This window comes from Schistocerca americana, chromosome 8 (assembly GCF_021461395.2).
Source record: "Schistocerca americana isolate TAMUIC-IGC-003095 chromosome 8, iqSchAmer2.1, whole genome shotgun sequence".
In the NCBI taxonomy this organism is placed as follows: Eukaryota; Metazoa; Arthropoda; class Insecta; order Orthoptera; family Acrididae; genus Schistocerca; species Schistocerca americana.
Window position 1 is genome coordinate 86,204,519 of NC_060126.1, and position 72,089 is coordinate 86,276,607.

Consider the following 72,089-nt stretch of genomic DNA (forward strand, 5'->3'; position numbering starts at 1 on the left):
GATTGAATACTAAAAGCACAATGCCGACTTGTGTCCAGGGGGTTAACGAATCATACAGCCTGTGTTGGAACCTTTCCTGGGAGTCCAGTAGCAGATTCTGATGCACGACTGCGGGTTTACTTTAACGCTTGGACCTGCACATTGTCGACGAAACACAGGAATTGCTTCGTGAATCAGTACAAAAGGCGCAATTCCGACTTCTGCCCAGAGGGTGTAACGCTTCAAACAGTCTGTGCTTTGAACCTTTCCCGGGAGTCCAGTAGCAGATTCCGATGCAAAACCACAGATTTACTGTAACCCTTGGACCTTCACATTGACGATGATACACAGAAATTGCATCGCGATTTCATACAAAAGGCACAATGCCGACTTCTGTCCAGGTGGAGTATGAATTCAAACGGTCTGTGCTTTTAACCTTTCCCGGGCGTCTAGTAGTAGATTCCGATGCAAAACGACAAAGTTACTGTAGCCCTTTGATCTTCACATTGACGATGAAACAAGGAAAATGCATCGGGATTGAATACAAAAGATACAATGTTAACGTCCGTCTTGGGGGAGTAACATTCCGAACAGTCTGTGTTGGAAACTTTCCTGGGAGACCAGTATTAGATTCCGATGGACCACTGCAAGTTTACAGTAACACTTGGACCTTAATATGGACGATGACATACAGAAACTAGACTGGGATTGCATACGAAATGCACAAACCCGGCTTCTGTCCAGGGAGAGAACCGCTCTAGACGCTCTGTGCTTTGAACACCCGTGGGAGTCCAGTAGAAGATTAGGATGCACCGCTGCAGAATTATCGTATCCCCTGGACCTCAATATTGAGGTGAAACACAGAAATTGCATCCGGATTAAATACAAAAAGCACAATGCCGTCTTGTGTCCAGGAGGACAACGCCTCATACAGTCTGTGTTGGAACCTATCCTGGGAGTGCAGTAGTAGATTCCTATGCACAACTCCAGGTTACCTGTAATCCTTACATCTTCACAGTGATGATGAAACACGGAAATTGCATCGAGATTGAATACAAAAAGCACAATGCCGACTTCTGTTCAGGGGAATTTACACTTCAAACAGTCTGTGCTTCGAACTACTCCTGGGAGTCGGGTATTAGATTCCGATGCACCACGGAAGGTTTACTGTAACTCTTGAACCTTCACATTTACGATGAAATACAAAAATGTAATCGGGATTGCATACAAAATCCACAATGCTGCATTCTGTCCAGGGAGATAACCGCTACCAACGATCTTGCCTTAAACTTTCCTTGGAGTCCAGTAATAGATTCCGTTGCAATACTGCAGGTTTAATGCATCCGTTGCACCTTCACATTGACGATGAAAAACAGAAACTGCATCGGGATTGAATACAAAAAGGACAATGCCGACTTGTGTCCAGTGGGGTAACGCCTCATACAGTCTGTGTTGGAACCTTTCCTAGGAGTCCAGTGGTAGATCACGATGCACCATTGCCGGTTTACTCTTACCCTCGGACCATGGCATTGACGATCAAACACCGAAATTTCATCTAGAGCACAATAACGACTTCTGGGCAGGGGAGTAACGTTTCAGACAGTCTGTGCATTGAACCTCTCATGGGAGACCAGTATCAAATTCCGATGAGCCACGACAAATTTACTGGAACTCTTGCATCTTTATATTGACGATGAAACACTGAAATTGCATCGGGATTGAATACAAAAGCAGCAATGCCGACTTATGTCCTGGGGGAGTACCACTTCAAAAGGTCTGTACTTTGAAACTTTGCTGGGAATATAGTAGTAGATTCTGATGCAGCAATACTGGTCTACTGGAAGTCTAGGGCCTCCACATTGACGATCAAGCACAGAAATTGCAACGGGGTTTGTTCACAAAAGGCACTAAGACGACTTCTGGCCAGGAGCAGTAATGCTACAAACGGTCTGAGTTGGAAAATTTCTGGGATACCAGTATTAGATTCCGATGCACCACTGCAGTTTTTCTGTAACTCTTGGACTTTCAAATTGACGAGGAAACATAGATATTGCATTGTGATTGATTACAACAGGCAGAATGATGACTTATGTGCAGGGGGAGTAACGCTTAGAGGAGTCTGAGATTAGAACTGTCCCTTGGAGTCCAGAAGTAGATTCCTATGTACCACTGCAGGTTTATTGTAACCCTCGGACGTTCCCATTGACGATGAAACACAGAAATCGCCTCGGGATTGAATACAAATAATACAATGCCAACTTATGTACAGGAGGAGAACCGCTACAAACTGTCTTTGCTTTTAACCAATCCTTGGAGACCACTTATGGATTCCGATGCACAATGGCAGGTTTACTGTAAGCATTGGACATTCACATTGACGATGAAAAACAGAAATTCCATCGGGATGGAATACCAAAGGCACACTGCCGACTTCTGTCTAGGAGGAGCAACGCTTCAACGGTCTATGTTGGAAACTTTGCTGGGAGTCCAGTAGTAGATTCTGATGCATTACTGCAGGTTTAATGTAACCCTTGGACCTTCACAGTTACTATGAAACACAAAAATTGCATCGAGATTGAATAAAAAAGGCACAATGCCGACTTCTGTCCAGGGTGAGTGATGCTTGAAACAATCTGTGCTTTGAACCTTCCTGGGAGTCCTGTTGTAGATACCGATGCACCACTGCACATTTACTGTAACTCTTGGGCTTCACACTGACGACCAAACACAGAAATTGTGTCGGTATTGAATACAAAGGCACTGTGCCAACTTCTGTCCACGGGGAGTAATGCTTCAAACAGTCTGTGTTGGAAACTTTCCTGGGATACCAGTATTACATTCCGATACACCACTGCATGTTTACTGTATCTGCCAGTATCAAATCCTGATGAGCCACAAAAAATTTACTGGAACGCTTGCACCTTTACACTGACGATGAAACACAGAATTTGCAGCGGGATTGAATACAAAAGCCGCAATGCCGAGTTATGTCCAGGGGGGGTACCGCTTCAAACAGTCTGTGCCTTGAACATTTCCTAGGAGTCCAGAAGTAGATTCCGATGTACCACTGCAGGGGTACTGTATCCCTTGGACCTTCACACCGACGATGAAACAGAAATTGCATCGAGAGTGAATACAACAGGTGAGTAATGCCTCAAAAGTCTGGGTTGGAACCTTTCCTGGGAGTCCAGTAGTAGACTCCGATGAAAAACCGCAGCTTTTCTGTAACTCTCGAACCTTCAAATTGACGACGAAACACAGATATTTCAATGAGATTGAATACAAAAGGGAAAATGCCGACTTCTGTCCAGGGGGAGAAACGCTTAGAGCAGTCTGTGTTTAGAACGTTTCCTTGGAGTCCAGGAGTAGATTTCGATGTACCACTGCAGGTTCACTATAACGCTTGCCCCTCCACATTGGCGATGAATACACAATTTGCGTCGGGATTGAATAGAAAATGCACAATACCGACCTCCGTCCAGGGGGAGTAACGCTTCAAACGGTTTGTGCTTGGGAGCTTCCGTGGGAGTCTAGTAGTAGATTACGATGCACCACTGCAGGTTTACTCTAACCCTTGGACATTCTCATTGACGATCAAACACACCAAATGAACCGGGACTGAATGCAAATGGTACAATGCCGACTTCTGTCAAGCGGAAGTAACGCTTCAAGCAGTCTGTGTTTAGAACCTTTCCTGGGAGTCCAGCAGTAGATTCCGATGTTCAATTGCAGTATTTCTGTAACCCGTTCTCCCTTGAAATTGACGACGCAACACAGCTATTGCATCGTGATTGACTACAAAAGGGAGAATGCCGACTTCTGTCCAGGTGGAGTAACGCTTAGAGCAGTCTGTGATTAGAAGTTTTCCTTGGAGTCCAGAACCACTCCAGGTTTACTGTAACCCTTGGACCATCTTATTGGCGATGAAACACAGAAATTGCCTCGGGATTGAATACAAATGGCACAATGCCGACCTTTGCACAGGAGGATGAACGCTTCAACATTCTGTGCTTTGAATCTTTACTGTGAGTCTAGTATTACATTCCGGTTAACCATAGCAGGTATACTGTAACCCTTAGACCTTCACATTGACCATGAAACGCATAAATTGCATCGTGATTGAATACAAAATGCATAATGAAGACTTCTGTTCAGGGAGAGTAGCGCTACAAACAGTCTGTGCTTTTAAACAATCCATGGAGACCAGTATTAGATTCCGATGCACCACGGCAGGTTTACTGTAACCCTTGGACCTTCACAATGACGATGAAACAGAGAAATTCCATCGGGATTGAATACAAAAAGCACAATGCCGACTTTTGTACAGGTGAACGGTTCAAACAGTCTGTGCTTTTGAATCTTTCATGAGAGCTCAATTGTAGACTCTGATGCACCACTGCAGTTTTTCTGTAATTCCTGGACCTTCAAATTGACGACGAAACACAGATATTGCATCGGGATTGAATACAAAATGGAGAATGCCGACTTCTGTCCAGGGGGAGTAACGCTTAGTGCAGTCTGTGATTAGAACTTTTCCTTGGAGTCCAGAACTAGATTCCGTTTTACCACTACACTTGGACCTTCTCATTGTCTATGAAACGCAGATATTGGCTAGGGATTGAATACAAAACGCACAATGACGACTTGTGTACTGGGGGATGAACGCTTCAACAGTCTGAGATTTGAATCTTTCCTGGGAGTCTAGTATTGCATTTCGGTTAACCACGACGGTATTCTGTAACCCTTGGAACTTCACATTGACGATGAAACGCATAAATGGCATCGGGATTGAATACAAGAACCACAATGCCGACTTATGTTCAGCGGGAGTAAGCTAAGAATAGTCTGTGCTGGAAACTTTCCTGGGAGACCAGTACCACATTCCGATATACCACTGCAGGTTTGCTGTAACCTTTTTGCCTTCACGTAGACGATCAAACACAGAAATTGCATCTGGATTAAATACGAAAGGCACAATGTCGACTTTTGTAGAGGGGGAGGAACGCTTCAAACAGTCTGTGCTTTGAACCTTCCTGGCAATCCAGTAGTAGATTTCGATGCACCGCTGTTGGTTTACTGTAACTCTTGGGCTTCACACTGCCGATCAAACACAGAAATTGGATCGGTGTTGAATACAAAAGGCTCAGTGTCAACTTTAGCCAGGAGCAGTAACGCATCAAACAGTCTGTGTTGGAAACTTTCCTGAGAGCCCAGTATTACATTCAGATGCACCAAGGCAGGATTTCTGTGGTCCTTGGACCTTCACATTGAGCATGAAACCCCAGATATTCCATCGGGTTAGAAATGAAAAGGCACCATGACGACTTGTCTCCAGGGGGAGTAATACCTCAAAGTGTGTGTGTAGTACCCGTACCTGGGACTCTAGTAGTAGATTACGATTCACTACTGCACGTTTTCTGTATCCCTAGGACCTTCACATGGACGATGAAACAGAGATTGCGTAGAGATTGAATACAAAAGGCAACAATGCCGACTTTTGTTCAGGGGGAGTAACGCTTTAAACAGTTTGTGCTAGGAATCTATCGTGGGAGTCCAGTAGTAGACTCCGATTTACCACTGCACGTTTGCTGTATCCCTAGGTCCTTCACATTGATGATGATACACAGAAATTGCTTGGAGATTGAATACAAAAGGCACAATGCCGACTTTTGTTCAGGGGGAGTAACGCTTCAAAAAGTCTGTGTTTGAACCTTTCCTGGGAGACCAGTATTGGATTCCGATGCACCACGGAAGGTTTTCTGTATACCTTAGACTTTAAAATTTACGATGAAACATAGATATTGCATTGGGACTGCATATAAATGTCACAATGCCGACTTGTGTCCAGGGGGGTAACACAACAAAGAGTCTGTATTCGAACCTTTCTTGGGAGGCCACTAGTAGATTCCGATGCACCACTGCTACTTTACTGTAACCCTTGGAACATAACACTGACGATAAAACACACAAATTTCACCGGGAATGAATATAAAAGGCGCAATTCTGACTTCTGTCCAGTGGAGAAACGCTTCAAACAGTCTGTGCTTCGAACCTTTCCTGGGAGTCCATTTGTAGTGTCCGATGCACCACGCTATGTTTATTGTAACCATTGGACCTTTGCATTGATGATGAAACACATAGCCGACTACTGTCCAGAGCGTGTAGCGTTTCATAGAATCTGTGTTTTGAACCATTTTCTCGGAGACCATGAGTAGATTCCAATGCACCACGCAAGCTTTACTGTAACCATTGTACGTGCACATTGACTATTACACACAGATACGCCACTAACATTTTATGGTGGAACCTTTCCTGGGAGTCCAGTAATTGATTCAGATGCAGCACTGCAGGTTTACTGTAACCCATGGACATTCACATTGACGTTGGAACACAGAAATTGTATCGGGATTGAATAGAAAAGGAACCATGCCGACTTGTGTCCAGGAAGAGGAACACCTCAAAAAGTGTGTGCCTGTAACCTGTCCTATGAGTCCGGTTGTAGATTCCTATGCACCACGCCACCTTTACTGTAACACTTGTACCTTCTCATTGACGATGAAACACAGAAATTGCACCGAGTTTTAATGCAAAATGTACAATGCCGACTTCTGCCCGGGGGGATTAACACTTGAAATGGTCTGTGATTTGAACCCTTCCTGGAAGTCCAGTAGTAGATTCCGATGCACCATAGGAGGTTTGCTGTAACCCTTTGCCTTCACATTGACGATGAAACACAGACATTGTATCGGGATTGAATACAAAAGGTACAATGCCGACTTCTCTCCAGGAGGAGTAACACATCAAATAGTCTGTGATGAAAACTTCCTGTAAGACCAGTATTAGCTTCCGGTGCATCACTGCAGGTTTACTATAACCATTATGCCTTCACATTGACGGTGAAACACAGAAGTTGCATCGAGATTCAATACAAAAGGCAAAGTGCCGACTTCTGTCCAAGGGGATTAATGCTACAAACAGGCTGTGTTTTGTACCTTTCCAAGGAGTGCAGTAGTAGATTTTAATGGTCCACAGCAGGTTTACTGAAACCTTTGGACATTCACATTGACGATGAAACATAGAAATTGCATCGGGAATGAAATCAAAATATACAATATCGACTTCAGTCCAGGAGGAGAACAGCTTCAAACTGTCTGTGTTTGAACCTTTCCTGGGAGTCCAGTAGTAGATTCCGATGCACCAACGCATGTTTACTGTACCCCTTGGACCTTCACATTGACGATGAAACGCAGAAATTACACCGGGATTTAATACAAAAGGCACATTGCTGACTTGAGTCCAGGGGGGTAGCGCCTCTAACATTCTGAGTTTCAACCTTTCCTGGGAGTCCAGTAGCAGTTCCGATGCAACACTGCAGGGTTACTGTTTCCCTTGGAACTTCACACTGACGATGAAACACAAAAATTGCATCATTATTGAATACAAGATGTACAATGTCCGCCTCGGTAGCTGAGTGGTCAGCGTGACAGACTGTCAATCCTAAGGGCCCGGGTTCAATTCCCGGCTGGGTCAAGGTTTTCTCCCCTCTGGGACTGGGTGTTGTGTTGTCCTAATCATCATCATTTCATCCCCATCGACGCGCAGGTCGCCGAAGTGGCGTCGAATCGAAAGACCTTCACCAGGCGAACAGTCTACCCGACGGGAGGCCCTAGCCACACGAGATTTCCATATAAAATGCACAATGCTGAATTCTGTCCAGGGGAGTAACGCTTCAAACAGACTGTGTTGGAAACCTTCTAAGGAGTACATTAGTAGCTTCCGATGCTCCACAGCAGGTTTACTGGAACATTTGGACTTTCACATTCATGATGAAGCTATGAAATTTCATTGGGTTTGAATACAAAATGCACCATGCCGGCTTCTGTACAGGGGAAGTAACACTTCAAACAGATGGTGTTTTTCAAACTTTCCTCGAGACCAGTATTAGATTACAATGTGCCATTGGACCTTCACATTGACACAGAAATAGCATTGGGATTGAATACAAAAAGCACAATGCCGACTTCTGTCCAGGCGGGGTGACGCTTCAAAGAGTCTGTGCTTTCAACTTTTCCTGGGAGTCCAGTAACAGATTCTGATACACAAGTTAAAGATTACTACAACCCCTTGAACTTCAAATTCACGATGAAACACAGAAACAGCATCGAGATTGAATACAAACGCACAATGCTGACCTCTGTCCAAAGCTTCAAACAGTCTGTGTTTGAAACCTTTCCTGGGTGACCAGTATTAGATTCCGACGCATCACGGCAGGATTACTGTAACCGTTGGACGCTTTAAACCGTCTGTGTTGGAAACTTTCCGGGGAGATCAGTATTAGATTTCGGAGCACCACTTCAGTTTTACTGAAACCATTGGACCCTCACATTGACGATGAAACAAAGAACTTTCATCGGGATTGCATACAATAGGTACAATGCCAACTTGTGTCCAGGTTAAGTAACGCCTCAAATCTGTCAGAATTGGAATCTTTCCTGGGAGTACAGTAGTAGATTCAGATGCACCACTGGAGTTTTACTGTATCCATAGGATCATCATATTGACGATGAAACACAGAAATTGAATCGGGATTGAATAAAATAGGCACAATGAAGACTTCTGTCCATGGAGAGTAAGGCATCAAATGGTCTGTGCTTTAAACCTTCCTGAGAGTCCAGTATTAGATTCTGATGCACTACTGCATTTTTACTGTAACACTTGTACCTTCACACTGATGATGAAACACAGATATTGCATCCTTATTGAATACAAAAGGATTAATGCTGAATTCTGTCCAGGGGAGTAACGCTTCAAACAGACTGTGTTGGAAACTTTCTAAGGGGTACAATAGTAGCTTCCGATGCTCCACAGCAGGTTTACTGGAAGATTTGGACTTTCGCATTGACGATGAAACAATGAACTTTCATCGGGATTGAGTACAAAAATCACAATGCCGACTTGTGTCCTGGTTAAATAACACCTCAAACTATTTGCGTTGGAATCTTCCTTGAGAGTCCAGTAGCAGATTCCGATGCTCCACTGGAGGTTTACTGTATCCATAGGATTATCAAATTGACGATGAAACACAGAAATATCATCGGGATTAAATACAAAAGGCACAATGCCGACTTCTGTCCATGGGCAGTAAGGCATGAATTGGTGTGTGCTTTGAACCTTCCTGGGAGTCCAGTAGTAGCTTCCGTTGCACCACTGCAGGTTTACTGTAACACTTATATATATATATATATATATATATATATATATATATATATATATATACTCCTGGAAATGGAAAAAAGAACACATTGACACCGGTGTGTCAGACCCACCATACTTGCTCCGGACACTGGGAGGGGGCTGTACAAACAATGATCACACGCACGGCACAGCGGACACACCAGGAACCGCGGTATTGGCCGTCGAATGGCGCTAGCTGCGCAGCATTTGTGCACCGCCGCCGTCAGTGTCAGCCAGTTTGCCGTGGCATACGGAGCTCCATCGCAGTCTTTAACACTGGTAGCATGCCGCGACAGCGTGGACGTGAACCGTATGTGCAGTTGACGGACTTTGAGCGAGGGCGTATAGTGGGCATGCGGGAGGCCGGGTGGACGTACCGCCGAATTGCTCAACACGTGGGGCGTGAGGTCTCCACAGTACATCGATGTTGTCGCCAGTGGTCGGCGGAAGGTGCACGTGCCCGTCGACCTGGGACCGGACCGCAGCGGCGCACGGATGCACGCCAAGACCGTAGGATCCTACGCAGTGCCGTAGGGGACCGCACCGCCACTTCCCAGCAAATTAGGGACACTGTTGCTCCTGGGGTATCGGCGAGGACCATTCGCAACCGTCTCCATGAAGCTGGGCTACGGTCCCGCACACCGTTAGGCCGTCTTCCGCTCACGCCCCAACATCGTGCAGCCTGCCTCCAGTGGTGTCGCGACAGGCGTGAATGGAGGGACGAATGGAGATGTGTCGTCTTCAGCGATGAGAGTCGCTTCTGCCTTGGTGCCAATGATGGTCGTATGCGTGTTTGGCGCCGTGCAGGTGAGCGCCACAATCAGGACTGCATACGACCGAGGCACACAGGGCCAACACCCGGCATCATGGTGTGGGGAGCGATCTCCTACACTGGCCGTACACCACTGGTGATCGTCGAGGGGACACTGAACAGTGCACGGTACATCCAAACCGTCATCGAACCCATCGTTCTACCATTCCTAGACCGGCAAGGGAACTTGCTGTTCCAACAGGACAATGCACGTCCGCATGTATCCCGTGCCACCCAACGTGCTCTAGAAGGTGTAAGTCAACTACCCTGGCCAGCAAGATCTCCGGATCTGTCCCCCATTGAGCATGTTTGGGACTGGATGAAGCGTCGTCTCACGCGGTCTGCACGTCCAGCACGAACGCTGGTCCAACTGAGGCGCCAGGTGGAAATGGCATGGCAAGCCGTTCCACAGGACTACATCCAGCATCTCTACGATCGTCTCCATGGGAGAATAGCAGCCTGCATTGCTGCGAAAGGTGGATATACACTGTACTAGTGCCGACATTGTGCATGCTCTGTTGCCTGTGTCTATGTGCCTGTGGTTCTGTCAGTGTGATCATGTGATGTATCTGACCCCAGGAATGTGTCAATAAAGTTTCCCCTTCCTGGGACAATGAATTCACGGTGTTCTTATTTCAATTTCCAGGAGTGTATATATATATATGATTATTTATATTATTTTGCTTTTTTATAAATTTTGTTTAACTGAATTGAGATAGATGGATATATTTAAAAACCAGTGAATATATCAAAATCATGATATGGTGGCGTCGTACATATACCTGGAGAATTTCGTCGCCTAAGAAGAAGGTTCGTGGGCTACGTTATTTCTAACTTAAAATGAGAGATATACTAAAAGTACAGTTTACATATAATGTTGAATATTTAGGATCATGGATTAAACAAATAATGAAATGACAATAGCGTTAATCATAACTATAATTACTGAAGTGCACTATGCTACTTACATTGGGAATACAATACTAATCACTAGTGATATGTTGATTAGCCGCACGTCGGTATCTCGTCTGTGCGCAGTGGAAATTTCCTTATGTAATTACTAGTATGCTCGAGAATGCTCCCTGGAGTACGCAGTGAGTTTTTGTAAATTGAAAGAGTTTAAATCAGAGCGGCCAGTCTAGGGCGCGAGGCTCTCCCTTGACTCCATTCCAGAACAGATCACAGAAGAAGTAATTAACAAAATACTAGACATCCTTTCTGTGTCTCACCAGCGATCATATGCGACCGCGCGCAAGATAACTTGCATTGGCTTTCATGCTTTATTAAACAGGGTTCTCTGATTTAAAAAAAAAAATAGATTTATATGCTACGGCTAAAAATGTGCCTTTAAACCTCCTTCGTGAAACAGGCTTCGTCGGTGAACAGTATTGTCCGTGAAAAATGCTGGTCGTGTGTCTGACACTGTAGGATAAAGTTGCAGAAGTCCAGCTTTCTCTGGTAGTCTTCCGGCCATAATGCCTATACGTTCTGGACGCAAAAGGGATGGGAATGGTCTCTATGGAGTACTCGCGTAACAGTAGATTGTGACATTCCGATCGCAGTGGCGAGAGACCTGGCGCTTATTGTTCGGTCCTCCGCAACAGTTTGTAACAATTTTTCTTCGTCATCCGCACTTTACGTCGACGGTCGGCCACGACCACTAAATTCTGGAGGTGCTACACATGCACCATACTCCCTCAGGCGCCTGTCCACAGTGTAAAACCTTTTTGCGGATGGAAGGTGCCGGCTAGGAAACCTCTCTTGATACAGTTGCCTCGAAACGTCAGCTCTTGCATCTGCTAGGGCGTAGGTGAGGTGGATGTGGGCGTATTCCTTGTTTGTTAAAGTTGCCATGGTGCGTAGTAACACTGCGACGCGGCCGTTAGCAGCTGGTGAGTATCGGGCAGAGTGAGCAGCGAAGATGTGTTGTAAACACGTCATGCACTCCGCGGTTTTACATCCGCCGTTTACCAGTCTTTCCGCTTACAGGACGCACATTCCCTAATATGCGACTATACACTCCGTTACCGTCGGCAACGTGTGATTCACAAGTTCTGATACAATTTCACATACATTGCGATTGGATTTGTTCTGTCTCGTATCCTTGAAACACTGGAAGATACACGTCAGCTCATTGGTGTGTCATGTGTTGTATTTATAGGTGAATGACATGTCGTGATCGTGAGGCTCGTCGGTATCTCGTTCAATGATTAACAGATGCTTTTGTTTTACGTACACAGTACATCGAGGAGAACGAAATTAACAACGGTGAGTCACGTGTTACCCATAGCAGCATGCGGTCCTCGACATTTACGACTCACCCTGTATATACGATTCGTGAACGTTACACAGCTGAATAGCTTTAAGATTGGGACGGACAGCCAATACTATTGTGAGCGTCGTCCACAGCTCGAGTCTATCTAGAAGAAGATGAATCTGATCGCCAGAAGCAGCTCATACACCGCATACCAATGTGCACTAAATAGAAGATGGGAGGACGATGGTCAGCATACAAGTCACAGTACAAGACGACGTTCAGCAGAGAGAAGCTCTTTGGGGATAATCAGATAAGCAGGGCACCTACGGAAGAAATCCCTAGAGGGCTTTCCTTCAAAAAGGCACCGACGATTTGGGTGAAGTTTCGTATAATTTTGTACCTCGACTTATTTTTTAAGCTAATTCTACTACGAACAGCTAAAATTTTCGGTAAATAAGATTTATATATAATAAAAGGATTCGTTTCCCTTTGACTAATGACCTCAGATGTTAAGTCGCATAGTCGCATAGTGCGTCTTTTCTCTTATGTCCACCTTTTCAGAAAAAAACTCAAGTTTCTTGTAATTTTTATATGAAAAATGTGAGTCAGACGTGATAGCAGACAAAATAACAGGTACTAGGCAATTTTTTGTACAGAAAACGAATGAGCGAGTGAATCAAACGTACGAGTTTTCTTAAAAAATCTGAGCTAGAACCTGTTGATTTTATCTACTTCGCTGGATCACGCAGTAAATCAGTTTCAGACTGAGAATAAGAAACCTCTACAGCCCAGTCATCGGCTTTGATGTTCCTACACGTGGGAAGTGGGGAAAAATCACGAGCATTATATCTCAAAGATCCCCTTTCTTCCATAAGAACCGGGGTTGGCTCAGCTGCAGAATCCTGTTGGTGAAAATCCGCATATCAATTTTTCGCACTGTTCATAGGTGGATTTTAATACCACCACACGACGCGGACAACTGGTATGGAGGTGGCCGCTCTAATTGCGTATACAGCAGATATAAGTAATTTGAACGCGATAACCACACCTGCAAGTGAAAGGGAAGGGACTGGTTCTTTATTATCACTGTTTCTAACGATCGAACACCATTACTATAGACATAGAAACGGTGCTCAGTGGACAAGCTTTCCCTTCAAATATGTCATATATCTCTACAAAGGAGCAGGACGGACCTCAGAAAACAGTCATCTACCCCAGGCCGAAGATTAAAAAAAAAAACGAATATTTGTATAGGCCAATTCTGCGTTCGCCAAAGGAACCATGCTAGTGGAACGATCACCCTTGGGTAAAAGGGATCTCAGCATTAGGACTTAAATATTTTCTGTCCACAAGAAATTTAACAAAAAAAACTTATAATTCCCAATCAAAGTAAGCAATATGCACTTGATCTGTAGTAACCTTGATCTTGTTCACCAACAAGAGATATCTCTAAAGAACTGGGCTGCACATGCCGCTTGGATTTATCAAAAATTGAAGCTGACGTTACCACCACATGGAATAGATGTGGAAAGCATGTTGGACGTGAGTGTGGGACACAACGCCAAATCATGGAGGGCTGCACAAACACCAGACAGCAAACAGCCAGTGTGACGCACACGAGAACTCGAATGACAATGGGCGGGAGAAAGTAAGACACGCGGCGCTAACGTTAAGAGGCGGAACAAGGACTACATTCTAACCTTACTCGCGATACAGGCATGAGAATAACCAGCAGGACCACCAAGGCCATAATACAGGTACAGATCTATTCCACTTGATGACTGAGGCCACGACTAACCAAAATTTGTGACAGACGTGGTCGTATCTTTTAACTGCATTGGCGTAGAAGCTTAAAATATTTACACTGACAAGTGATTGTAGTCCTTACTATTTTGACATAAATTTCAACTTTGTACCTCTACCTCCTCTTGGGAAGAATGGATCCTTAGGGACGATAGAATCGTTTGATTCCATTAACTAAGAATCTTCAATTTTTTACACTGCCAAGGCACCGTCGACTGTTTTCTTCTTTTCTTTTGTCACAAGTCTGCTGACTGGTTTGATGTCGATCGCCAGGAATTCTTTTCCTGTGCTAGTCTTTTCATCTTGATGTTGCGCCTGTGACCTATCTTCTCAACTATTTGTTGGATGCATTCAAATCTCTGTATGTCTCTTCAGTTTTTACCCTCTACATCTTCCTCTAGTTCTACTCTCTGTTGTCTCAACAAAAGTCCTATCACCCCGTCCCTTCTTCCTTCACTGTTTCCCATATGTTCCTTTCCTCGCCGATTCTGTTGAGAACCGCCTCATTCCTTATCTTACCAATTCACCTAATTTTCTACATTCTTTTGTGGCATCGCATCTCCAATAATTCGATTCTCTTCTGTTCCAGTTCAGGTTTCACTACCATACAGTACTGTGCTCTAAACGTACATTCTCTGAAATTTCGTTGCAAGGTGGCAAACCATACGGGCCGTACACTGGGAGAAACATTTTCAAGCTTCAAACGTCTGTGACGTTTTGACAGACCGAAGCGATAAATGAAAATTTCTACCATTGCCGTTACTCGAGTCCAGGTCTCATGCTCACCAATCAAATTCGTAACCAATACGCCGCACCTGGACAATTGCACTGAACAACTGCACGCCTCCATCCTCAGTCCAAATTCCCTTTCATGGTTCAGGCAGCATGGTACTCCCAATTCATTCGGACAGAACTGCGGAAGCTCTTCAACTGAATTTGCTTCTTCGATGTGTATATTGACCAGTAGGGGAGAAAAACTACATCCCTGTTGTACACCCATTTTTAATCCGAACGCTCCATTCTTGGTCTTCGATTTTATAGTTCCCTCTTGGTTATTGTACACATTGTATGTTATCCGTCTTTCCGTAAATCTTGGCGTATTTTTCTCAGAATTTCGAACACTTTTCACCATTTTGTATTGTCTAGCTTTTCTTTCCAGGTAGCAAATTCTATGAACATGCCTTGATTTTTGTTCAGTCTTCCCTCGGTTATCAACTGCGACGTCATAACTGCCTCTCTCGTGCCTTTACCTTCCCTAAAGCCAAACTGATTCTCATCTAACAGACGCTTAAATTTACCTTCCATTCTTCTGCGTATTATTCTTGTCAGCAACTTGGTTGCATGAGCTGTTAAGCTCATTGTATGTTAATTCTCGCACTTCTCAGCCCTTAAAATCCTTGGGATTGTGTGGATGATGTTTTACCGAAAGTCTGTTGGTATGTCGCCAGCCTCACACATCATACACACCAACGTGAATAGTTGATTCCTCTTCCCTCAATGATTTTAGAAATTCTGGTGGAATGTTATCTATATCTTCTGCCTCATTTGACCTTAAGTCTTAAAAATTAAAAAAAAATCTTTTAAATTTTGATTCTAGTATTGGATCCCTTGTGCCTTCCACATCGACAGCTGTTTCTTCTTCTTCATGCTATTATTCAAGTCCCCACCACGCCTCTCCCCCCCACCCCCCTCCACACACAGGGCTTCAATCCTCTCTTTCCACCTATCAGCTTTCTCCTCTGCATTTGACAGTGGGATTCTCATTGTACTCTTAATGTTATCGCTCTTACTTTTAGTTCCACCAAAGCTTGTTTTGACTTTTTCGATGCTGAGTAGTTCTTGTGACAGTAATTTTGTTTTCCATTTCTTCACATTCTTCGTGTAGCCATTTCCCACTATCTCCCTGAACTTCCTGTTTATTTTGTTCCTAAGTGACTTGTATTTTCATAATCCAGAATCTGTCTGCTCATTTTTGTACTCCCTACTTTCGTCGATCAACTGAAGTATTATTTCTGTTAACCAATGTTTCTTTGCAGCTACCTTAGTTAACCTCCTTCAACATATATTTTTCTTTCCAGATTATGTGACGTCCTTTTTATAGACGTCCATTACTCCTCCGCTGAACAGCCTACTGAGCTACTCATTATGGCAGTATCTACAGACTCTGACTACTTCAAACGTATCTCTTCCATTCGTTGGGACTTCCGTACACCATTTCTTTGTGCGTTGATGCTTCCTGACTAGTCTCTTAAACTTCAGCCCACCATTCATCATTACTAAACTATTATCTGAATCTCTATCTGCTCCTGGGTACGCCATGCTGTCTAGTACCTGATTTCGGAATCTCTGCCGGACCGTGATGTAATTTAACTTAAATCTTCGTGTATCTCCCGACCTTTTCCAAATGTACCTCCTCCTCTTGTGATTCTTGAACTGAGTATTTGCTATTGGTAGCTGAAACTTACTGCAGAACTCTATCAGTCTTATTTCTTTTTCATTCTTATTACTGAACCCATATTCTCCCCTGAACCTTTCTTCTACTCCTGCCACTACAACTGCATTTCACTTGCTCATAGAAATTAGATTTTCATCTCTCTTTTGCACTGAACTACCCATTCATTATCCTGACTTACTTTCTCATCCTTCATGTTCTGCTTGCGACGTTGGGATGTATATCTGTACTATGGTTGTCGATGTTGATTTGCTGTCGACTCTGAAGAGAGCAACCCTATCACTGAACTGTTCACGATAACTCGCTCTGCACTACTTTCCTGTCCCTAAAGAAATCTACTACCGCTGTACCAATTTATGGTGCTTTTGAAATTACCCTACAATCATATGACCAGAAATCCTTATCTTCTTCCCATTTCCGGAGCCTCATTAAATCTAGATTGAACTTTAACATTTTCCTGTTCAGATTTTCTCTACTGCTTTCAAACTTCTGACATTTCACATCCCGATTTGCAGAATGATGTTCTTTCTTTGGCTATTCAATCTTTTTTTGTGCTGGCGTCAGCTGTCGCCAGCACTCCGGTCGAGAAAGGTATAACAACAAGAATGATAGTATGCACTGGATCAAGCGCACCTATCAGGAGAGAGGCCAGAGACAGACTTGCAAGCAACACGCCGCCAACACCCTCTCGACAAGTGTTTGGATTGCCGCTGGTGACCGGAAGGCTCAGTCTCAGTTTCAGTCTCAGTCCCCATTGCAGTCGCTCAGTCACTAGCTCAGTCACTATTGTAGTTGGCGTCTGCCAGTTCACATCACTGGCCACGACAGTCTATAGCGACCGGAGTAATGTTTCTAGTGGGACTTGTACTTCACCAGCAATGAGGCTAACGTGGACCAGAACTGAAGAGCTTTTACCACAAAACATGGACGCTGTTTACGTTAAGTAGCCGCTATCTGTTTGAGTAAATAAAGAAACCTGTTAATACCTGTGTGCAGTTGTGTTGTAGAAAGAGGATACCAGCCATTAAACAACATCCTGTCCCTTGATTACTATGGTACAAGACGCAACAGTGGAGACGAGGACCAACACTTTTTCTCAGTCCAGAATCTTTCGCTACTGGAGAGATCATCGTAACACTTTCTTCAATTACAGTCACCTGTGGATACACATAATGCGTCATTAATGCAGTCGTTTCCATTGCTTTCGCATCCTCATTCCGCTGATCAATAATTTTTGCCGATTGTCAGACGTAGCCAGGATGGAGGGAAAGAGGAGGGACGAAATATTTTTCATTCTGGCAGATCAGAAGTACTATTTTAGATGCAACGTCTAAGAATTCTCTTCAGCTAACAGTGATTTCAAATCTTCGTAATGTCTCAGAATATGCTCCAGACACAGGAACAGAAAATGTTCGCATACCCAAGCAATTTTCTTCATGATTTGTAGAGACACACTACCTTTTAAGATTGTGGAAATGAAGGTTTTTTTAATCTGGACGCCATTGCACTATTGTGCAAAGTACAATCGAGACACATTCAGGATTATGCCGGAAAATCAGTCACAACTGGCTCAAAAATAAATGTCAGACGTGAACAATTTACTACCTACGACAGGTATTTAGATTGACACAATGCAATGTGGAAGTTTTCTGTGGATTGTCACTCATAATTTTGATGGCGATGAATTGGAAACAGCTTCTCGTGGTACATGTGAGTTGTCGGAATCAAACACAGGGGTGTTACAGATAAGTACCAGCAAACCTGGGAACAATCGATATTGTAGTTGTAAACTGTCGTAGCTCCGTTAAGAAAGAACCAGAGCTCCACGCGCTAATAGAAAGCACTGTAGCTCTATTCGTTATAGGTACTGAAAGCTGTCTAAAGTAGAAGACAATTTCACGTGAAAGTTTTGCAGAGGACAACGTTGTTCAGAAAGGGTAGATGACATTATAGATAGGTTGTGGCGTGTTTCTAGCTCTTAGGAGTAGTTCATGTGAAACTGAAACAGATGTTAGGTTAATGCGTGAGTTCGCAGTTTTTGTTTAGCATGTTGGTGTTCCACTTGCTATGGGTTTATTTATCATCATTTTTGTTGGTAGTTCACTGTTGCTGTTTCAATTTACTTGTTGTCATTTTGACGGTTGAAACTGGGCTGTTAAGTGGAGAAATCGGAACATTTCCGACGTGTTCTTCTGTTTGAATTCAGTAGCGGGATGACAGCAGAGGAGACAGCCAGAAACATTTGCGCCGTGTATGGGGTGATGCCATTGGACAGAGCACGACAAGAAAATGGTGTTCTCATTATAAGGAGGATTGTTTTGACATTGGCGACTCTCCACGTTCATGAAGACCTTCAGGGTTTGACGAACATCCTTTAAACCCATTAACCCACAATGATCCACGTCACTGTACTCGAGAACTGGCAAATATGATGAACTGTGTCAATCCACCTCGAGCGACATTTGCATCCTGTAAGAAAGGTTCAAAAGTCGGGTGTCTGGGTATCACATGCTCTAAGCCAAAGTTACAAAAATCAGAGGGTGCCCCTTTTGTGCAGCACTGCTTGCTAATCACGAACTGACTCTTCAACGACACCGGCCTTTCCCACCCTGTGTCGTTACTGGTAACGAAAAATGGTATTTTCATGCTAACATAATGAAAAGAAAGAAATGGCTGTGCCCAAACAAAGCAGCAACTCCCCGTACAAACACCTGGCGCATCCACAAAAGATAATGTTATGCATCTGGTGGGAAAGCGGCGGTGTGGTGTACTATGAATTACTTCCCCGAGACGTAGCCATCACTGCCGGCATTTACTGTGGACAACTGAGACGTCTTGCAGGCGCACTCCTAGAACAACGGCCAGGAAGGCTGCCTAAAGTGATGCAACTCAACCATAACGCCGGCCAGCATTTTTCTAGACTGAAAAAAACACTATAAAGAGTCGGGACGGGAAGCTATTCCACACCCACCTTATTCAACTGATCTTTCGACATCAGGTATAAAATTTTTCCGCTCTCCATCGAACAACCTCCAAGGAACTTCCTTTCCGGATCAAACTGCGCTCAGAACATGGCTCGACGAGTTCTATGCCTCAAAACCACGTGCGTCCTGCAGTCGCAGAATCGAAAAGTTGCCCAGCTTTGGCAGACTGTTGTAAATAATGCGGAGAATATGTTATTGATGACTCAAGTCTCTGAAATGTGTGTCTGTTCTGTTTCTTAAATTTACGGATAAACGCTACAACTTATGCACCAATCCAATAGTTCCTGTGAGTTAAATATGTAGATGTTGCACACGATAACAGGAATAAATTGAAAATTTTGAGAAAAACTGAGAGGAAAGATGGGACCTGGTGTCCGAATTTGTCAAATAAATATAGAAGGCACTAGCAGAGCAAAATGGCAATTCCTGCATAAGATCCTTAATGAGAATGATATTAAAGTCGTCGTAATCCAGGAAACGCACTTTGGCAACGAAGAACAGCTGAAACAGGGGAAAGATAACAGGGTATAACATGCTTAGGGCCACTCTCCACCTATCATAAGATAGAGGCACATACGTGTATGTACGAACCAACTTAGAAAGTACATCTTTAGTAAATACCTCCTCAGTTGACAATATATATATAACGCTGTTACAGAAGTTTGCGAAGTAACCGCTGATAAAATTTATAAGCCACCACTTATTCAGCGGTCCCAGCATATCCTTCAATCAGTTCCTCATACAGGTGTTTTTTATGCTAAAGACCTTAGAACTTTCAAGTCAACAGCTGGAGAAATGAAGGTTCCCAGATCTATGTTTTGCAACAGCTGATAAAGATGTTCGTCTGAGAGCCTGTCGCAAGCTTCTGACGGATTTCCCTCACTCTCAACACCGACGTGTAGTTATCGAAATAGGTATCATTATCCCTCCCTTATCTTCATATCCTCACCACAGATCGAACTTCAGATGTTGTGTTGGATGAAGAGCCAACACCGTGTTACTAGTGGAGGCCGACATCCACGTGTTTTAGCTCACGCAGGCTGGCGTGAGAAGGGAAGAACTATACTGACGTGAGGTCTGGAACATGACAAGGAATTATAATTCAGAAAGCGGACGTAGCTAGTTTGGTACTTAACTTTAATCCATTAATGATGAACGTCGCTCTTGACGGTTCGTGATTCACAATATTATCTGTTCAGAAGACATATTAACTTAATATGGCTCCTTGCTAGGTCGTAGCAAATGACGCAGCTGAAGGCTATGCTAACTGTCGTCTCTGCAAATGAGAGCGTAATTTGTCAGTGAACCATCGCTAGCAAAGTCGGCTGCACAACTGGGGCGAGTGCTAGGGAGTCTCTCTAGACCTGCCGTGTGGCGGCGCTCGGTCTGCAATCACTAATAGTGGCGACACGCGGGTCCCACGTATACTAACGGACCGCGGCCGATTTAAAGGCTACCACCTAGCAAGTGTGGTGTCTGGCGGTGACACCACATCAGAAAAGCAAACTTGAAGAAATTTTCAGACATTCTTGATAAAACACTTGGTTGGATACCACCGTCACAAAATAACTATAAAAGATTTGTTGGAATGGTAATAAATACTGCTAAGAAAAGTATCCCCCCCTTCCCCCCAGGCTTCAGAAAAGAATATGTTCCAGGGGGGAGAAAGACTACAGAACAACTGTACCAATAGTTCTTGGAGAGTGACAATCGTGAAATCGTGGATGAGCTGGCCACATCAATTTTGTAACATCAGGAAAGTTGGCATGGTTGTTGCTGCGTAGGTTGGCAGTGACGAACGAACCCACCCACATTGGTTTATCTGACTTTTTCACAGTTGCACAGAGTGCCATTTGTACGGAGAGGAAATGTGTTGACATTTGCACGAAGCCCAGGACACTGCAGGTAGTGGACAGGCTGTTCCAGAAGTAGGAACAAAGGTCTGTTTGCCGCTACCTGCGACATTCTCTGGAAAAGGGCAAAGCCCATTTTCTTCTCAAAGTTCCCTGTCCCCGCAGCTGTTCGTAGTGTGGATGGCTTTATCCCAGAGTTCAGTACTGCAGTTGGCAAATAGTGTTCTGTGTTTTAGTGCTGAGAAAATGGAGTTCACCAAGACCACCGAACAGAAGCCTTTACTGATTTACAACGAGCACTACTATGTAGTGGACTATACAACCAAACAAAACGTGACTTACTGGCGTTGCGTAAACTTTAAAAAAATAAATGCAAAGGAAGTCTATCCACAAAAAGTAATTCAATTTTGGGAACAGGTAGCCATGTTTGTATTCCAGAGGAAGCAGCAAATTAGGTGTAGAAACATTTGGTCAGCGCAAAGAAGAGGGCAAAAGAAACGGATGCTTCAGCTTCGTCAGTTTACGTAGAATGAGTAGCACAGCTCTTCAATCGTGGCTACGACTTAGCAGCATCCTTACCACCACACAGAAGTGTGAAGCAGTACGCAAGATTCCACCCATTCTGCAGGAATATTCTTCCAAGAAAATAATTTACTGATGAATGATGGTAGTAATTTTTTACTTGAAGATCATAACGAGGGACCGAAAGACAGAAAGCGGAAAGGGAAAAGCATGCCTACTAAATTATGTATCATTCTTTGTGTATGGAACCTTAAAGAGTTCGAGCAAGCAGTTTGGACAGTTGTTTGTTCTCCACGCCGACCTTAATAGTTCCTGGGAGAGAATTAACACCATTCCAGTCGTTTGCACTTTGTTGCCAAATAAAAACCGAGAGACATATGAACGTCTGCTTTAAAATATTACAACTGCAGCCCTGCATCTCTGATGACGGACTTCGAAATTGGCATCGTGCAACCAGCTAAAGTTTTGTTTCCTAGAACAGAGATCACTAGTTGCAATTATCATTTTAATCAATGTTTGTGAAAACAAGTTCAGTGTTGCGGCCTCGTTCCAGCCTATAAGGAAAACGTGGAAATACAGACGACGTCAGAAAAGCAAAAGCGTCAGGACTTTTATGACTGTTTAGTGGAGCAGTGGCTCGATAGCGAACTTTTGCCAAGAAAGATGTGGAGCTGCAGTGGAAGGCGCCATCGCATTTGTAACGTTACAGAAGGATGGAACCGAAGAATAAACACATTAATATCAAAGTTCACCCTAATGTTTACTCTTTAGTGAAGAATCATCGAGAAGATGTAGAGGACCAGAGCCACCATTTTGACCGACTAATTTTAAACGTTGATGGGAACACAAGACAAAAGTCAGCAATGAAGATGACGAAAGGATTGCAAAGGCTTTGAAGAAACTCCAAGCTGATGGGAACTCAAAATCATTTCTGACTTGTGTGGCCTGCCCACAGAAGTTAGAGTGACAAAGAAAACGTCAGAATCATTGAAACATTTGCAAATATTGAAAAGTAGTTTGATGTTTTCGTTGGAAACCTTGTAAATATTGTAAACAAATTTAATCGGGGACGAAACGAGACTACCTTCTCTTGATGTTCTCTGGAAACGACACAAAATCTGCTAAATATATCTCGAAATTTGCAAAATATTCCCTAATGAAGATTGACAAGATTACTCAAATACCAAGATTATTCTAGGGAATAATCGCAGCATGCGCCTTGAGAGGTCCTTACAATCGAAAACTTTGTGGGCCGACACCGAATACTAAATATTTGCAGCGGAAGCGCAGAAAATGTCATGCAGTGAAACCCGTACTTTCTCCCTCCGTTAGAAGATGGGAAAACCAGCAACAAACTAGTATAGACAAAATAAATTATCATAAAAAAGTGCAACCTTTCAACATATGTTAAAATTAGTTTCAAGTAACTCATGTCATAGGCTACAGCAGGCCTGTTGGGGATGCAGGTAGGCGATCAACAGCGGCCACCTTCGCTCGCCGCCTGTGTTGTGAGTGTTCGCGGTAAAATGCGGCGGTCAGACGTCGTTACGTAATACAGCACGATCGATTGGTGCTGCCTTCAGAAGAATTACCATATTTAGGTTCGGCGTAGCCTTAGATACGAACACACAGTATATATGGCGCAGTGCTCAAGGGGAAATGCCACCCAAAAATTTAAATTTTCTTGTAGTTTGCCGACGACAACCAAATTTTAACATCGTGTCTATTTTATAAAGATGTATCATTACCCAAATTTAGAACTCCATAACTTCAGTCGTTTCGATTTTTGAATTTTTAGTACGATTTTAATCGTATTGTTGAAAACCAACTTATGGTGCTAACAGCACAATTTCCACATGACAGATTTTAAAGGTATATTCTCAAAATATAGTTCAACGGTCCTGTCCATTAACTTTGTGAGAAATATTAATAATTTTGTTTTCATAGCTTATCTGAAATTTTTGCCTTAAATTTTCTCAAATTATCAGTACATAAACGTGATGATAAAATAAACATATTTTCGATAGTATTAATGCATAGAAGTATGCAAACACATCAAGCTACTTCCTGCAAAAATTTCATTGGAATTGATTAATACTTATAATAAAAAATGTTGATACTGAGCTTAGAATAACAAACTTATCGTAAAACGGATGTTATTCTATCAAAGAATGAAGGTGACTACAAGACACACACGCATTAAAATTCACCGGCATAATAACGTTTACCGTTCTTGCTTATAGGAGGATTCTTCTTGTAGTCTCAATATCAAGGTAGCCTTTTTCTTGAATTTCCTGAATAAAAATCTGCTCATACTCTTCTTGTGGAGGTACGTGGTAGGGATATCTGATCGCAAGCCAATGCCTCTTTCCTTGGAACGTGTTGATCACACTGAACAGGACTTCGTTGTGTTCCCTAAATTTATATTTATACTGTCACCAGGCAAACGAATTGATTTCTAACGACTGACTGCCAGCTGTTTATCTTCAGTTTTCCTGGAAATCTTGCAGCTTGGTTTCCCCAGTTTGACTTTATGCCAAGTTCGCTATAAAGCTGGTTCTGTTTTATGACGATAGAAATCAAAAAGTGTATTTGGCGTCTTTCAGTGTCCTACGTCCCCTTATGCAGTCCTTATTTCAAACATTTCTTCGACGTGCTTGTAATTCGAATACAGCCAAACTGATTTGGAATCTAAGAGTTAACACATCAAAAATGTGAAATAGTCATTAAATTTCTTTTGAAAAAAAATTAAGTTTTAGGACGGTGTTTGTAAAGAGTTGAGAAGTAGCATAATGGTCGAGTTAGGAACTTCAAAGCAGTCAGACATATCAACATCAATGTATCAGTGCTGGATACCTAGACTATATGTTTATTGTATGTGCTTGTATCTTGATGCCCTTAGTGTTCTATTAATATGCTTCAAAACTTTGAACACAAAGAAAAAATTCCGGGTTAGAAGAACATTACAATAACTTCCATGCAAAGGATTATGGACACTTGGAAGGCAAACAGTCAGAAGCTGAAGTTGAAAAAAAGAAGGAAAAAAGAAACCTTTTAAGTGATCTGACTGAAGAAATTATTCATCATATGGGAGCAGAGAAATAAAGACCTCAACAATTTTCTCAACATTTTCACAAGGAAAAAACATTTTTGTTTTTTGAGGGGGAACAATGAATCTGCATTTAGATACAGTTACGATAAACTGCTTTTCAGCTTGCAAAGGGTCGCGCAACTTCACTGATTTTCTGGTTATGCTGGCAGTGCGGAAACTCGGCTACAACTGAAACTTACACACCAACAGTGTGGCGTTTGGGTGATTAATATTTCACAGCAAAATTAGTTTCGTCGATTTCTGTTTCTTCGACGTGAAGTTTCGCTACTTCAGAAGTCTGCAGGTACGATTATGTCAATGTTTAGGCTTACATGTACATGGTGCTATTTTACTCAATGAAGAGAACGAAATTCATCTACAGTAGCTCACTGGCAGATTTAAAAGCTTGACTTCGAATCAGCATTACTCAAAAACTGATACCATACGTCGTGCAAGGTAAAAAAAGTAATATTCATCGACATACTGTCTTTTCACGAGGGTCATTCAATAATTAAAGAAACAAATCGGTCTGGGGAAAACACTGTTAGTAGGACAAGTTTGGTGCTTTTATGGCTTTAAGTTGGCATGACTGGGATGAGCCCTGATCAGCTGATGTACCAACGTTGTTTTGTTTACAACCTCAAAAATACATTTCTAGATCGCGATTCCGCTTTAAACGTCCACAATAGTTGAACAACGTTCTGTTATTCGTTTTTTATTTGCTGAGGAGGAGAAACTAGTGAATATATACTGTAGAATGTTTATAGTTTATGGTGAAGGTTGTACGGATCGCACAAATTTTTACAAGTGGGTAGCGCAGTTCAAAAATCGTCGCGACTCAGTGACTGACGAACACCGTTCTGGTCTACCAGTTGCAGTTTAAACTCCCTCACTTGTAAGTCGAATTGATGACATTATTCATGACGACCGCCGTGTGACTGTGGAAATGATAGTTGATAAAGTTCAAGTTGGTACTGGTACAGTTCATAGCATTATCTGTAACAAGCTGAAGGACCGCAAAACATGTGCAATATGGGTCCCAAAGGAATTGACTTGGCTACACAAGGAAACAAGGTTGAAAGTGTGCACAGAGCTAAAAGGACGTTATGAAAGAGAAGGTGAGGACTTCCTCAACAAAATATTAACTTGTGATTAAAATTAGGTTTGCTATTATGAGCCAGAATCAAAAAGACAATGCATGGAGTGGAAGCATACCAACTCACCTGTAAAGAAAATTTTAGAACCCAAGCATCAGCAGGAAAAGTCATGTTGACGGTATTTTGGGTGCAGTAGGTCCAGTTTCTTGTGATTATCTCGAAGAGCAGCGTACAATGAACAGCCAATACTACTCGGATTTGCTTTTAAACAAGGTGAAGCCATCTACGAGAGAGAGACGTCGTGGATCTCAGAGGAGAGGTGCGATTCTCCAGAAAGACAACGCACTTCCTCATATTGCTCAACTAACTCGTCAAACCATCGACAAAATGGGCTGGGCAGTACCGCCTCATCCCCCTTACAATCCTGGTTTAGCACCTAGTGATTTACATTTGTTTGGTGGATTGAAGGAGGTTGCAGGACAACAAGGACGTGAAAAAGTTTGTGGGACATTGGTTCAAACATCAAGATAAAGAATTCTTTGCAGCCGGAATAAAAAAACGATGTAGCCCGTTGGAACAAGTGCATAAATGTTCAAGGGGATAATGCTGAAAAGTGAAAAAAATATTGTTTTGTAAAAACAAAGGCATTTTTCTCCAGACCAATTTTTCCCTTTAATTATTGAATGACTCTCACATGTTAAACGTTTCAATAAAATGACAATGAAATGTAAGACTGGAAGTTTAAATTTCGTCCTAAAACGGCAGTCATGAAAAGACTGCAATGTTGAATTTCATTGACATTTCCCATTATGCTGAATTTCATTGCAAGTACTAATTAATACAATAGTCTGAAAAATAAATGTGCCATAGAAGGCGTTAATGGGACACCCTGAGTGGTACATGGTTGCTCACTGCTGTGGTGTTAATGCAAACCCGCTAGCACGAGCAGGTGCGCTGAAGTGTAGCCTGTTAGCCCCAGCAGAAACCCGGGCTCCGTGCAAGCGGCACTTCGTGCAAGTGTTCCAACCCCTGTGTATCCATCTCGCCAAGTGTAATAGCTGACCATATAGTCAAAACAGCCAAAGAACATCAGGACTGCAGTCTTATCAGCAGATAAAGCGAAGCTGCAATAGTAATTACATGCTCAGGTCCCTCTATAGCCGACGAAGTGAATACAGTCACAGATGACATAAAACCTGGAAAGTCTCAAGCTGAAGGCGGTGTCCATCCAGAATTTTTAAAAGGGTGGTGGCAAAATTTCCTAATCACATTTTACAATCTGGTATTATGCCACATCTACTTAAGACAGCAAACATCACCGAAAACACTGCAGAAAATTCAAGCTTCCACCGGACATTGGAGGTATACGATCTTCATGGAAGACGACGATTCGTGAGCATCACTCACATTTTTTCCCGCTCGTGTCGGATCTGTCGACATGTCGTGTACAGAAGGATTCAAAGTGTTTTCAGATCTGTGTCTGTCTCGATCACCAACAAAACTGTGCAACCCACAGGAAGTTTTTATCATATTTTCAACAAATTCTGGAGGTACATTTGAAGGTCGGTCAAAAATTGTGGAATGTTTGGCAACACTGCCAAAAATACATTCAACATATATTCTGTCCCTACAGAGACTGTATCTGTAAAGCTTCTAAAATGAAATTGCTTCCGTATTAGCCCAGTAAGAAGCATGACACAGCGAAACCTTAATCACGAACGGTAGTGGAGGAAAGTAATCAAAGCCTTGATACAATTGCCTGCTTTGAGAAAATTTAGTTTCATTGTCAGTGAACTTGTTTCGAAGTACTCAGTTCTTGAACACAGGTCCGCTATTTGCTCTAGTGTCAATGAACATCAGTCTGTGGTGAAATCACACATGGCTAGTAATCTCGTAATAAAACGACCCCTTTCAGCTGCCCTGATGACAGGTGTACGTTTACCGTTTGTAGCAGCCACTCAGCTCGGTAAGTTGGCTGCACTTATAGAAAATCTTTAATTACTCTTCCTTTGAGGAGTGGTGGCACCCAGGATTTACTTTGAAGTAACCTCTTTCTGATATTCGGGAAGAGAAGTAAAAAAGAGGCATTATGCTCGACAGACTCCATGACGGAACGTAAGGAGCCGCCTGTGTTGGCCTGGGCTGTGTGGCTGGTCCTGGCGGAGGTTTGAGTCCTCCCTCGGGCATGGGTTTGTGTGTTTGTTCTAATGCCGGCCGAAGTGGCCGTGCGGTTAAAGGCGCTGCAGTCTGGAACCGCAAGACCGCTACGGTCGCAGGTTCGAATCCTGCGTCGGGCATGGATGTTTGTGATGTCCTTAGGTTAGTTAGGTTTAACTAGTTCTAAGTTCTAGGGGACTAATGACCTCAGCAGTTGAGTCCCATAGTGCTCAGAGCCATTTGAACCATTTGTTTGTTCTTAGGATAATTTAAGTTAAGTAGTGTGTAAGCTTAGGGACTGATGACCTTAGCAGTTAAGTCCCATAAGATTTGACACACATTTTTTCTGTGTTGGCCGCAGCGGCGCGCGGTGTGGAGGCCCGGCGCGCTGCAGGCGGGCGCCCCTCAGTGCCTCGTCGGGAGCCGCCCTGAGTCTCTCCCCTGGGCCGCTAACGAGTGGTGTGGTTGACATTCCGCTCAGAGCTGAGTCTGACCTTCCTGAGCAAATGGATTCCATATTCGCAATGCAGCCATCGGATCGCTACCGACACGAGCTGCAGAATCGTGGAAAGATATGCCGCAATATTGACAGGCCCTGCCGCTGTCTAATTGCGAGTATGTTCGCAGACATTCACGTCCATACATGAGGCAACAGCGGATCTTCTCACCAACACTCACTAATGCTACTTTTGAATAAAAGCCGGTTGCCATCTGTTACAAGCCATCTTCGTGGTGCCGCTCTTTTGAAAGCCAGCAGTATACACATCTCCGACGTGTATTTTGATGCTCGTAGTATCGGAAGCTATTGATTTGATTAGTTTTAGCTCAAGTGCTTGCCAAGTATAACCGTGCAATATACTCGTATCTTCCCCATCATACTGCATAATCGCTCTGAGCACTATGGGACTTAACATCTATGGTCATCAGTCCCCTAGAACTTAGAACTACTTAAACCTAACTAACCTAAGGACAGCACACAACACCCAGCCATCACGAGGCAGAGAAAATCCCTGACCCCGCCGGGAATCGAACCCGGGAACCCGGGCATACTGCATACACATTTTCATACACTTCTTTGCCCTTCTTGACATATTCTCAAGCGTGTCTCATGTCGTAGTGCGAAACGCATCCTGGACAGTGCTGTCCAGTTCTTCGTTTGCAGCATAACGACGCGCAAATACATGCGCGTTAATGACTCCCTATGACAAGTTGTCAGGTGTGGTGAGGTCAGGACATCTTGGTGACCATTCCAAGGCAGCTGCTGTTGAACCACGGCCTACTCGCTGTCCTACAGAGTGTTCATTTAGGAAATCGTGAACTTAAATAGCGTAATGAGCAGGCACTCCGTGTTGCTTCAACCCTATGAGTTATGCGAGGCCCGATACTTCATGCTGAGGTATTAACCATGTTTGTAAAATGCGGAAACAGTTTGCACCATTCGCACTTCCTTCACAGAAGTCTGTCCGAGAAGATGTTGTGATGTCATCGCTGCCCATACCGTAACGCGTGACAGGTTCCTTTCTAACTCCACTGTGTAATGAGGATTCTCTTTGGTCCAAACGGCAACATTTCTAGCACGTGAGATAACACAAACTTCGCACGGTTCAATGCATTCGGAAACTGAGTTAACCAAGCAAGGCGTGTTAAACGCGCTCATTTCACTCTCGTTTTCTAATGTCGGTCGAGGAGGTCTGACCTTAAAGGTCCTCCCTCGTCTGACCTCCCTTTGTTGTCCTTTGTATACCAAGTTCCGCAACATGTCTACGTGCCGACTTTATATGAGATTGTTCCGTGGAAGCAGGGACTCCGGTACACGTTTCTTCTCGTATCCTCTTCCTTCCACACCGCTGTCTGTCTTTAATACAACCGAAAGCAAAAGTCCGCAGCTCGTGGTCGTGAGGTAGCGTTCTCGCTTCCCACGCCCGGGTTCCCGGGTTCGATTCCCGGAGGCGTCAGGGATTTTCTCTGCCTCGTGATGATTGGATGTTGTGTGATGTCCTTAGGTTACTTAGGTTTAAGTAGTTCTAGGAGACTGATGACCATAGGTGTTAAGTCCCATAGTGCTCAGAGCCATTTGAACCATTTCGAAAGCAAAAATACTTCTATCCCAGTCCAGAAGCTTTGCCTTTCGCCGTGGAGCCCTACTAAATCTTTCCTGTAATGCTCCGACAATCTGTTTCACTGGCTGTCCTGTGTGTTGTCGTTCGGCCACTCACACAGTCGTCACTAAGCGCTCCTTAATAGCGTACCTATGAGCGCTCGAATCTGCAACGGCTACAAATTAAATATAGACTGCGACCATGAAAACTTATAAACATGAATCCCAACAGCTGATAATGTAGGTTCCAACATGCAGAATAACATTTGTCACCAAACAGGGGCTACAGCGTTAGTGGGGGTACTCGTACAACCTGTAGGCATAGTGTACACTCTTCTCTCGAAATAACAAGTGCGATGGAGGGGACACATACTATGTGACTATTTACCATCACAATCATGTGTTTCTGCGTCTTTCACTATTCGATCAGGGTGGGAGGAAAGAGGTGTGGTCGCGGCGGAGGTTCGAGTCCTCCCTCGCGCATGGGTGTGTGTGTTTGTCCTTAGGATAATTTAGGTTAAGCAGTGTGTAAGCTTAGGGACTGATGACCTTAGCTGTTAAGTCCCATAAGATTTCACACACATTTGAACATTTTTTTTGAAAGAGATGTAGGGACAGGGAAGAAAACTGTGGTACTCAGGGGGCCCACTGGCTTCAGCCGAAGCTTACGGAGGTTTAGTGGAGAATCTTGGAGACTGATGTCATTCAGTTCACCCTGAAAAAGTGTTACACGGTATCGTCAGCGAGCAGCTACGTGTGTTCACATGTCAGTCAGCCACAAACAGTAAGCAGAAAAAGGTGACATGGCGACAGCTAACACAGAGTCTGGGAGACAGCGGCTAGGGCGGCTCACAGAGGCCGCAGCAGCTGCGGTGACGTCAGCCACGAGACTTGCTCACAAGAAACTGACAAACTCAGAAACAAAAACTAACTGTGACGTAGGGCTGTGACGTAGGGACGCCGCGTTTATAGCACAGCACTGGCCTCTCCAGCCCGAGGAGCGGGCAGCGCCAGAGTTCAGTGCGCCATGAAGAGGTCGGGGATGTATTGGAGCCTTCTGCTGCTGACGATGGCCGCAGTCTCCCGCGGCCGCGACGCTAGAGATTACTTCGCGGAGGCGAGATTCCAGTATTCCCCTTCTAGGCCCGAAGACGCGCTCATCTTTTTCATAGGCAATGCTCCGCCCCTGATTTGTGAACCTGAGAAAACCGACGATCGAGTCAGGCGAGACCGCCCACAGGACGATTTTCGTCTGGATCTGCCACAGGGGTACTCGTCCTATTCATGTTCGTTCGAAGGAAACGCAACGAGACACACTAACTTCAACCTAATCCAAAACAGTGCACCGTATCTTTTCGGATTCAGTGGGGGCCGGAAAGTAAGTTTTACCGGTTTGAGAATGTACTGTACCAACGATTCACAGCTGCCAGATGAATATTTCCACCTGAGAGTGCAGCGCCCTACTGAGGATCGTCCAGTGAAATGTCGTCTCCGGAACGACAGTGGAATGCTGTACCTAAGGTTTCCAGGATTTCCCACAGTCGTTTGCCATCTCGGTACTATCAGAGAACGTTACCATTTTAATCTGCCAGGTATTGCTGATGAGCCACTCAAATGCGCGTTTCGCGTGTATTCGGAACTACCTTTAGGGGACACACACACAGAAGAACGGCTCTACCAGTCTCTGATTAGCGGACTCCCGACTCACGTGGATGGCGTTCGTCCACGTGTCGTGTGCTTCCACCGTACGATCTCGAATGGGACGGCGTTTTTTCAGCTACAGTTGCAGGGTGGCGCCACCTATGACTGCAGTTTCCCCGACACTATTCCTCACAATGAGGTAAGTGTGAACTTAAGATTTTTTTTATTATTTCGTTGTCTCAAAGCTTCGCCCATGGCTCTCACGCGAAGCATCAGTTTGATTCGAGCTGCACAGAAAAAACAGCCCGACTTTCTGAAGAAACCATTTCTGTGTTTGCGTCTACGCCTGAGCTCCGACAGTGAATCGTATCTGGATATCCTCATTTTCATAGGCAGTCACTTTAACTATTTTGCTACTGTTCTAAGCCTTTTTGACTGACACGAAATATCATTCTCAGTTGTAGGGATACTTACTAATTTCTGAAGCGTGGGGAGAGGTTCTCCAATAGCGGGAATAGGCTCAGAGCAAGAAACGATGGGCTACGGATATAAAAAAAAAACTACTGATATTTCTTGCTGTCGAGAATTTTCATCTGGAAAATACTTTCTTACTCCACAATATTCAATCTATACTTTTACTCCTACCAGCACTTTACAACAAGTATCGTCTCAGTGGATCCTAGTCATGATTTATTAGATTTGTATTATTTACCCAAAATTCTGGCCGCGTTTCTGGTGACTGCGCTGTCAGTAGAGTAGCAGAGACCGTATAAGGTGAGCTGCAAAAGCGAATAGGATGAAAATTGGCACGAATTGAACGTAAGCATTTGGAAGTAGTATCATGTCTGCTTAACTCAGGTTTCGAAAAAATGCGTACTCGGAACCCCTGACTTGTGCTATGATGATTTCTACAATAAGACGTTTGTCAGTAACTAACCTTGCTGATACCTCTGGAACCAGCAACTGCGAACAAGGTAGTGACTCTTCTTCTGAAGCGGGTTGTTTGGAGTCATCATAAGACTTTAGTAAACAGCAAACGAAAGCTGGGAGGTAAACCTTAAAGACATGAAAGTTTTACTCCTCCAGTTGCATAATCTAGCGAACGATAACCTGATAATTCCAATCACATCAGTGTCCTCAGGATTTTTATTATCATCGACAAGTAGTTCGTTGTGAAACTCAAGTACCAGATTATCTGCGAAACGATGGGACATTTCGTAAAGATTTGATTTACTTTCTTTTCGGTTCTGTTGTTTTTGTGGTCTTCACTCTGAAGACATTTTCGATGCAGCTCTCCATGCTTTTATGCCCTTTCCAAGCCTCTTCGACAACAGTACCCTACATCCATCTGAACCAGCTTTCTGCCTCTACAACTTTTACTCCCTAATCTTCTCTCCATTACGAAACTGACTATTTCTTGATGTATCAGGATGCGTCCCATTAACCGATACCCTCTTTTAGTTAATTTCTACCATAAATCTTTTCTCAACAGTTGGATTAAGTACCTCATTAGTTACTCGATCTACTCATATAATTTTCAACTTTCTGCTATAGCAGCACATTTCTAAAGCTTTGATTCTCTTCCTGTCCGAACTGCTTATTGTCGACGTTCTCTTTCGCACAAGGCTACGCTTTAGGCAAACACTTTCAAAAATGACTTGCCATCACTTACATTTATACTACATTAACAAATTCCAATTTTTCCTAAATGCTTTTATTGCTATCACCAGTTTCCACCTTATATTATCTACATTACTTCAGCCACAGTCAGTTACTTTGCCAGCTGAATAAATAAATTTATGTACTGCCTTTAGTATGTTATTTCCTCATGTAATTCCCTCAGAATCGCTTTATTTAATTTGACTAGCAGCCAGTACCCTTGTTTTAACTTCATTGAATTTATCTTATAACCTCTTCTCAAAAAACTATGCATTTCGTTCTTCCAAGTCCTTTGCCGTCTCTGACAGAACTACAATGTCACCACAAACTTGAACGTTTTTAATTTTTTACATAAAATTTAGTTCCCTTTCTCAGTTTTTCCTTGGTTTGCTTTTCTGTTTGCTGGGTTTACAGATTGAATAACAATGAGACAGGCTACAAACCTGTCTCACTCGCTTGGGTACCATTCAAATATTTGCTGTCGATCTGTTATGTAATTTTATATCTCAAGTTTCAAATTAAAAAAAAATTATCTACAATGAAAGTTGAAACATTGGTCTTCAAGATCTAAAAATCATTAAAATTACTAAATTCCATTTCGAGCTACATTCACTATTAACAACATGATGTTGTAACATCTTATTTAAAGTGTTGAAGGTCGTATACACTAATAAAGATGTAGATGAAAAACTGTTTATATTTAGAATACTATTTGCACCACCGACAACTCGTTAAACGATAAAGGCAGACACCTTGCAAGAAAGTTCCATCACTTCTTGACGGTAGGGAGGATCTCTACTGGCTGCGAGGATTTGCTCTTTGCCTGCCGTTTTCTGGCTTACATAGTCAGTACTGCCAGACAAGTAGTAGCACAAGTGGTCTACCAGTTTACCTCAGCGTTAAACATTTCCTCTGCCTTGGTTACCTTTCCCTCTTCCTTTGATGTGTCATCTCATTCGCAAGCTAAGCGAAACGATCTTGTTACAGAATAACCACGAGCTCATCATCACTAGACACTGAAGGCAACGGCTTGTTTATGTGGCCATACTTGTCTTTCCCTTGCCATTTTTACGTCTGGTTTCACCTATTGCCGTTAATTCCATGGACTTCAGTGTCTAAAGTACTAGTCCTACCTGCTGAGTTTTTCGAACATTTTGCCTTGCAAGATGTTTCTTATAAGTGTGCGTGTCGAATTAGTGTCCAGTTAATTTCATTTTATTCTCTTTAACATGTTAATCAATGTCCTTTTTATAAAAGTAAATATTTATTTCCGTCCTGCTGGAAGTAACCGGTTTCGGTTATAAAAATCGTCAGACTATACGAAGCACCGGTGCTCAGAGCTGCTGAGTGATACACACACCTTAACGTCGTTGCACATCAGCTCGGTTCAGCGGCTCTCCTTGCTGCCTGGTACGTTGTTCTGACTATGGTTTGTAACCGAAACCGGTTACCACCAGTAGAACGAAAAGAAACTGCGATTGGGAATGTCGCATTTTGTTCTTATGTTACGAACAATCGCTAACGTTTCAACATGTTACGAAAAAATGAACTTCCTTTGCTGTTTAATTTCATTTCGTGTATTTTGATTGCGTTTTCTTGCAGGCAATGATGTTCTTACATGAAAACTATCTAAATATACGGCATGACGAATTTCTTTCTTGTTTCCATAATAAGTAGCATTTTGTTCACAATTCGCTCTTATTTCTGAAGCCTTGGATGGTCATTGCTTTTATTATTTTATTTCCCTGTGCATTATACTTTCGTTGTTTCTGTTATTATCTGCTTCTACAGCTATATTAGCGAGAAATCTTAATGTGAGTGGCTCCATCTGCCCCTTATAGCTTCTGCCACTGGAGTTTGTTGACCATCTGCATAACGTTCTCCCGCCGACTAGAAAAAGCGATCACATGACGGTACACGCTGCTCGTCGTTGGACTGTCTCTATCTATTCTATTAATCCTACTTGGTACATGGAAATGTCGTTGAACTGTGATTTATGTTCAAAAAAATATTCTTAAAAATTTAATTTATTTACTAGCGATTCATCAAGAACATTAACACATTTAATCACACTATGTGAGCGTGGAAGTCGTTGCCAGGGAGTAACTGATGAAATCATAAGCAAATTCCTTTTTAACAAATGGTAATTTATTCACTTTAATGGTGCCTAAAGCATTAAAAAAAAAACAGATTTAAAATTATAATCAGAAAGCACCCTCTAAATATCAAGTTACAATTTATTCAGAGACAGAAAGAAACAAATTTTTGACTGTATGAGCTTTCGGGCTGAGAACCTTGCCACTCCCTTTTGACACGGCCGTAGTTATGACCGCTCACAACAACCTCTGAAAGACTACACTGGTGCAAATCTGCAACACACCAGATTACTTTAAACTAAACGTTTTAACAATTCACACAAGCACACAAACTATGCACCCTGTAGGAGGGATGGAAATGGTACAAAACACTAAAATTAAAATATTAACTTTGCCACCGAAGGTACAACTTGATTTTAACTTCTAAGAAAGTTTTACGGTGAAAGGGTGGCAACTTTATATACTAAATTGATCATTTAAATAAAAGCCCATGAAATGCAATCATATATAAAATTCTACATGGTTGGCCAAACAAGTTAAATGCTCTACAGTACACAGATGCCGCCCCGCAAGATGATAGGCAAGATCAAAACGTATTTCAGGAATTAGGCCGTTACACTCCAAGCAATAAATTCGTAAACACACCGAATCCGACAAACATGACAGAGGCAGCCACTAACGTACGGCAGATTGATAGGGAGAGTACCGAACAACCCGAACCACAGGTTGCTGTAACCCACCCCTACTCCACAAGGGAAAAACGGACCACCCAATTCATAAATAACCACCTTCCCGCGGGTGGGCAAACGGAGAAGAATGGTGGGACGACCCCCCCCCCCCCCCCTCAAAAAAAAAAAAAAAAAAAAAAAGAAAAGCGGCTGGTGACCTCACCAAGAAAACAAGTAGAATTTAACAAGTAAATCAAACAACATATCAGCAATCACTTCTAATAAACTGCGATTTCTGCAGAAGACCTGGCGCAGCACTCCCAAATCGCTCTCCCGAATCGTCGGCTGCCAGCCGCTTCAACGAACGCAGGAAGGCGCGCCCATCTCCCGTCTAACGGCGTCGCAGCTCGCACCGGCCAGACCGGTGTCGTGGGTTGACTCCTGTTGCTCTCGTGTCGACGGCGAAGCCATTACCCCTCGCCATACGGGGCGGCCCATTGGACTCACGTGGCGACCTCACATGCGCCGACGCTCAAGACGGAACAGTCTTCTTGTGCCTCAGTGCGCGACCGACCAACCGATCGATCCGACTGCAATTTACCATTGCATGAGGAACTCGAGCAAACTGGCGGCCTAACGCGCAGATGCAGGAACTAAGCCCCGACCGGGCGACCGCTCGCTGACTTTCTTACTGGCGGAGTGGAAAGACTCTCATTTATCCGGCTTTAACGATTGATCCGAACGAAAGACATACTAGCATTCCGGACGAAAGACAGACAGTAACTGCCTCACAAATTCGGACGAGAGACAGACTAGCAAGCTGGGGATGAGGGACTGACCCAGACTGACCCACTGGCAAGCTCATAACGCCCCTTAAATGCACGTGAACAGGCAACCTATACCCTTTCCCACCAGAGGGAGACACAAAAGCTGCGATTGCCACAGCGGCGCCACCGCCAGAAACGGAGGGCGATTGCTTCACACTACGCGCTGCGGCGCGCTCTTCAAAACGACAATTTTTACTACGGCTCAGTTGTGTAGCTAGGGTAGGGTGACCAAACGTCCCGGAAAACCGGGATTGTCTCAGTTTTCATCCCTGTGTTTCGGGACGCTCAAAAGTCCCGGAATTCAGTTTTTAAATACATGTCGTGAAACTTTCTCAAATTTTTGGGGTTTCATTATATTAAAGGAAATATGAGAAATTAATATATTTTAGCTTATTTATCTAAAACCTCCATTGTCCCATACTATTAATCACAGTATCAGTATTGATACACTCAGGCAATAATTTACTTTGAGCGGTACTTTGGCCAACAAGTAGTAAGTTGTATTATTGTAACAGAGCTATGAAACCGTCCGATTGTCGCGCCACTTACTCACAAACTCATTGTCAGAACAGTGTAGTAGTTGATGTTTTGTCAGACAAAGTGCAATAGTTTTTCTCATATTAGTGGTATTATTGCTGCAGTGCTGTGAAATGCAATGCCGAAACGTGCCTGCAAGTTCAGTGACTGTTATTCCAAGGAATGGAATTTCATTAATAAAGGTCGTTTTGATTACGAAGCCGAGTGTTCCGTATGTAACTGTTGTATTAGTATAAGTCATGGTGGACGTTCCGACATAGTTCATCACATCAGGTCAAAGAAACACATAAACAGATACAGTGCACCGAGCTGCAGTAAAACTCTACAAAATTATTTTGTGAAGCATCGGTCAAGTGAAGAGACGAAAGTTCGAGCAGCCGAGTGTTTTTTAAAAGCTGTGACTGTCTTCAGCATTACTCTGAGTTGGTAATAACTGCAAGTTATTTATTTGCAATCCCAACCCATAATGCCAATGTGGAAAGAATATTTTCGTTCATGAATATCCAGTGGACTGATGAAATAAACAGAATTGAGGTGGACTCTCTTGAAGCAATCCTGCAGATCCTGTACAGCTACAATATGTATTGTACCGAGTTTTATCACTGTGTCTCAAAGAACAAAGACACGATCAAAAAGGCTGGAGGCAATGAAAAATGTCCTTTTCTCCAAGGACAGTCAATTCCATCTACAAGTGCTCAGTAATATTAAAGCTCTTGTTAATATTAATTGATTAAAAGTTGAATGGCTGTAAAATTTTGTAAAATCCTAATACATTTCTTTATTACTGTATACGCCTATTAGATGTCATTAATTATACAGATAATCTAGATTATATCAATCTTTTGTATCCTCTTATTAGTTTTAATAAAGGGGTTAACAAAATGTATCAAGAAAACATCAATATACTTAAAATTAAGAAACCTGGGTACATGTGGAATGAGGTGTCCATTGGCACCCGGGTGAATGTGTCACCGTTTTCACCGAAAATAATTTGGTCACCCTTGGCTAAGGCCACCCATACGGTAGACCGTTCTCCTGGTGCGTGTCTTTTGAGTTGACGCCACTTCAGCGACTTGTGTGTCTATAAGGATGAGATCATGATCATTAGGACAACACAACATCCAGTCCCTGGGAGGAAAAATTCTCCGACCCAGTCAGGAATCGAAGTGGGTCCCTTCGGAACGACGTTCCGTCGCGCTGACCACTTTTTTTTTTTTAATCTCATTTTTGTTCGGTTTCGTTCGTTGCATCTCCTCGGGGCGGACGTCGTAAGACATCCGTTTAAGTTCGTTGTTGATCGAATAACTCAGTACCACTCAGCTACCGGGGAGCACATCCGACTTCGTGAGGGACTAAGATTCATAAACAACACTCGAGAGTCTGTCAATCGAGTATTTTGTAAACCACTTCCTACGGGGATGAATTACAGTTCTTTACTATTTTTCCAGTGTATCTCAGCCAATATCGGCTATTCCTACAATTTGTTTTGCGTGGTCATTCCATTTTATGACGCCTAAGGTCGTCACCCTCTATGGATTTAGAATGTTATGTTGTTGGTTATTGGCTTTTATGTTTTACGAAAAGAGAAATTAAGTTGTATGTTCCCACAAGTTATTATTTAATATGATGTTACTTACCAGCCATAAAGTGGTGACCTCAGGTTCAGAAATCTCGCACAGGAAGAAACAAGCAAGCGAGGCGACGCAAATTCTCCGACGAATACGACAGAAGTTCTAAGATACATTTAGTACAGATACAAAGTTCAGTAAAGTCCCGTTAATCCGAACTAATTGGGACCGGACCATGTTCGGATTACCGATTTGTTCGGATTAGCAGGAATTACGGTCACGAGTTTCTTGAATAAAGTATACCAAGCAGATAAGTTGGTACACCAGGGTAGCAAATGTGAACAGGTGTGGGAACAATGGCTCACTCTCACTCCCTGCCCATGTTGTTGTGCATTGTTCAGACCTTTGTAGTGTTTGAGGTCACTGCACTGCCAGTTGGCTCGCAAAGCGCTTGGTTATGTTAGTTATGGATCGCTGGCAGTCGTTAGCAGTTCTAATGTATTCGTTCAGGTGTAGTGGTGCACGTATTTTCGTCATGAGTAATCGGAAACATACAACGTTAACTCTCAAAGAAAACCTGAATGCTTTGAAGCGGATAGACAATGGTGAGAATGTATCTAAACTGGCAACGGAACTAGGTGTTGGTAAAACAATCATTTGTGATTGGAAAAAGAACCGAATGAAGCTTGAACAGTCCTGTGCAACGTCTTCGGGATAAACACTCGAAATTCGGCAGACTCTGAAACAATACCAGTACGATAAAGTGGATGAAGCTCTTTTCTTTTGGTTTACGCAGGAAAGAGAAAGGGGAACTCCTTTGAGTGGAACACTGGTCCGGGAGGAGGCTGTTTACCTGAACAAGTTAATGAATGGTGATGAGTCCTTCAGTGCGAGTACGGGTTGGGTGGACAGATTCTAAAAACGTCATGGAATCCGTCAGCTAACAATTACTGGAGAGAAGCTTTCTTCTGACCGTGATGCAGCGAAGGAATACATGGGTGAGTTTGAAAAAATGATAAGAGAGGAAAAGTATTCTCCCCAAGAAATTTATAGCGCTGACGAGACTGGCCTTAATTTTAGGGCATTGCCAACAGAAAGCCTGGCATCAAAAGCAGAAGACCGTGCTTCTGGTTTTAAAATATGCAAATATCATGTAAATTTACTAGCGTTCAGCAACGCGGCTGGTAATCACAAGCTGCCTTTATGCTGACCGGTAAATCTGCTAGGCCCAGAGCTTTTAAAAACTGCAACATAAAGTCCCTGCCCGTATATTATCGAAACCAGAAGAAAACGTGGATGGCTGGTAAGTTGTTCAAAGAATGGTTTCACGGCCAGTTTGTTCCCTCTGTTCGACGGTTTCCGAACGAAAATCATTATTCTCCCCGGTCAGTCCTTTTGACCGATAACGCGCCATCTCACCCCAGCACTGAGGAATTATGTGATGGAGAAATTGTGACGAAGTTTTTGCCGTCGAATTTTACACCACTTCCACAGGCGATGGACCAGGACGTACTGAAAACATTAAAACTGATTTACAGAAAACAATTTGTAAGAATGCTGATCCAAGATGATAGCATTCCTATAGTGGACAAAATAAAAAAGACCAATGTGAAGGATGTTGTTTATTGGGCCGCTGAGGCATGGCAGAATATTTCGGAAAATACTCTGAGAAAATCTTCGAGAAAACTGTGGACATCTGTTGAATATCAGGACAATCTAGTTGAAAATGAAGAGGAAAATCTACTAAAAATGATACAGACAATCCCTGGATGTGAAGAAGCTGGTGAAGGAAACGTAGATGAGTGGATGGCACCGGATAGGTTATGTGTGGAGAACCTTACTGACACTGATTTAGTTGCTGCTGTGACTCAAGACCAGGAAGAAGTGGACTGCTGTGACAGAAGTGACAATGAGCCCGAAAGCGACAAAGGAGAACTGGTGCCACACAGTGACGTAGCAGAAGCCCTTGACCTCGCGCTACGTTATTTGGAGCAACAGCCCACTGCTACACCTGCTGATTTCATGTTTATGAGACGATGGCGCAACTATGCGTCATATAACAGTATGCCTTCATTACGCCAAAAACCAATGACAGAGTTTTTGTCATCTAAAAAAGTAGGGAAAAATGTCCCCTGTATTTTAGTAAATTTGACAGCTTTTCTTTCATTGTTATGCATTGTTTGAACCTAATGTTCAAAAAATGGTTCAAATGGCTCTGAGCACTATGGGACTCAACTGCTGTGGTCATAAGTCCCCCTAAACCTAACTAACCTAAGGACAGCACACAACACCCAGCCATCACGAGGCAGAGAAAATCCCTGACCACGCCGGGAATCGAACCCGGGAACCCGGGCGTGGGAAGCGAGAACGCTACCGCACGACCACGAGATGCGGGCGAACCTAATGTTTCTTGCCAGTTTTTCTACTACATGTTTACTGTACTGTGTAAGTTAAAACAGTGTGTATGTACAGCAGTTAACCGCACAGTTTTCCATGTGTAGACTATCATTTTTCATGTTCGGATTAACCGAACGTTCGGATTACCGGGGTTCGGATTAGCGGCGCAGTCAGATGCATATATAGCGCGGCTCGGAAACGTTTCGCCGGGACAAATTAATGATTTGCGCACGACAGGCTCCACTATCGACGAAACTCCGAGAAACGAAGATTCATGTGGACGGTGTATGAAGGTTCGCACGTCTCCGTTCCTGTCTGATAAACAGGAACCCTTCTTTTCGATGTTAGAGTTGACGTTCACTCGTAATTCACTAACAAACAATCAAGAAAAGATCGCGATGCCAGTCAACAGTCTGAACAGTCTAGAGGCCAGAGCGGCAGCATCAGTAGATGACGAAATTAAGCGTTCACCAACGACACAGCAATATACAAGTCTAAAGAAGATTTTGATAAGTAAGCTTAGTAAGCCGTTAGATCAACGGATACACAACGTGTTACTCAGCGAGAGACAACGTGTCAGATCCCCCTGAGAATTTTGGCGGCAGTTACTGGGGATAGTGAGAGAGGCAGAATCTTCGGATTCTGTGCTCCGGCACGTTTGGACATCACAGGTCCCCACGGCAGTAAAGGCGGCGGCGGCTACAAAGGCTGGGTGGGACACGACCAGTTATCTGCAGCTGTCCGACAGAGTTCATGCGACAATGGAGACAACAAGTACACTGAGCGGACGCGAAGTTGGAAAAGTATCAGGCGGCGGCAATTCGCAAGGGTCAACGGGCGGATACAACTGCACAGTTTCAGAAACTAAAAGACGAGCTACAGAGAAAAATCGAGGCTGGTAATGTCACTGGAACGGAGGGTTCTGCAGCGCACTTAGGAAACAGTGGATAGACAGAATCTTAACAGCTATGTTGGTACAGGGTGCTAATTATTGAACGATATGAAAAAAAGTAAATTTGCTACAACTACGGCGTGCACACATCTTTTTCAATATGTGAACGTCGCTACACATTTTCGGATTTAGGTTATGACATGGTCGATATGCCTGCCATCATTGGCGGTGATGTAGCGCAGCTGAACAGGGAAGTTCTGCATGACCCTCTCAAGTGTCGGAACATAAATACTGTCGATGACCTGAATGCTCCTGCTGCTTTCAGCTCGGGAATCGTTTTGGGATTATTGCTCTAAACCTTCTATTTCATATAGTCCCTTAAAAAGGAGTCGCACGCGTTCTGGTTCGGAGAATATGAAGGCCAATCGAGGCCCATGCCATTATCTCTGATCTGAGAATCCCAGAGCCACAATGCAGTCCCCAAACTGCTTCTCCAGGACATCAAACGCTCTCCTGCTTCGATGGGGTCGAACTCCGTCTTGCACTAACCACATCTCGTCGAAATCAGGGTCACTTTGGATAATGGGCATGAAATCATATTCCAAAACCTTTATGTACCGTTCGGTAGTCACCGTGCCATCTACATCTACATGATTACTCTGCAATTCACATTTAAGTGCTTGGCAGAGGGTTCATCGAACCACAATCATACCACCTCTCTACCATTCCACTCCCGAACAGCGTGCGGGAAAAACGAACACCTAAACCTTTCTGTTCGAGCTCTGATTTCTCTTATTTTATTTTGATGATCATCCCTACCTATGTCGGTTGGGCTCAACAAAATATTTTCGCATTCGGAAGAGAAAGTTGGTGACTGAAATTTCGTAAATAGATCTCGCCGCGACGAAAAACGTCTTTGCTTTAATGACTTCCATCCCAAATCGCGTACCATATCTGCCACACTCTCTACCCTATTACGTGATAATACAAAACGAGCTGCCCTTTTTGCACCCTTTCGATGTCCTCCGTCAATCCCACCTGGTAAGGATCCCACACCACGCAGCAATATTCTAAAAGAGGACGAACGAGTGTAGTGTAAGCTGTCTCTTTAGTGGACTTGTCGCATCTTCTAGGTGTCCTGCCAAAGAAACGCAACCTTTGACTCGCCTTCCCCACAATATTATCTATGTGGTCTTCCCAACTGAAGTTGTTCGTAATTTTAACACCCAGGTACTTAGTTGAATTGACAGCCTTGAGAATTGTACTATTTATCAAGTAATTGAATTCCAACGGATTTCCTTTGGAACTCATGTGGATCACCTCACACTTTTCGTTATTTAGCGTCAACTGCCACCTGCCACACCATACAGCAATCTTTTCTAAATCGCTTTGCAACTGATACTGGTCTTCGGATGACCTTACTAGACGGTAAATTTCAGCATCATCTGCGAACAACCTAAGAGAACTGCTCAGATTGTCACCCAGGTCATTTATATAGATCAGGAACAGCAGAGGTCCCAGGACGCTTCCCTGGCGAACACCTTATTTCACTTCAGTTTTACTCGATGATTTTCCGTCTATTACTACGAAGGAATATCGCACTGATTATTCTGTGCCTGGACATTGCACACCACAGAGTCATCCGTTGGGGATGAAGAGGCTTCTCGATCGCGAAATACGGATTCTCGGTCCGCCAATTTTGCTTAGTGACGAACCCATCCAAATGAAAGTGGGATTCGTCGCTAAACCAAGCCATTCTGAGCATTCTAGTTCCCATTATGCCTCGCGGCCAACCGTGCAGTTTGAACGCCCTAACACAAACCATTCCAGAAGGTATGGCGAATTTGTTTCATATAGTTCAGTAATTGTCACCCTGTACCACGGACGGTTCGTACAACGAGCAGCCAAGTATGTTCTACCATGCAGATAGGCACGTTTCGTCAATAACGTGGAGACTGTAAGTACAGACACTTCCTGCTTGCCCTTGTAACGACGACTGTGTGTACGAGATGTAAAGACTTCATGTTATTATCTGGTGGACACCAGGTGTGACGTAAGCACGCTGCTAGTAGATAGAGATATGTCATTCAAGGACAGTTCATTAGTTTGCTACTCGGCAGAAAATAAACGGCCGATAGCAACGTACGGCAGCTGCAGCAAGGATGTGAATTTAGGTTTTCGTAATACTTGGCGCTGGACGTTTTTAACAGTCGACGTGCCGGAACCGAACGTAGGGGCGAATTTTCAGTACGCAGCTAGTTATCACCACTGAAATTCTGTTGTCTCGAGAAGGAATGGGAAGTAGCCTTCTATGAAAATTGAGAGACAGAGGAGGCGGTTCGGTACAAGCGACGGAGGTAGAGCATCTTATGGACCTGACAGCACAGTCGTCGACTGCAGTGGCACACAGTACTGTTCACCCCACAAACACAGTGATGGACCTTCCAGTCTCTTTTGGACCGAGAGGACTGTCACCAGACAGGTTGGGGACGGAAAGACCGAATTCGAACGTATGTTAGAAAGAGGAATGTCACGGAGATGAGAGCGCATGCTCGTAACTTTTATATCTACTAAAGAAAAAAAAGGAGAAAGTTGAAGGCCTTGCGGTGATTACAGGGAATTGAATGCTCACACGATACCCGGTCAGTAGCCAGGGTCCAATATTCGTGAATTTACGAGTGTACTAGTGGGAGCAAAATACATCAGCTTCATAGATTTTCAAAAGGCATAGCGTCAGATACAGGTTTCGAACGCTGACATACTGAAGACAACTGTTACTATACCTTTTGGACCCTTCGAACTTTTACGTATGCCAATTGGTCTTAAAAACACAGGTCAAACGCGGCGACGTTTCATTGATGAGGTGTCAGGGGATGAGACTTCACCTTCGCCTGTCTCGACGATATACTGATGTTTTCAGCTACACAAAAGCTCCATGAGGCTCACCTTAAAGCTGTTTTTGGTAGACTACGTAGGTATGGGATAATAATTAATGAAAATTAGTGCAAACTGTGAAAAAGACACGTCACGTCACGTGTGAAGATGTTTCCAGTGACAACTTTTTGTGTTCTAAATATTTTAACAGAATAACAACAATGGTAGTATCTGAACAAGGTGAAGCCTTCCACAGTGCAGATGATGCAGATTTTGCTTCAATAGAGGAAGAATTAAATACCTTGAATCAGTTAACTACAGAGGTAAGTGTTAGTCCTGTTAAGAAACTGTGGTCGGTGAAGTCCAGTCATAAGCTCTATGCATCAAGAAAATGCAGAGAAATTGCTAAAGCTATGGATGAGTACCCTACAGCAAAGCTGATCACACTCTTCAAAGTAGAAATTCCATATTCAGAAGAAAATGAACAAAATCGCTCTTCCACCTCTTGTCAGGAATTTTTCACAAAAATCATTTCGGCTGTTAAATATTGTGCAACCTGCAGTTAAAATGTGCAAGTTTTAATTATTATTCCAGAGACATTTTCAAAGAAAATAATTTTGAACCACGTTCCGTCAGTATCATAGTATATGATAGACAAATCAAGAAAGTTTGTACAGTGTTATGGAGCCTGTGCTCCTTTTGTGCTTCATGGCAGTATGTTTAATCCGATAACGTTGAAGAACTTTCTGGAGCATGTGACATATGACACCTTGGTTGGACGTGTGAAGTCATTAGAGGTCTGTGATGTAAAGCGAGAGATTTATTTGTTTCAAGAATGTGGTGACTGCCCTGGAAAGGGAGGACTGTCTTTACAGAGACTTGGCCTGGAAGATGTAGCAGATAACTCTGCAGAAACTACATATATGTCATGGTAAGACAATAAATTAATTAAGAAAACTATTGCCTTTGACAATTTCATTGATGAACTTGATAAATGATCAGTGAAAGCAGTAACACACCAGCATCTGAAGAAATTGCAACAACACATTGCAGAAGGGAAATGGTGTGTACAGGCTGAAGAACTATATTTAGTGCTTCACTGTGATTTTGCTGAGAACTGGTCTGTAATTCTCCCACAAGTCGTACAGGTTTCAATTTTTACAGGCGTGACATATTTTCAAAACAAGACCACAAGTGCTGCAGTTGTAAGTAACGACATAGGACATGACTCAGCACATACTTTGCTAGCAATGCGCAAAATTCTTCAACTGCAAAAAGGGGCACAGATCATCATCATAATTTCTGATGGTGCTCCTAGTCATTTTAAAAAATGTTACCAGCTGTTTGAATTGAGTCAGTTACTTGTGCCATCAACTCACTGGGTATACAGTGCTACTGGTCACGGGAAGGGGCCTTGTGATGGTGTAGGCGGCCTGCTGAAGCTCCATGCTACAAAACATAATCTTTGCAGACCAAATACAGCTGCAATTCCGAATGCCGAATGCTGAGAACGTACCTAGGGCACACAATTTCAGCAGTCGACACCCGACCGTTGGAAGAGAAAATGGTATTTATAGAACAAATACCTAGACAATTGGATCTGCAACAATAATATAAGTTTTGAGGTGTTGTAAATCATTGAATGTGGATGAACCACGACCATAACATGCATTGAAAAAAAATGACAGTGCATCGAGAATGGCTTGTTTCTAGCTGAAATCTAGATCTGCCAATAAAATTTCAAAAGGACGACTGATAGCTGAAATCTATTGTTTACAAGAAAATATGTCTCCCAAAATATGAGGGAAGAGAGTAGTATACATAAAATCTTTTTTCTACTGTAACGTCGTGAGAAATCTGTTGGCTTCAAAAGAAGTGAAAGGTGACAATAAACACCATACGTAACGTTTCTGTAAAACGGTTATGAAGGTCATATGAATCAAAATCTGAAAACGTATTACATGTGAAAAATGTTTACTCAGTCACCAATAATGATTCTTTACAAATAAAGTTAATCGCATCCACTAAGAAAGTTTCTTAAAATGCAGTACGTTCAAGACAAACAATAATTATATCAGCTAAATGATGGCCACCCAAATAAAACTCGCCAAACCATTACGTGGGATAAGTGAAGAGTAACAGCGGCACGTCCGAAGCACTGCAGTGTACATACGTCAAGTTGAACGCAGTGCGAGTCTGGTGCATGTTGTTGGGATTTGCGAGTTCTGACCAGGGATACATATTTCTTATTAGTAATTAGCAGGTGCAAGGCACTAAAAGTTTGCTTTTGTCAGCGAGGGGAAATTAAAGGATCTGTAAACTTTCTCTTATAAATCCACACCAGTCACATGACATTCAAATAAGGACTAATAACCTTACATGTTCTTGTATACATATAATTTATTTCAATCTACTATCTGTTGTTTCGGTTGCACCCATAAAGCAAAATGAACAATTCTTACCATAACAGACTTCCGGAATCCTCCAGAATGTCAAAACGTCCTTCACAGGGTGGAGGGCAGTTTTATCTAGTCCTGTGGATGAGTTGTTTTAGAAACTAAATTTGGCAGCACTGGCATAAAATCTAAAAATACATACAATCATTTCACAGAGTAACATGAAGTTAGTTAAATATTTTGAACCGCAAGGTTGCGAACATGTTAACTAAAGCCTGCAGAAATCTTTCTATTTCCAGTTTTCTGTTGAATGTATTATTATTGTTAGGATATAAATTGTATTGCGTAACATTTCTGTTTTCATTATTATCGCAGGCAGATTTTCGAAGAAGTTTTCTATTATACTGCGCTATGGCTATATTTAAGTTAATATAGTTAAAATTTTGATAGGCTTCCGTCGCCTAGAAGTGGACAGCAGTTCCAAAATATGTTCTAGAATGTCTGTTTTAAGTTTCAGTAACTTATAATTTAGATGGGCAGCTTGTGATGAAGTGCGGCTTAACTAACTTTGTCTGTTGTTCTCTCTGTTTCAGCTACAGCCAGGAAATACGACCCAAGCCTGAAAGCCACCTTCCCCAGCAAGGCAGAAAACTCGTTACGGCAACAAAGCAGGAATACTTTCCACAACTATCTAAAAAATAACTTATAATAATGCAATAAATATGGGTACATAACTTTCAACATTGCTGCCACATTACTTTATTCCAACCTTAATGATGCTTCTATAAAGCTCCTTTTGCAGAGTACATTAATTAGATATGGCTGCACTTCCCAGATACACGTCGATTAGTCTATTGTATGATTTTAAATAACAGGAGTGCATAGGAACTGGAAACTAAGGTGGGGCAAATCTGAAGCAAACGACTCCGCTGGTCAGCATCCACCAGAGGAAAAATGTTTATTATAACTATCGTTTGCCTTTAGTATTCCACTGCTGGGACAAGGATAAGAATGGCTCAATGTCGACAGCGAAATCAAAGTGTATGTCGCGGTATTCTGGTTGATGTTAATGAATTATGAACACAGTAAATTATTTATGATTAACTACAAATACAGATTATGGATTCTACTGTTATACCAACCACGATTACACTTCTGAAGGACCAGCCTACATTATTACTTACTTTTGCAGAAAGCAACGGGGTATTGTTATTCCCAGCATTGATTACTTATTCAATACGTTTCAAGAAAGGAATGTGGATGATTTTTTTTTTTTTTTGTTGACTCTGTATTCTTAGTGACGTGTCGTGATTATTACACAACAAAAGAGAAATTTTAACCTGTGAACTAGCTAGGGGTTACCAACTTACTACCCCCACTGTTGTTAGGAATCTATACGGACAGATTTGAAAACTAATTCCTTTAATCTGAACTTTTAGAGTAATATGGAAAGTGCTGTTATTGGTATGATTACGATGTATTTTCAGTGTTGAGAATAAAGTACCAGGCATGTTCATGCTTTCCTAGATGCATTAAAGGACCGCTGAAAGATGTCCACTTGTTTGATGCATGCAAGAGGGATTCACCTACAGACAGCGTCATCCTTACTTTTGTATCTACAATTAGTTGCCAACGAATACGTTGACAACAAACACCGAGGTGCCGCTGATTTCAGTGCAAACAAGGGCGCTACTTCCAACCAAAAAAATGGTTCAAATGGCTCTGAGCACTATGGGACTTAAGTTCTGAGGTCATCAACTTAGAACTAATAAAACCTAAGTAACCTAAGGACATCACACACGTCCATGCCCGAGGCAGGATTCGAACCTGCGACCGTAGCGGTCGCGCGTTTCCAGGCTGTAGCCCTAGAACCACTCGGCCAACCCGACCGGCACTTCCAGCCAAACATCTGGCACGCGTGTCGATAACCACGACTGCTGTTATGGGTACAATTCTGTTTCCAAAACACACATATCTTCAATGACACTCTGACACTAAACCTGGAGAGAACATTGTACAATATTCCTAGGCTGCGACAGTCGTACTCTGAAGGTAAGTCCAACTGGTGCACAACAGTCTTCTATCCGATGTAGGCACTGCCGTGGCGGTGTCGTACTTATCCATCCTCGGAAAGATGAACTGTGACAAACTAAGCAAAGCGGAAACATGCGCTTGTGTGTGTGTGTGTGTGTGTGTGTGTGTGTGTGTGTGGTATGGCCAATGCTAAATAGAAACATACAGATCTCTTCTTTGCATATACAGCAGGTTTGTCAGTGAACTTGATAAGGAGGTCACTGCATGGTATGGGTCTGCAACGACTAAAATAATTAGAGGTCGTTGATAAAAAATAATATATTGTACTTAACTGGTGGTACAGGAGTCTTCATAGTCAGGAGGAATATTATTACAAACAGAGAGCTATAGAGGCATCACATAGACCTCACTTTAACTAAACGCCTTGTCAGAGGTTGCTTTCTATCAGCTGAAGGCTATACTACTCGAGCAAGAGAGGCTGAGCGCACGCTAGAGACTTGTTGCAAGCAGCGGAGCGGCCCTAGCGGCGTTAATCTCGACTAGCGGGTCCAGCGATACTGGAACGGAGAGCGGTCGATGACTGCAACCCTTAACAAGTGTGGTATCGACGTTAATACCGCACTTTCTCTTTATTTGGCACTGTCAGGGGATTGGTACACCTCCGGTATCATTACGACGTGATGCCAGGGTTATATTGTTAACCTGCCTAGGTGGATAATGTGTCAGAAGGCGACTGCGTTGTGTACCGGGCAACCAGATGTCGACGGACATCGCACTGTTGTCCTGGTCTGGGACACTGTTCCGACTTGTCCTAACTGTCTGGTGACGTGGCATAGGGCGTCTGTCCCGATAAAAGCTACAGCGCTGTGGTGATGTACTTTGCCGATGGGATATTTCTCATGGATATATCTCGAACTCGTCCGCGATGGATATCCTGAACTTCATTTCTTGCATTTACTTTGTTGGATATCGAGTTCTCGGATATTGGTATTGCAGGTTGTGCCCGTGCTACACTATCGTACAGTATGCTGTGTAGAACGGTCGCTTTGTAAAGACTAAATTTTGTTGCCGGCTGGAGGTCCCAGCTAAGGAACATTGTCATAAACACCCGGATCATTTTAAGTATCATCGTCTTGATGTGAGTCCTTTTTATAACAATGTCGCAAGGTCAGTTTCTTTGCACCGTCAGAGGTATCCTCTCATTGGATGTTGTCTACTTTTTTAGGATTAATAATAAATTTGTTCTTTAGTCCCTGTCTAATTAGCAGAGTATGCGATATATTAACTGAGGTTTCTAGCGCCCATTATCATCGATATCATTGTTTCAGAGACTTGTTGAAAGTTACTTTACGGTGGTAAATCGTTAATATTAGGTAGGTGCGTAAGTTCGAAGCCTTTTTGTTTTGTATATTGGTCTTCTGGCTACTATGGGTTTATGTATAGATTGTCAATTTTCATTTGTAGCTCCCTGTTGCTATTCTGGTTTACATGTTGTCGTTTTGTCATTTGGAAATAGTGACTGGAGCTGAGGACGGTAGGAAATGGAGTGCTATGTTGAAAAATTGGAACATATCCGACATATCCTTCTGTTTCAGTCAGGTAGAGGGTGACAGCAGCCTGGGCAGCCAGAAGCATTTGCACAGTGTATGTGGATAATGCCATTGGACAAAGGACGGCAAGAAAACTGTTTTATCGTTTGAAGGAGGATCGATTTGACATTGATGATCCTCCACCTTCAGGAAGACCTTCATGGTTTGATGAAGATCGTTTAAACGCATAAAATCCGCAATGATATACTTTAGTGTGCTAGACAATTGGCAAATCTGATGAACTCTGATCATTGCATCATCGTGCGACATTTGCATGGTCAGAAATCAGTTGTATGGGTTCCATACCGTCTAAGCCAAAATCACGGATGTCAGTTGGTGGCTGTATGTGCATATGTGCATCTCTGCTTGCTCGTCATCAATTGACTCTTGAACAACATCGTACAGTCCTATCCTGTATCGTGATTGGTGAGGTGAAATAGTTTCTTTAAGGTAACATAATGAAGAGAAAGGAATGGCGCAGCCCAAGGTAGCCACAGCCCGTGCATAGACGTGCGCGCATCCACAAAAGTCAGGGTTATGCATCTGGTGGAACAGCGATGATTTGACGAGCTACGAATCGCTTCCCCGAGGTGTAACCATCACAGCTCATATTTATTTTCTACAACTAAGACGTCTTGCAGACGCAGTCCAAAAACAACGACCAGGATGATTGCATGAAGTGATGCTACTCCACAATAAAGCCTACCTGAATTGTGCTAAACTGACAAAAAGAAACTAAACAGGAGTTGGGTTGGGATGTCACTCCGCACCCACCTTACTCACCGGATCTTGTGCCCTCAGATTTTCACCGTTTCCACTCTCTATCGAACATCCTTTGAGGCTCTTCCTTTCCGGTTAAATATGCGCTCCGAACGTGGTTCGACAAGTTTTTTGCCTGAAAACAACGTGATTTCTACAGTCACGGAGTCTAAATTTACCTCAACGCTGGCAGACTATCGCAAATTGATGGCTAAATGTATTATGTGTATATGTTGTGTTTATTAAAGTTATTGGAAAACGCTCAGATATTATGCGCCAGCCTGAGACGAGTGTGAAAATGTAAAGGATACAGCCCTGGGGAATGCTTGCTGACAGATATTTCATTCAGGATTTCTTGCCCTGAAGTTGGGTGGAAAACTTCCTATCGTGATAGTAGTTATCCAGTATCTTTACGTGTTGTCGTTTTGGCATTTGGATATAGTGACTGGAGCTGTCGACGGTACGAAATGGAGTGCTGAGAAATCGGAACATATCCGACATATCCTTCTGTTTCAGTCAGGTAGAGGGTGACAGCAGCCTGGGCAGCCAGAAGCATTTGCACAGTGTATGTGGATAATGCCATTGGACAAAGGACGGCAAGAAAACTGTTTTATCGTTTGAAGGAGGATCGATTTGACATTGATGATCCTCCACCTTCAGGAAGACCTTCATGGTTTGATGAAGATCGTTTAAACGCATAAAATCCGCAATGATATACTTTAGTGTGCTAGACAATTGGCAAATCTGATGAACTCTGATCATTGCATCATCGTGCGACATTTGCATGGTCAGAAATCAGTTGTATGGGTTCCATACCGTCTAAGCCAAAATCACGGATGTCAGTTGGTGGCTGTATGTGCATATGTGCATCTCTGCTTGCTCGTCATCAATTGACTCTTGAACAACATCGTACAGTCCTATCCTGTATCGTGATTGGTGAGGTGAAATAGTTTCTTTAAGGTAACATAATGAAGAGAAAGGAATGGCGCAGCCCAAGGTAGCCACAGCCCGTGCATAGACGTGCGCGCATCCACAAAAGTCAGGGTTATGCATCTGGTGGAACAGCGATGATTTGACGAGCTACGAATCGCTTCCCCGAGGTGTAACCATCACAGCTCATATTTATTTTCTACAACTAAGACGTCTTGCAGACGCAGTCCAAAAACAACGACCAGGATGATTGCATGAAGTGATGCTACTCCACAATAAAGCCTACCTGAATTGTGCTAAACTGACAAAAAGAAACTAAACAGGAGTTGGGTTGGGATGTCACTCCGCACCCACCTTACTCACCGGATCTTGTGCCCTCAGATTTTCACCGTTTCCACTCTCTATCGAACATCCTTTGAGGCTCTTCCTTTCCGGTTAAATATGCGCTCCGAACGTGGTTCGACAAGTTTTTTGCCTGAAAACAACGTGATTTCTACAGTCACGGAGTCTAAATTTACCTCAACGTTGGCAGACTATCGCAAATTGATGGCTAAATGTATTATGTGTATATGTTGTGTTTATTAAAGTTATTGGAAAACGCTCAGATATTATGCGCCAGCCTGAGACGAGTGTGAAAATGTAAAGGATACAGCCCTGGGGAATGCTTGCTGACAGATATTTCATTCAGGATTTCTTGCCCTGAAGTTGGGTGGAAAACTTCCTATCGTGATAGTAGTTATCCAGTATCTTTACGTGTTGTCGTTTTGGCATTTGGATATAGTGACTGGAGCTGTCGACGGTACGAAATGGAGTGCTGAGAAATCGGAACATATCCGACATATCCTTCTGTTTCAGTCAGGTAGAGGGTGACAGCAGCTTGGGCAGCCAGAAGCATTTGCACAGTGTATGTGGATAATGCCATTGGACAAAGGACGGCAAGAAAACTGTTTTATCGTTTGAAGGAGGATCGATTTGACATTAATGATTCTCCACCTTCAGGAAGACCTTCATGGTTTGATGTTTGTTGAATGGAATGCCATGATGTCTCCTATTTCATGGTGGGAGTAAAGAATCCGAATAGTGAACGTAAACAGTCACTTCCAAGCCCTGTTCTAAATCGTGCAGAACTCTGCCTCTTGAACTGGTGGTCGTCAGATGTCTTGAGGTCACCTCAATCGATAGAGGTGGCGCAATCGTTCCTAAAATGAATTCGCATTAGGGAGGAAGATAGTTCAAATCCGCGTCCGGCCATCCAGATGTAGGTTTTCCGTGGTTTCCCAAAATCGGTCCAGGGGAACGTTGGAACGGTTCCTTTGAAAGGATACGGCGGATTTCCTTCCTGATCCCTGAAACAATCCGAGCTTATGCTCCATCTTTAACGATATCGTTGTTGATGGGACGTTAACCACAATCTTCGTTTCATTTTTGTGGAGTTCGTCCAGAATAATGTCTTTATTTGCAGGTAGATGTCGCATGGGGGCTTAATTAAAATGCAATAATTTTAGTAGCTGTGTGTCCGCTTACGAAGTCTCGTAACCGGTTGGCCCTGAGTAGTATTAGTACGCGATCTGACTGCATAAAATAACAATGAAGAATGACAAGAAATTTCCGTTAACACAATTGATTAATTAAGTCCCCTGCAACTATAAAAGCTACGAAACAACAAAGCACAAGTCTAACTGTTCTGTGTGTGGTAGTGTAATTCAACGTACATGTATCTGGCACGGTTCTTCCTCAATACGGCAAGATATTTTAAACACCATTTACAATGAACTAATTGAAAAACTACAAATACTACAATTGCACATAGAAACCAGAATTACAAGTCTAATACATAAACACGAGCCAGATGCTTTGTTGACTGAACCTGTGACCAAGAGGCATTGTCATTAAAGAAATGTGAATTTTTTTTTTTTTTACCTCAGCATATATTGACGAAAAATACACTGTGATTATTGCAACATCTTCCATCTATACATTACACCAGTCGAACAGCATCTACTCGCTCGCCCAACAGAACAACAACTGCACTCGACATCCTCTGAACTAGTACTGCTCTCGACATCCTCTCAACAAGAACTGCCCACGGCAACCTCTGAACTACTACTGCACCAATGGAGGCGGCGGAATAATAATCTTTGGCGCAATCTCTGGCGCTATGACTCAGTGTAGCCACCTTTCATATGCCCCTCCTCCACGAGCTAGAATTCGATGGTATTTCTGCCAGCATTGGTGGTGAAAATACCACCAAATTCGTCCAAAGAACGTAGACAAAAATAAAAGGTGATATTAATAAGTAAATATCACAGAACTAAATAAATTTTGGCTTTGCACTGACCCTTCAGTAACCTAATATATGAAATACAGTGAGGAATACAAATACTTGCATACATGTGATTTTACATAATAGTTTACACAAGTATCATTTGTCAGGGTAGTTAAACAGTTCAATCTATGGCACCAGCAATGACGAATAGGTGCAGGTAAGAGACTCATAATATTTCATAAAGAGTAAATACACAAAAAATAAGTTTATACAAATATGAAACTTCCTGCTAGATTAAAACTGTGTGCCAGACAGAGACTCGAACTCGAGACCTTTGACTTTTCCTAGTTTGGAAGGTTGGAGACGAGATACTGGCAGAAGTAAAGGTGTGAGGACTGGGCGTGAGTTGTGCTTGGGTAGCTCAGTTCATAGAGCGAAAGGCAAACGTTCCGAGTTCGAGTCTCGGTCCGGCACACAGTTTTAATCTGCCAGGAAGTTTCTTATCAGCGCACACTCCGCTGCAGAGTGAATATCTCATTCTGGAAACATCCCCCAGGCTGTGGCTAAGCCATGCCTCCGCAATATCCTTTCTTTCAGGAGTGCTAGTTGCGCAAGGTTCGCAGGAGAGCTTCTGTAAAGTTTGGAAGGTGGGAGACGAGATACTGACAGAAGTACAGCTATGAGGATGGGGTGTGAGTCGTGCTTGGGTAGCCAAGATGGTAGAGTACTTGCATGCGAAAGGCAACGGTCCCGAGTTCGAGTCTCGGTCCCTCGCACAGTTTTAATCTGCCAGGAACTTATCAGCTAACACGCCGCTGCAGAAGGAAAATCTCATCCTGGAGTTTATACAAATATTCACATAAAATCTTTTCAATAGTTTCTATAAACAAGTAGCACTCCTCAGAGTAGACGACCGTTCCAACAATGGCACCCTGCAATGGTCAACAGGTGGAAATAGCAATCCCATAACATTTCATCAGCAGTATTTAAACAGCTCCAACAGTGGCACCCAGCAATGGCGAGCAGCTGCAGACACATACAAGTGACATTCCCTCAGTAGAAGCAGTTCCATCAGTGGCACCCAGTAATGTTGAACAGGTACAGACAGCAACAAGTGATATCATTTCAGCTGAAGCAGTCCATCAGTGACACCCAGTAATGTTGAACATTTGCAGGTAACAGTCCATAATATTCACCAGCAATAATTACACAGTTCATCAGAATTCCTCAGCAGAAATTAAACATTTCCAAGTGGCACCCACCAATGTTAATAAGTGCAGATAACAGTCCATAATATTCACCAGCATTAATTACACAGTTCATCAGAGTTCCTCAGCAGAAATTAAACATTTCCAAGTGGCACCCACCAATGTTAATATGTGCAGGTAACAGTCCATAATATTCAACAGCATTAATTACACAGTTCATCAGAGTTCCTCAGCAGAAATTAAACACTTCCAAATGGCACCCACCAATGTTGAACAAGTGCAGGTAACAGTCCATAATATTCACCAGCAATAATTACCCAGTTCATCAGGTTTCCTCAGGAGAAATTAAACATTTCTAAGTGGCACCCACCAATGTTGAACAAGTGCAGGTAACAGCCCATAATATTCACCAGCAATAATTACCCAGTTCACCAGAGTTCCTCAGCAGAAATTAAACATTTACAAGTGGCACTCACCAATGTTAATAACTGTAAGCAACAACAACAGTTTGAATGCACACACAATTGCTTTTACAAAATTATTATCAATGCTCTTACACTAAACATACAAATTATAATAAACACACAAATGATATCAGATAATTGTCATATTAACTATTACAAATACACAAATATCAGTAAACCTATGATATTTATGGGTGTCAGTGCAAGCCCCAACAAACAAGTAAAATAATATTTAGGAGGTAGGTCGGTACCAATTATTTGGGATTAGGAAAGGAAAACACACAAAACACACTCACTCGTCTCTCATCCACATATTATGTACTACTGTGTAATCGAATGGTGTTAACTGTGTAAATGCAAGTCTGTCAAAATTTGATGTTCAACATGTGCATCAAATAGCAGTGGCAGCAGTGTATAATAGTCAATAATAGTTAGTCAACGTCATAGGCATCATATCAAGACCAATGTTTGCGAAGTCAAATCAAAATGTACGGTTGCTGAACAACTGTCAGTGTGCCAAGATATGCAAAAGCCTCTCTCCAAAAAAAAGTATATACTGCTTATTGATTTAACAAAGTGTGTGTGTGGACAATCTTCCTTCCACTGGAGTGTTCTAGTCTGCCATCTTCATCCTTCTTATTCCATATAAAGCAACAAAAAATATGCTCCTCACTTACTTTACCTCTTATCCACCAAAACTCCAATAATCATCAGCATCACATAATCTCAATACTTCAGTAATACCTCTTCAATTCGTCGATACATGTAAACCTTATCACCAATAGCATTTACCTTACCTCCTATCCACCTAAACTCCAATAATCATCAAATCACACAATCTCAATACTTCAATCATACCTCTTCAATACGTCGATACGTGTACCAATATCATTTCACTTCCATAACAACTCTTTCCTCTAGTCAGTCTCCTCGAACAAGTACAGATAAAATCCTAGTTCAAACTTCAATTCACCATCCCATACAACCCGAAGACACAATGTCCACACAAAACCTCTGTGTAATCCACCTTAGCCAAATCTTCTACTCATTATGAATTATTAAATACATTTTGGTTACCTTGTCCATCATAAAGTAATAGAAATGGATACATGACCTCTAATAGCCTTCAGTTTGAATAACTTTCAGTAAGTAGGTGTGAGTACGTAGTATGAATAAGACTTTGAATGAATAAATCGTAATATTTCACAGTGTATACACCACTTCAAGAATCATGGCAAAACAGAAGCAAACATGTTGAGTATTTCTTTGTGTCAAGTGTCACTTGCTATTTCAATGGCTCACTAAGCGTGCAGTGTAATAACTATCAATGGTCTAAAGAGAGTGTTGGTATTTCATGGCGTTAGCTTCCTTCCTATTAGAATAAATTTATACAGCTTCCACAAAACCTCCAGCTCATGTGACTTCAGTGAAGTTTCTTGTACCAATGTAGTTCGTAGAATTATAGCAGTTCATTTTCTTACCTTAAAATATAAAGCGCTGAGCGTAAGAAAAACATGCAATAGCGAGTAAATATACCAGTAGAGCACAGAATGTCAACAAGTGGATGTAGCACAATCCCTACAACGAGGCTCTACCAAGCGAACAATCTATAATTAATACCATAGTGTAACCTAAACTCCATGTTTGTTCACAGTATATAAGCATTTCTATATACCAAATTAAAGAGTAATTATGACAACAAACCAGAAATGTGTAAATAAGGAATCCATACGCAAAGCAGCAAGTATATATCTTACATAATAAACAGGTCATTAGCATCATATCAGCATAAGTAATAAATGTTTATATGTAATCTCAATAAGTAAACATGAAGGCGCAAGCAGATAAATCACAACGTATAACTTACATACATAACCATATCAGCACAACTAATCAGGTGACAATTATAATTTAAATAAATAGGCACAGCAGGCGCATAATAAAAAAAAATATGGCACCAGTGAAAAGCAGAGCAGCCAAGCGATGCATAATATACATAAGTAACAACCGTGTTCATTAATCTATGATTGTCAAAATCAGTTAACACTAAGTATAAATCATGTAGTCGCGAGCAACAAAAGTACATATTTAAGTAGAAGTATGTTACCTGAAAAATAAACTCAATTAATAGTTACCATTTTAGTTTATTACTTTCTTCTTCGAAGTTACATTCTTCCTGAAATTTTCTCGATAGCAAGTCCTCTTAACGTCGGAAACACACAGAATTTACCTGAAGTTCTTAAATATTTTATACAACTGTATCCTGGAAAAAACTGAACGTTAATAACATAAGTTATCAAGTTACTATAGCTTTATACTGAATTTAATCGGAGACTGTGTATTTGTCTACGGCTGTCAGTGCATTCGCACTGAGCGCTCGATCAGCTGTACGTAAGCGTGACGTAGGAAGTAATTGTTTGCGGTCAACGACTACCTTGTGCGGCGCGCGGACTGACTGTCGCTTTGAGTATGTGCAGCCGCCAAAACACGGCGTGGCACCCCTGCATTGTCTATGCGTCCACGCGCAACTGTCAATCTCGCAAAAGCATGTCATTCCACAAAAATTGCAACGTTCGATATATGATGTATTCCCTTAGAGCGCCGTGATTTAAGAGTTTCTACTTCAACAGTGCTAACATGAATAATTTTGCGACCTCTATATGGACCGTTACAAAGCAGAAAAAATTTGCGACACAAGCCTTTTTCTTTGTGAGAAAAACAATGAGACTTAATTAACACCTTTTGACCAACTGACAAAGTTTTTAAACGACCAGTACGTTTAGCTGATTTCACTCTTCTAGCAACCGCAGATGCAATATTTTGTAGAGCCAGGTTGACAACTTCAGAATGCCGCAGTTTATGTGTAGGCGAAAAAGGAACTATTTCAGAAATGCGATTTGTCGGTGCTTTATTTTTTAATATAAATATAGGTGGGAAATAAGTTGAATCATTAGGGAGTTCATTCAGAATGTTTTGAAAAATATGAAGATACTGATCCCACGTTCTGTGATTATGATGACAATAAAGACGACACCATTTATTGATTTCCTTCATCCATCTCTCTGAAGCGTTAGATTGAGGGTCAAAAAGTGAAATGAAAATTGCTTTAATCTTACGACGCCGTAGAGTACGAAGCCAAATTTTAGAGCGAAACTGTGTTCCATTATCTGATGTAACTTTATCAAGATGACCCACTTCTTTAAGAAAATGTTTGATGAAAGCATTAGATACTGAACGAGCTGTTGCTTTGCATAAAGGTGTAAAACACACATATTTTGATGTCAAGTCCACTGCTACCAAAATGTACGAAAAACCATCAGTAGAACGAACCACTGGACTGAACAAATCGACTGCAGCCATCTCCTTTAATTTCGCTGGAATGATAGGAAACAACGGTGCTCTGTGAGAAATAGTTGGCGGCTTAGCCTTTTGACATAATTTGCATTTGCCAAGAACAAATCGAATACGTTTTTCCATTTTAATGAAGTAGCAATTTCTCGTAATTTATGAAAGCATTTTCTGGGACCAAAGTGTGCATAACTGAAATGTGTATACCAAATCAATTTATTAACCCACTCATCAGGAACGCAAACTAACCAATCAGAGTTGTCAACCGATTTTCGTTTAAAAAGGATATAATTGCGAACTAAATAACGCTGTCTAATCGCTACGATTTCCTTTCTCATAAGGCTGGTATCTATTGTCCTGTCTGTTTCGTCTGTCATTTTCAAAATTACTGCTATAACGTCCGTTCCGATCATTATCCCTTTTCTCTGAAAATCGGTTGTGATTACCGTTACTGAAAAAATTACAAGAAGTTCCGTCGTCGTTTTCATATTCAAGTTCTTGTAGCAAAGTCTTAAAAGTTTGAATGTCGTCTTTACGTCTTCCGGCTAAAGCAATGTGTCTTATCGATAGTTAAACAAATGCGAATTAATTCAGTCGGGCTATAAGTGTTGGAAAGTAATTGATTCTTTCGAATCATGTCTACAAAGTATATTGCCGGCGTGCGGAACTCAGACTGTTTAAAATTACGCTGCATATTAAGACTATATTTGACTCTGTCTTGCGTGTTTTCGGACAAATATGCCGATAGAAATGCATCATAAAAATCATTTAAATTATTACAATCTCTAATAAGGACACGCATGCGCGTCGCCGGTTCGTTTCTCATCAATATCCTGAAAACTGTCACTTTTAGGTAAAATAGTCATATCCGGTTATTCTTTACTGACTCCTTTTCTAGACAGATTGATAGTTGAAGAGTTGTTTTGATAGATACAAAGAATAGTAAAAGAGTAGGCAGCAGAGCATAAAACTAAAAGGGAAATAGCACAACTACAGCTCGGGGCCCTTTGCACGCTACGGCACATATTCACTTAGTGTAGTGAATCCCCTGAGGACTTAAATAGCCACACGTAAATTCCAGTTTGTGACTTAGTGGAGAATTTGGTGGAAGATCAACAACTGCACTCGACATCCTCTGAACTAGTACTGCTCTCGACATCCTGTCAACAAATACTGCCCACGGCAACCTGTCAACTACTACTGCACCAGTGGAGGCGGCGGAATAATAATCTTTGGCGCAATCTCTGGCGCTGTGACTCAGTGTAGCAACCTTTCAATGTATCACAGTGAGAGCTTACAAGTCGTCACATAGCCACGAAAAAGTTTTCATCGTTCCAGGAAAATATTTGCTATATTATTATTCCAGTTTTGCATCACAATGTTTAATTGTAATCAGGTAATTTACTTATGTCGGTAATAACCGTCTTCAGACCTGAGTAGAAAGGTGTTTCAAAATATATATTTATTTATAATGTCATTACATGTGATGGTGCACTCAAGGTCTAAAAATGGTCATTACCGACTTAAATTAACTACCTGATTACAAATAAACATTGTGAGCCAAGACTGGAAATACAAGAAAGCAGACAATGAGAGCTATTTTGCCGACTGCTGTTAGCGCTGTGACAGCCTTCCAAGAAGCTGATTGTTCAACAGAATGCATGAACGTTTACTTAATTAAGATTGCAGTGAAATCACCTTTGTGTCCAACTCTGCCCGATAGCCTTGTACATTTCTGAGTTTCAACGCCGTGTTTTCCGCAGATGTGTCTCAGCAAGAAGTCCATAGCCTAGTCTGTAGACGGAAAGAAATTCTTTAAGTTCCGTGGTTTTCAGTCCACTGGCGTTCCATATTCAGGACCGGAGGCGAGTAATTAGTTGTCTGTTAGTGATTTTTAAGGCGAGATAAATGGTTTGATTATTTGGTCGACAAGGGTGAGTATGCTGGGAATTGTTTGCGGATGCATTGTCAGCAATTTCTGGATGTCCGAAAGGGCTGGAGTAATGGTGTCCATGACGTTCGTGGAACCGTTCCCTGCTTGTTGTTTTCGTGGTACAGGGTTTGCTGCCCTTGCACAAGTCGGTCGCTGGCTCTTGCAGGTGGGTCGTCGCTGTTCCCGGCTCTGCTGTTGTCGAGGCCCCGGCGTTGCTCTGGTTGCTGAGGCTCGTCCTGGGTCGCCGGTCTAATGCTCGTCGTTCGTCTGGGTGTTTGTGGTCGGCAAGTTGTCCGTCGTTGGTGAATATGGAACAACTGTTGCTACTTTTTGATTACGGTTTTAGGGCGCAAAGCTGGTACGGTCATAAGAGCCCATCCTGTGGCTTAGTGAAGGATGAAAAACCGAAATCAAAATCAACAGCAATGGGAGCGAAACTCAAGAAAGAAGGAAACTAAAATCGGAAGGAAATCTTAGAAAACTGCTATTGAAGGGGGGTTGTTTTTTCGGAAATAGCTTCAAATAACCGATGATATCTCACTAACATAAACTCAAGGATGCGATCGGCTGAGCGGGCGTCATCTGCTAAAAGTGAAGATATATCAGGCGACAGCTGTAAACGGGAGCACGGCGGATTAAAATAGGGACACTGAAGTAAAAGGTGTCTCACTGTCCTCGACTGAGAGCATTGGGGACAAAGCAGGGCAGGACCCCCGCTTAAAAGACGGCTAAAAAGACAGTGCCCTATCCGGAGTCTAGTTAAAATTACCTCCTTCCGATGACGAGGCCGGGAGGATGAGGTCCACGCACAGGGAAGAGGTTTTATCGGGAAGTGCAGACCAATGTGTGTGCCATAAAGGAGCAACAAGAATTCTAGCTACGTTGGACCGCCTCTCCATGAGCCCAGGTGATCCTTTTCACAATTCCGGCATTTGGGTGGCTCTGTATCTGGCATTATACATCCCCGCAGTGTTGACAACCATCATAATGGACATATCGTGCTGGGAGATGCCAGTAGTTGGCCATATGTCATATGTAACTTGTAACACTCCGGTTTGATCTTACTGACTTATCCCGCTCGATCGGGATCTGAATAGCAGCCCAAATAGATATTAATTAATGTGATCGTGTGCCTAATGGGGCTGGCAATCGGATTGGACTGCTACGGAGTTGTTACATTCCATTTTGTCCTTCGCAAATACTGTAATAATGTACTGTTTGGTGGCAAGAAGAACAACAAACACAGCTTCACTAAACAAAACCTATATTCTTAACAAAAACCACAAGATAAGGACACAGCCAGTGCCTTCGTCAATACACTGTTAATAACGGCTAATCTCAGCACAGGCTTCCTCGCTATTCATAATCGTCACACGCAAATTTTAATCACTGTATCCAACACTGCAATCCAAATAATGCCGGCGCGGTAGACGCGGAATCTCAATAACGGCACATAGATATCACTGAATCACTCTGTTAATTATACTTTCTCACTTTCCCGTATAATACCAACACAAAAGGGTTAAACCGCGGCGATGGCCAACTCCCTTTGTCGGTAATTTCTATCAATTGCTGGCTTCTGCTCAGCTCTGCCCGCCTCGCGGGAACCTACAACACGCACTGACTGACTCAACTCTCGCTCTCGCGACCCGACACACTAATCGATAGTTGCCCTGTCGACCTGTGTGAGTGCAAACCTAGTAGTAAGGGCCTGCGGACCCCTTACAAACTGCTGGCATCAATTCAATTGCGCACGCCCTTCCTTTGGAATGTAATCTTCTAATCACACTGTGGTGTAGAGTATGTGTTCAACTCCGTATTTTCTGTCGTTGTTCTTGACCTCGGGTAAGACGACGACGTAAATAGGTAGTGATCGCAAATCTACCATTGTTTCATCTCGTTGTTTATACTGATAAACTGTGGTTCAACGAAACCTTTCGTGCCTATCGCCTTCGTTAGTTCGTCTCTTGGGGCACAGGCAGAAAGTGCCATCAGTACGATCTTCAGTTGTTTCTCCTAAGGAGGTTGATGTCTGCAGAAATCCCATTTGTGGTGACGGAAAACGACTAACGCTTTTCTGTTGTTGGTGTAGGAATCAAAATGGTATTTTTTGTTGTTGTCTTGGTAGGCAGGTTTAACTTCTCCTTAGATGTGCTTTCCTAATGTGAAATGGAACTGGGGGTATTTTCCTGTGTGGTAAATGGTGACTGGTGGTACTTTTTTTCATCGGTCTCTGGTTGGGACTGCTGTTGTTCCATTTTTGGATCGTCTGCTTGAGTCTTCGGTGACACGAGAAATGGGAATCTGTTGGAAGTTTCTAGTCGTTTTCGCGTGCTAGTATCCATTGCTGACGTATCATATTTCTGTCGCACTTGCTATAATCTTCGTCGTCGACATATTCATGTCACCCCGTACCACTTCGTCACAAAGCTCAGAATCATTTCGCTACAGACTACATGTGTTGACTCGTCGTCTATAGTGAAATGTTAGTGAGCTGGGCCGCAGAGTGGTAAAGTGCTGGACTTGTATAAAAACCATGATACTTTAAACTAACTTATTTAAAATATTTAAAATCCCAGAGTGTGGAAACTGTTTTGACTTTTCCTTTTCTAATAAAAATAGTGCCTGATGGACAATAGGAAACAAGAATCTAGATCAAAATGACTAATTGAAACGACTCCAACGAAAAGCAATTATTAAACTCAGTTCAAACCTTAACATATATAAATAATTTCTACAACAGGTTAGTGTATGATCTTTAAAAGAATAAACCTTCAATGATTTAAAAAACGTTAAAAGAACAATAGTAACTTCCGGAACCCGCACCCCTGCGAGCTCTTATGTACAAACTGAAGACGTAGTGGCAATGTGGTCACATCAAATTACCTTTACTTGCTACAGACTACGCTACAGGCTCCACATAAGCGCTTATAGTTTCAATGCGTTTACTATACAATAAAGAAGGAACCTGTACCACGTCACGCAAAAATATGGTTGGAAATACATACAATAATTTAACCCATCCTAACTTCAACAGCCGAAAGTACTTAAAATTTGAAAACGAACTTAAAATTATTACATAACGGCCACAGGTGAATAAGCCATCAAATACAAGGTACTTTGGTTCAAATAATATATTAAAGGCTCGGGAAATTACTGGCCAAAACAAGAAAATACTGATTAGTCGTTCTATAAATCAACGGCAACAGTACTCGCACGCCACTCGGGTCAGAATTACACAGTAAATTTTAATAAATGACAACGCTTTCGCAAGTGTACGGCCACGGAACACATATTACTTGACATCACACTTTACTCAAAATAAGGCTTTTTTTGCACTGCACGATGCAACAGATTGGAAACCAGAATAGGACGTAGTAAAGCAGACTCTCGCAATTCTGAACTGACGCATACCGACCGAAGTAAGGAGGTCAGATGCCACAGTAGGTACCACGATGAGACAGAGTGCAACTTGGAATATACGGCCTGGCTGCAGTGTTGTCCTGGTAACGGCCTCTTCCAAGTCGCACCGCAGTAGAAGCAAATCCGCCCGCTCTGCACTTAGCTAGTGAATCCTGTCGAAAACCACCTGAGACCAACCACCACTGCTTCCTGCTGCCTCTCAGCTACACCCCACGCTGCACTGGCCTCTCCTGCACTAGGTGAAACTCGTAAAAACAGCTGAGCGTTCTTGTCAGCTTCGATACCGGAGCGCTACTGATTGTTACCGCACTAATAGAACTGTCATCAGCGAGCACTTCGAGCACTACACGCGCATGCAAGCCTCTATATTCCCCACCTTCTGCCTGCAATCTGGTGACAACCACCGAAGATTCACCTATCGATCAAGAGGAAAGATCTCCTCACTACAAGTTTAATCGGAAAATCGTGTTCTACGACTCATGTGGGTTTTGCGTCTTCTTGCTGCATGTCTTCGACCATTCCTTGTTCAGCATCGTCATTCTTCGACGATTCTACACCTTCTTTTCTTTTACTTTCATATCACGATGCACATTGATAGGTTTGCATCGTTTCTTCCGGTGCATTTGTCACCGTGAATTGTTACTTCGATATTGTTTTTGTGGAGTGCTTTGTACCGTTAATTGCGAAGATGTCGATCGCCGTTTCTGCTTCCATGTTCACTTCTTTTAATAGTGAGTAGTAATCGATTTTGTATGGTTTTACCACTTTTTTTTATGTGTGTGTGGGGGTGGGGGGCTTCCTACCCATGGCCTACATGTCTGAGCTTGTTTTGGAGAAAGTGGGCTTTACATGCGTCCTAGCCTGCTATGTGACCCTTGTCGCCTTTCCCTAAAAGTCTGCCTAGCCCTGGCTACCTAGCCTAGTCCTAATAGTCCTATGTCGGTTTTGGGGGAGTACACGACAATTCTGTGGAAAATCTAATCATGTTGGAACAAGCCCTTTATTTAACGATTAACATTTCCCTGCACGAAGCCAGTTGAGCGATACATGCCGCTCAAGATTTGTTCGCAGCTCTCGCTACACCAACCGGAATGTGGCGAACACCTTGAAATGAATTTGATCTTGATCGCACTGCTGCCGAAGCAATATCTCTAAACCATGATTACCGGTTCACCGTCACTTACGGCATACTGTACAGGCTCAGCCATGGAAACGAATACACCTAGATCTTATAACATATTCTGTCATGTGACCAGACGATAATTTCCGACAATATAACTTCCACTGTGGCAACCAAAACCGATTTCGAAAAGATTGGAATTCCTTTTGTGGTTTCTCATATGACATCCCAAAACCCATGAATCAAGGTAATCTGATTGATACAGCATTTTTGATTACCAAGTACTACACCAACGCTTTTTAACGGATCTACTATCTTATGGGGTATCAAACGAAAGTTATCAGTAGACTGAAAATTTATTGGTAAAGAGGAGACAGCTTGTGATCTTGGGTGGAGAGTCGCTGACAAAAGTGTAAGCATCGGTAGGCATAATCAAGAGTAGTGTGCTAGGACCCTTGCTGTTCATATTTTACTATAATAACTTCGCAGACAATTTTAGTAGTAACTTTGGACTTTTTGTGGATAATGCAGTTGTCTAGAACGAAGTACTATCAAGATAAAATACTGCCAAACACTCTCTTATTTCTTGAAAATATTTCAAAGAGGTGCGAAGTTGACTGCTTTCTTCACATCTTTTCAATCAAATTCTGCACTACATAAAACAAAAAAAAATACACTGTACTCTTACTACACGATCAATGACTCATAACTGAAATCTGCCCACTCGTACACATACCTGAATGAAAAAAATGCGTTGGAATGTGAAATATGTTGACTATACAGGCTCAGTGATGCGTAAAAGAGCTGAAAACATCGGTTCATTGGTAGAATATTGGAAAAATGTAATCAGCATACAAACATTATTGCTTACAACAGACTGAACCTATCGTTTAATATTGCTCAGTCGTATGGGACTCCTGCTAAATAATACTAACAGTGGATTTTGAAAGCATAGAAGGAAGGGCGGCAGTAATGGTGACAGATTCGTTTGACTAAGAGGAGAGTGTCACGAAAATGCTGAGAAACGACTTTACCAGCCCCTGGACATAATCGTCAGTTATCCCGTGAAAGTCTACTTACAGAGATTCAAGCATCAGTAAAAAGCAAGTAATAACAAGGGGCGATCAAAAACATTTTGTTTGAGAACGTTGCTGCACATCATATGCAACGTAGAACGTCTCCGGTGCTGGTATATAAGCATCGACAAGTAGGCAAGGGTTAGTATGGCATTCGTGTCTTTCCGACTTGCGTGCGGTAAATGTGGAAACGTGAAATATGGCGACATTATTACCAAATGCATCCAAAGAGAACGCCGAAGGACCAACACCGATGAACACCCATCGGTAAAAGAGGAAAGTGTGTAGCGCAGCATATCCGTTGAAAGCCACCTTTGAGAAATGCTGCACCAAGGGGTGCCGCTGCTTCATGGCAACGCACGTCCCCAAATCACACCTGTCATAACGCATAAGTCACGCCAACTCAAATGGGAGACCCTCCAGTACCAGACCTACAGTCACGATCTCTCCACATGCGGTTATCTCGCCTCCGGTCCCTTAAATAAGGCCTCGAAGGGTGGACGATTGCTGTGGGACGAGGACGTGCAGCGGCCAGCTGCGGAGCTCTGCACTCAGCAGGGCGCCTTGTTTCGGCCAACGGTTGTCTTTAATCTGATGCCACGGTGGGATGAGTGCCTCAATTCTCACGGCCGTTTTGTCTGACTGACGTACCGCTTTTCGACTCCACGACCTTTGAACGGAAAATTTTTGTTCACCTTTACAGAAATATACCGTAACCCTCTCTGTATTGACCCCGCAGTGACTGATGAGAGAACATTACAATAATCATAGCACGCAAGAGGAGCTTCAGAAGTCTCTCGTGTCTTGTTCCATAAGCTAAAGGAACGGAAAGAAATCCGAACATGCGGTACAGTGAGATATATAGATCCTGCCATGCTCTTCACAGTGGTTTGCACAACCTAGGTGTAGACGTTGACGTATGTGTAGCATTATACACAGTAATTCCCAAATTCCATCTGACAAAACATCTGTGAAGCTGTTTGTTGACAATTCCAACAGAATCGGCCACGTCTATAAGACAGTAAAATATTCTGCGTTTACTACAGTAGAGCAACAGCAGCAGTGAATCTATTCAGCTACGAAGACAGGGAGTATCCTTTATTTGGATGTGGCCCGTTTGAGATGACAAGGCAGGAATGTGGCCAAACATAAACATTCCGTGTCGAAATATTGTACTCGGGCTAGGAAGGAGAGCTACGTTCTGGGCTCGAAATATTAGTAATGCAAAAATTTTAAATTAAATTAAAAAAGCATCAGAAGGGCCACTAAGAACTGCTAGTGTCTGACCAGGCTCCTGGGTAGTGAAAACTACAAGAAGGTAGAGTGAGTCGTGGACGACCTGCCACCTGCAATGTACCGTCAATTTGTTTAACTTGTACCTATATCTCCATCCTTAAATCCTGTAACAAATGTTGAAATTAACTTTGTTCTCTGTTATATAGCAAATGGTGTCCCGTCGTAAAGATGGTGTTTCGCAAAACGCGACATAATAATCAATGTGGGCATTGAGATGGTAGAGCACTTGCCCGCGAAAGTCAAAGGTCCCGAGTTCGAGTCTCGGTTCGGCACACAGTTTTAATCTGCCAGGAAGTTTCATATCAGCGCACACTCCGTTGCAGAGTGAAAATCTCATTCTGGAAACATCTCCCAGGCTGTGGCCAAGCCATGTCTCCGCAATATCCTTTCTTTCAGGAGTGCTAGTTCTGCAAGGTTCGCGGGAGAGCTTCTGTAAAGTTTGGAAGGTAGGAGACGAGGTACTGGCAGAAGTAAAACTGTGAGGACGGGGCGTGAGTCGTGCTTGCGAAGCTCACTTGGTAGAGCACTTGCCCGTGAAAGGCAAAGGCCCCGAGTTCGAGTCTCGGTCCGCCACACTGTTTTAATGTGCCACGAAGTTTCATATCAGTGCACACTCTGCTGCAGAGTGAAAATCTCATTCTGGAAACATCCCCCAGGCTGTGGCCAAGCCATGTCTCCGCAATATACTTTCTTTCAGGAGTGCTAGTTCTGCAAGGTTCGCAGGAGAGCGTTTGTAAAGTTTGGAAGGTAGGAGACAAGGTACTGGCAGAAGTAAAGCTGTGAGGACGGGGCGTGAGTCATGCTTGCCAAGCTCAGTTGGTAGAGCACTTGCCCGCGAAAGGCAAAGGTCCCGAGTTCGAGTCTCGGTCCGGCACACTGTTTTAATCTGCCAGGAAGTATCAAGTTTCAATGTGGGCACTGTTGTGGTTGATGAAATACTTAACAGTTGCATACCAATGGGAGGGTCAGTAACTGACCTCAACGAAGTTTTTAGGCTAAAACTCCTGTCGTGTTCAGTAGTTTATTTAATAAATACATGACATTTATCGTAATTATAATTGCTAAAATAGACAATAAGAACAGCTTTTGGTTTACAGTCATTGTTGAGTTATAGCGATTGTTATAACTGAAGGTGTAGCAGGTCAACAATCACCTCTCGAAGTCAACCCGTAAACAGTGTGGTGAGTGGAAGGTAATATCTTTGTGGCATTTGACACAATGTACAAGAAGATGAAATTGACAGTTGACGAAATTAGAAATTTGCTTGAGAGTTCAGACAATGAATTTAGTGGTGAACTATCCGAAAGCTCAAGCAGTGAAACTGAAGATGTAGTCTTGGAAATTCCAGATCAAGTTGTTTCTGACAGCAGCGAAGAGGGTAAGTATTGATTTTTATTACTTTTTGCAGATATTTTGGAGTATATTAGGATGTGTGTCTCGGTAGAGTGTTTAGTTTGCTAGTGTTCGGTTCTGTTTTCATATTTTTAAAGATATTCAACCAACAGGAAGACGACCCAGACCGAAAGCACAAACTGATGAACTTGAAAAAGACATGGTGGCCCCGTGAAATATGATATGGAAGAGAAGCCCTTACGTAAATCATAGGAGGAGGTCTGTTGCTAACGTAATGAGAACCCCTAAAGGAACTAAGCCAGGGATAAAACCTGATACATAAGGCCACGCATTGATACATTTTGTAATGGTAGCAGGGATTATCAGCACCAGAAAGCATTGTTGGCAGGAGAAACGGCACTTTAGCGTTCGTAGGAAGTCAGTAGTAAGCGAGAAGTAAAGCGAGTCTGTAGCAGGTCTGAAGCGAGAGGTTGAGAGGAGCGGTGTGCCTGCCAGCCACTAGCTATGATTTACAAGAGATTATAAACGTATGTACAGAGACATCAGCTAACTATTATAATAAGAGGAACTAATATTATTGAATTAATTTTTTTGAGAAACTCAAGACTACTGAAGGTAAGTTTGCGCATTGCTAGTTGTAAAATTATTGTAAAAAGTAGATCCCATTTGAACGTTTGTAAAATCATTTCATTCAGAATATAATTAACTTTTGCCAGCAATATTGCATTTCTAATTATAATCCATCCCAAAAACCATCAACGTAAAACTTTTCAAAATTTTATTGTTGTCAAGAAAAAGTTTAACTATGAATTACGTAACTTCAGTCAAATTAATTAAAGAATAACGTCAGCTTTGCTATTAAAGAGTAACGTCAGCTTTGGTAATAAATACAGCCACTTATTATGAAAGCCCACCAGCAGCTAATAGAGTATAGTAAAACAGAGTAAGTATATTCATGTCGCAGTTCAATGTAGCAGTCAGCTGGCGATCCAGTAACAGTAAAAAAGGTAAGGAACAGTTTTGGGTTATTGCAGATAACGACTGAGGGCCACGACGACGACACATTCTATGTTTCGTCGAAATAATCAGAAAATCACTTTTAATAAGCAGCAATTAAATTTTTATGCGAAGATAGAGAAAGAGAATAAATTTCAAAGGGAAGATTTCATTTGTTATTATTAAGCAAGAGATAGAAATCATAAGGAAAGGTTTCATAGGTTATTGTAAAAGGGAAGGTTATCAATAACTAAAGGGGTATAGAGGAGACGGGAAGGTTTCAATGTGTACCAATCAATATCAGACATGAAGATAAGCCCAAAAATCTGGGAGTAAAATTAGACCGTACACTAACGTTTAGCTCCCATCTGCAAGACACCAAACAGAAATTAAAATCTCGA

At 42.6% G+C, this 72,089-nt stretch overlaps 1 protein-coding gene across 1 annotated transcript; it reads left to right on the plus strand.

The window, feature by feature from the left end:
- The first annotated feature begins 31,347 nt into the window (after positions 1-31,347).
- Positions 31,348-48,636, plus strand: LOC124545470. Its single transcript, XM_047124402.1, has 2 exons — positions 31,348-32,178; positions 48,487-48,636. The coding sequence occupies exons 1-2, from the start codon at positions 31,366-31,368 to the stop codon at positions 48,514-48,516; spliced, it is 843 nt and encodes a 280-aa protein (XP_046980358.1). The 5' UTR covers positions 31,348-31,365; the 3' UTR covers positions 48,517-48,636.
- Positions 48,637-72,089: the final 23,453 nt, after the last annotated feature.

Coding starts and splice junctions, on each gene's coding strand:
- LOC124545470 (XM_047124402.1), top strand. CDS start 31,366: ATGAAGAGGTCGGGGATGTATTGGAGCCTTCTGCTGCTGACGATGGCC. Junction 32,179..48,486: donor ACACTATTCCTCACAATGAG/GTAAGTGTGAAC, acceptor TCTCTGTTTCAG/CTACAGCCAGGAAATACGAC.